The sequence below is a fragment of the Micrasema longulum genome, unplaced genomic scaffold (genome assembly GCF_059751315.1).
Source record: "Micrasema longulum isolate JH-2025_06_02 unplaced genomic scaffold, ASM5975131v1 h1tg001457l, whole genome shotgun sequence".
Classification (NCBI taxonomy): domain Eukaryota; kingdom Metazoa; phylum Arthropoda; class Insecta; order Trichoptera; family Brachycentridae; genus Micrasema; species Micrasema longulum.
The window spans coordinates 1-51,706 of NW_028278643.1; the positions used below are offsets into that span (position 1 = coordinate 1).

At 31.0% G+C, this 51,706-nt stretch overlaps 1 protein-coding gene across 1 annotated transcript; it reads left to right on the forward strand.

The window, feature by feature from the left end:
* Window positions 1-3,133: 3,133 nt before the first annotated feature.
* On the forward strand, window positions 3,134-51,328 carry LOC148275333 (putative inorganic phosphate cotransporter). The gene is made up of 10 exons (XM_088235839.1): window positions 3,134-3,270; window positions 19,659-19,838; window positions 32,489-32,627; window positions 35,678-35,898; window positions 40,588-40,737; window positions 43,242-43,374; window positions 45,355-45,479; window positions 47,144-47,263; window positions 48,597-48,732; window positions 51,023-51,328. Exons 1-10 carry the CDS (start codon window positions 3,184-3,186, stop codon window positions 51,073-51,075), a joined length of 1,344 nt encoding a protein of 447 aa, XP_088091965.1. The 5' UTR covers window positions 3,134-3,183; the 3' UTR covers window positions 51,076-51,328.
* Window positions 51,329-51,706: the final 378 nt, after the last annotated feature.

Sequence of the window (51,706 nt, forward strand, 5' to 3'; positions counted from 1 at the left end):
TATACAATTTTTTTTTATACATGAATTAAATTATGAGTAATCATAATATTATAAAAACTGTACTATATTTTTTTTAATAAATATTTGCGATCTTACAATTTACTTTAAATTTTCCATTTTCGAGTTCACTTTAAACGAGTTGTCGTGCGGTTCGAACTTCGGACCTCTGATCCATGAGTCCACGACTCCAGCCACGGGACTATTATATGGTTTAAATGATCACTTTACACTTTGTGTAACATTCACCATTCTGACTATATTTGAACATATAAATTCCTTCTATTTATCCATTAGTTGACATTTGTGAAGTTAAAAACCTGAATCTTTATTGTTGCGGGTAAATAATACATTGTCGATAAATCCACCTGGTCCAAGAAGTAAATAAATTGAAAAATATTTTCAGGCTTCGCCTAGTATGTAGGTGATTAAAAAAAAATGTTTTAATTTTTTTATTATTATTATTTGTTTGTTTTTTTCCAATATAAATAAGAGGTAAAACAGAGTACTAAAAAAATAAGAATAATTACATAGCAATGAAATACATTTTAACAGTAAAAATAGTAAACAAAAAATCCCACAAAGGCATAGCCTGTTTGTGAGTATACAAGAAATGTTTTTGAATGTTTTGCTCCTATAATAAATAGACAGGTATAGTATTTTTGTGTAATATAAGAAACAATATTTTGAGTTTGTCCAAATTTTTGTAGACAAGGACTGGATTCAACTCCCTGGGGAGCTGTTTATATTAACGTATTATAAACAGAGATGAAGAACATTTAAGAGAAGGTAATTTAGAAAAAAATTTGGACAAATTCAAAATATTGTTGATAAATTACCTGGTCCATGAAGAAGTATAGAAATTGAAAAATTATCATTTTCAGGCATTGCCTGGTATGTAGGTGAAATAATTCAATTAGATGAATCTCACCCGCATAAATAAAGGTTTCAGCTCTTTAACTTCAGAAACATCAACAGATGAAAGAATTGAAGGAATATAGATGTTCAAATATGGGCAGAATGGTGAATGTTACACAGTGTGTAAAGTGACCACTTAAACCAGCCATTGACAGGTCATAAGCCCTGTAGATGCCTTGACTTCTATATTACCTTCTCTTAAATGTTCTTCATCTCTGTTGTAATATGTTAATAATATAAGAAGATAAATAAAAAATCTGTAAAAGATTAGAAGGTACTTTTTTCTATTATTACTAATGCCCTTACCGCACTTAATGGTGCATAGGGCACGGCATTTTATTTTATAGTAATAAATGAAGGAAAACAAAAAATAAAAACACACATTTAAATATTCCTCATTAATAAAGGGCAATTGGAAAAAAGAGTTAATTATATTTTGTTTGCGTGTTTTTCAAAGAAGACTAAACATTTTTGGGCCTATAAAATATGCATGTTTCTGCGCTAGCCTCGTTTTACAATGTGGTGTTTCTAGCATACGATCCCTTCTTTGACATGATCTATTTGAATTACTTGGGAATACATTTTGGTTCTAAAATATTTTTTTTAACATTGAAAACAATATATTTGTCTTATTTCCAAAAGTTAGGCTCCTTAGAACAATTGGAAAAAGGGAAAAGTGCGATTTTTGTGATGCATTATTTTTTAAGATACATTTTCCAACAGTTTCTAATGGTTTAATATGGTTGTTAAAAGCCCCCTCCCCCATCCAATTATCCGCGGATTAGGAAAGCGCGATGACTGTACAAGTGCATAATATACCATTTTAATAGTATTTAACTAGACATAATTACTTACCCGTTTGAACACATAGGTTAAATATCTCAGTTTGTTAATACTTACTTCAAGATGATTAGTCCATTTAAATCGATAGTCAATGATAACTTCCAGGTATTTTGTACAGCTTTCAGACTTTATTTTCCGCAGTTATTACATAATTATTCAATCAATTAAATCTTACCCGCAGCAATAAAAGTTTTAGGTGTTTTATTTCACAAACGTCAGCAGATGGAAGAATCGAAGGAATATAAATGTTTAAATATAGGCAGAATACTGAATGATACGCAGTGTCTTAAGTGGCTGCTTTAATCAGCCAATGTATTTGTTGCACAAAAATCCATAATTAAAATATTTAAAAAATAAGAGTCCCGATACAGAGTTCTGCTGAAGAAATATTCCACAAATCACAACTTAAGGCGCCAAAGCAATTTTACTTTAAAACAGTACTCGCTAACAGATTCAAAAACTATTCTTACTCAAATGAAGGACGTATCCCCAACAGTGCAACACATACAAATAATACAATCACTAGATCCTCAACACAAAGACAACTTAAACAAATACAAATTAACACAACTTTCGGACAAAAGGATTTTGAGTATAATGCAATTAAAATCTATAATTTCTTCCACTGTCTATTAAAACAATTCAAATGAGAAAATGTTCAAAAAGGCTATAAAAAATGAAAAGTGTAGCAATGAAGAAGTAAAACGAATTGTTACATTCGCTTAAACCAATATCTAATCAACTGCGCCACATATGTATAGTTTATGTTTTGTTTTTGTTATTTCATTATGCGTTTTACAATATAAATAATAAAGGTGTCCATAAATTAAATACAAACTAAAATGTGTAGTGTTTAAAACTGTCTGAACATTTCGTAAATTATTTCTGTATATTAAAGTGTTCTTTGTTTATTCTCACACGTAAAAATATTTTTTTAAAAATACATTGCTAACTGTCCTCGGCCTAGTTAGGTTAAAATAATTTTATTAATAACATTTGTTTATAATGGAGAAAAAAAATGAATAAATCAAATCAAATTACTCTCTGGTATTATATTTTTTCATGTTGGGGAGGGAAAAAAACTGTTTTGTAAAGATTCGTAAATATTATTTTTAAAAGGTTGTTAGATACCTGTTTAAAATGTTTGATTATTTTAATGCAGCTAGGTTCACAAAAACAAGTTCTTTTAAAATCTCTCTTTTAACGAATTCAAAGAATATTAAACTACTCGTGTATCGATGCATGGTCGTCGTGGTCGAAAATATATATATTTACAAATAATGACAAGAATTACAAAAAATATAGATGCTGAAGAACCATTTTGGTGGACATAAGTCAAGATGCACAAATGATTGATACGAATCGTTTTTTTCAGTTTTGAGGCTCGGGACGCGGCATATTCAGGCCCAGCTCCTTTTCATAGGAATGGCCATCAGCGAAGCTGTTGGCGTGGCCCTCAGTGTTGGAATTGTAGCTATGACTGATCTGTACAACACTAATGCTGATGTGGAGGTATGTACCAAACCAAACAGAAGTATTTTGCCGTATTGAACTAATTTATTTTTTAATGCGATTTTGTTAGACTTGTGATTTTGGGATACCTCAGGATACTGTGATAGGTCCGCTTCTATTTATTATCTTTGTCAATGACATATTTTATCAATTTTTTGAAAATATCATATGCCGATGATATGGTTGTTATAGTTGACGGAGTTAACTGGAACTCAGTAAATTTAGTAGCTAATGACGTTATAAATAAATTTAAATTATGGTTCGACTAAAATATATTTAAATACGGAAAAGACCGAAATCATCCCATTTTTTATAAACAAAACTAATTTACATTTAGTAATAAAAGTAATTATTCGCCAAACCAATTGCAAGAAAACTCACTACGATTTTTATTACTGAATGTAAATATGTAGAAGAAGAAAAAAAGTTGTTTTAAACAAAGTTGTTTTGTTATTGCGAGTACGAAGTTTTCCTGTAATTTGAATTATTCAATACCAAAAACACCTATGACTTTCGCTCAGATAAATTTCTCTTCTGTGTCCTCAAGAGTGTTAAATACCCTGTATGAACATATCAAGTTCTCTTAAACGAAAGCCATTTTCAGGAGAACTGTACTAGTTTGGATTTTATCTAAAGGAAGCGAGACATTGCATGGAGCATTACTATTAAGCGTGTTGTCCAGATGTAGTATTTTTTATTTGTAGAATTTTCAAATTTAAAAAATAAATATTTGCGTTTCAGGATTTACCCAAATAATTTTTAATATATCAACGAGTTGTAAATAACTCACTTTTAGAAAATAGAAATCAAGTTGGGATAAAGTTGGATTCAAACCACGAACCTTTGAGCTGTGAGTCCGAGACACTAGCCACGGGACTACAACCCTTTCAAAATAGTTTAATAACATAAATGCTTCCACGTTCTTTTATGTTGTATTTCAACTCGACACAGGGCTCTCGGCCTCATAGAGTTAGGGATAAGTTTTTTTAGTAATATGTATCTTTATATAAATAAATAAAAAAAACATGGATACTAAAAGAAAAAACAATAATTATATTTACATGAATAACCCTAAAATTAGTGCTTCAAATATAATTTTATGTTTTGGGCGGAGATATAAAAAATATTTAAAAATCAGAAAAATGACTTCATAATGATAATATTGAAACAACGGAGCTACCTTATAGATCCATAGGTACATATTTATTATAAGTGGGTTTAATTTATTATCATAATATTGACATTCATTTTTCGTATTTAGGAAGAATAACCGGTTTCATAGCGTGAACATTTGCATTGAAAAGAAACTTAACACTATTACTGCATATTATAATTGATGCTAAAATTCCCACAGACAATATCCGGTTCATCAAGTTTTATGATTCATCCTACAGAGAGTGATTCTTAACTATGCTAAGCACGTACTAGTTTAAGATATTATTTTAATGATAATTATAAAATTTATAATTTTTACGAAACATGTACCTACATGATAGTATATCCATCTATATTATACTATACCAGCGGTCCGACAGACGTCGTCCTGCCCGAATGATGGCGTACCTAGTATTAGCTTGAATAAATACTATTCATTGATAAGTAGGTACCTTAGTTCTTGTTTATGGTTGAATTCCAAAACATAAAATAAGTAATTTTCGAGTAAATATTTTTTTGTGCAAATGTCAAGCTACGCTCTTCTCACCAAAAGGGGTGCATTTTATTCATGAATGCGATTTGAATATATTAAATTTTATTTCAGTATTATCAAACAACCAGTAAAAAGAAATAAATGAGAAAATATTATGAGAAAGAATCTGATTGGGATCTATAAAAGCGAATGTTGTTTGTAAACATCAAAATATTACTACCTATTCTTGATCAATTACATATGAACTTCAATAAAACACACATTTGAATGAAATTAACAGTGTAAATGATTTGAAAATAATAAAATAAATAAAACAACTTTGTTTTTAACCACCAATTTTATTTTCCACCAACCGGTTTCAAAGCTAAACAATCTTTCTCAAGGTATACTTAACAAAAACAAAAATAAACTAGTTAAGTATACCTCAAGAAAGAAGCTTGTTTAGCTATGAAACCGGTCGGTAGAAAAAAAATAGTGGTTAAAAACAAAGTTAACCAACTAAGAATAAATAAGCATAAAACAAGTGATTAGTTAAATTATTGCTAAAAAATTATGAATCAATATGAAAAACATCATATGTAAACACGAATAAAATACACATTTCAATAAAACTAGCAATTTACGTAATCAAAATGAAATAATAGTAAAAATAGATAATTAATTAGTTATTACAATTTTAACACATTTAGTATATATTACACATGTAAACACCTATAAAATACACATTGAAATAAAACTAACGATGTAAATGTTTAAAACTAAACGATTGTAAGCCTTTAATTATCAATATAAAAATCTTAACCATCCAGTTTAAAAAATGTTTGTGTTTTCAATACTGTTATACAATTTGCTCATTCTTGATACTGGATAGATTCTATTAATCAAAAAGAATGTGTCCTTCTAGACACATTATTCTTGATTGAATCTACATGAAATATTTGTAGTTTCCTTAAGGTATGACCATTAGGAACACGAATACTGATAATGTTTATTAAGACTTTTTGAATGTGCGTAAAGTTAAAACTTACAAATTAGTATATTTAACTCAAATTCATAAATAAACTGACTAAACATGTTCCCCGTGGTCTTCACTTAATTTTCATTCTGAATTTTCAAAAAAAAAATACAATGAAAAAAAAAAAGTCAACAATGACCAACATTATTTAAAAAGGAGGAAGGCGGTAAAGTAAGATGTAAAAAAGAATCGATTTGAAAATAATGGGGTTGCTTTATCAATTAATTTAGTTTGCTTTTCGTTTTGGCTTTGTAGTTGGACTTTAGATTTGGTAATAACGATGTTACGTCGAAATAGACTAACCAGTCCTCGTATTTTTTCATAGTGATTGCAGGAAGCCTGGCAATCGTTACACGCTACTTTATATCTTGAAACAAATACATCTTTTTATGACGAAAGTTTTTATTGCTGCACGACCAAACTAATTAATTACCTAACTAATTTATCCCCAATACAACGCGAGCTTGGCCAAGAATAAAAGCTATTACGGTTGATATACCAAATATTAGTTAAAAATTGTATTCTTCTGATATTTTATGCGTTCTTGGTTATGAATGATTATCGATAGATGTATTGATTTAGTTAATTCAAATATTCCATTCCACGTTGGCTAGTGTTTAAATAATATATTGACTTATGAGCTGTGTAAACATAATATTGATTAATGCACAAATACTCCAGTATTGACAATCTCTTTTAAATGTAATTATTTGCCGGATGGCGTTTTTAATTTTACAACTTTTGAATTACTGGTGACACATTTTTATTATCACCCTCTTTCCCCGAACCGGTACGCCAATCGCAGTTTTGTCGCGTTTTATTACATAAATTTAAGACGTTCAGTCTTACGCTGCAGTTGCCAGTCCAGGGATCGTGAAATATTATATTGTAAAAACATATTTTTAAATCAATGTTCCATGTCACCCATGTCGAAAATTGAGCCCGTGGCCTCTTGCATGGTATACAAACGTGCTGACCATGATATTACGAGGCTGTTTTTGATTAATAACCCTTTAAATGATGTATTCACGACATTTATTAATTTCAAGCTGCCTTTATTTTAAAAATATTTTTTCATCATTATCATAATTCCGTTTGCGCACCAAGTCGTGCATAGGGCACTGCATTGGTACACCAATTGCAGCGTATCTTGATTATTCTTGTTACATAAAGATGGATGATCAGTCTTACGCTTCAGGTCCAGTCCAGGAACTATGAAATATTATTTATTTATTTATTATTTATTTATTTATGAAATCATACAGTCTTTATATAAAAAACAAGGTACAAAAGAACAATTTTAAAAAGTAAGACCAATTACAGATTTCACACTAATGAATGCAGGGGGAGAGGGGAAAAATAATTTAATTCTAAAAAAGTAAAAGTAAAAATATTCCATAAAAAGTTCATATAAAGGAGAAGACATTGTAAAGCTACTCTACTTTCCTCCCTCTCTCTCTGCTTCCATGAACATTTCAATTTAACCGTAAAAAAAATCACAAGTAACAATAAATTATTCGATGCAGGTAGTAGATGTAGGTAAGTATAAATTAAGAGTTGAAATCAAATTATTAATATTAAAAGTAAAAGTTAAAATTAAAATGAAAAGTTTAAATTAAAATTAAGTTGAAAGTTTAAATTGAAAGTTAAAATTAAGAATCAAATTAAAAGTTAAAAGTCAAGCAGGAGATAAATTTAAAATGTCTTTAACTGATCTGATAAAAATATGGTATTTACAATGTAGTATGTCGATGTCACTAAAACTGTCATTATAGGTAATCTGTATTCTTCGTAGAGTGCTATTTCTTAAATAATTAGTCATTGACTTAGGAATGTCGAAGAGTACAGATTGACGAGTTCTACGGACAGGGACTCGATATGAAATGCCTCTAACAATTTCTGGGCTATCAACTACGTTATTAACAATTTTGTATAGAAAGCTCATATCCAACATGGTACGCCGAGTTGCGAGATTTTGAACCTTATGAAAATTAGCTGACTCAGTCCTACTTGAGAATGAAACATTATTTCTGAAATCTAATTGTCTAAGAAAATAATTTTGAATATGTTCAATACGATTTTTGTACGTATTATATTGGGGATTCCAAATCGGCGAACCAAACTCGAGGACACTACGTACATATGAAAAAAAAGTTTTCTTAATGCGTCAGTTCTTGTGAAAGGTTTGGTTGATCGTATGACAAACCCTAACATTTTGTAAGCTTTTTCTACAGTATTTTCTATATGTTTGTTAAATGTTAGTTTACTATCAAGTACAACACCAAGGTCACGGACTTCCGTAGAAGAATTTATAATTAACTCGTTGATTTTATACGAATAATTATTTTTTTTAGAACGAATGCGGTAAAAAGAAATTTGCTGACACTTTTTAATGTTAATAGACAATCTGTTTTTAATGCAATATGTGTTTAATCTATTAAGGTCTTCTTGAAGATTTATACTGTCTTGATCATTATTAATAGGTAAATATACTTTCATATCATCGGCAAAAAGACTGAATTGTGCGAATTTGAAACATTGACTGATATCATAAATATAGACATTGAAAAGGAGTGGCCCGAGGTGTGAACCTTGGGGCACTCCTGATGGTATAGAAGAAAAGTTTGAACAGAAGCCACCGATTATTGTGTAAAAACACCCTTTTAAATAAATATTTAATATCCACCATAGCGAGAATCGAATCTGAGACCTCTTGCATGCTAGTCTAGGCAAACGCGCTGACCATTACACTACGAGGCCGACTATTAAAATTAATACATTTTTATTTTATTATGTACACTGTTTTTTAGATTATTTAAACTTGCGTGGCCGCAAACGTTTATTGACTTGATAAAATCGATTTTTATAAAACTGAACTACGTCAAAAGTTTTCTGAATTAACCAATTATGGGGTGTCGTGATAGATTTCTGTTTTCTGGGAAGCCAACTTACCGATTAGTAGAACTCTCCGACGAGAACTTTGCAAGTCACGATCGAAGTAACTTCATAATTACAAAACTTGAAAAAATCACAGCGCTGATAATACGACAAATAATATATATATTTTTAATTAAGCCTTAGTAAGAGTCAGTTAATACATGAAAAATAACTAAACTTCTTCAATAGTCTAGGCGTTAGGGTGTATTTTTCATAACTTCCTTTCATATCCTGCTGAACCCCTAAAATAGCGGCTTAGTGAGTTATTCCCTTAAAAAATAAACGATGCCTAAAAATAATTCGATTTTGAACTATTTCTAGGTTTTATTTCTGCTAATTTATTATGAATAATATTCTAGAATCACTTTCACGTGGCATTTTGAGCTTACAACATTTGTTATGTAATTAGCCAACATTTACTAGACGAGAGAAATGACACGAAGGCTTAGTTTAAGGTTATTTGCTAATGGTTTATTAGTTATTACGTTTGCGATGATTCAATGTCTGAAACCTTGAGGTAAAAACAAGTTCATGAGATTTCTGCACAACCTTCATAATATTATAAGAGCAGTGTCTTTCAACCTTTTTGAATAGTTTACGAGTTAAAAAAAAATCTGGCTCCCCCCAGGACCTTAATTTTATTATATTACTCGTACTTCAGTGATTTCAGCGAGGACGTATTAAATTTTCTCCATATTGAAATCTAGTGCATGATAAAAGCGGATGCAGTAGGCAGTCAGCAGATCTATACATCTCATCGATTTTACCACTGATGCCGAGATGTAAATGTTATTTACTTCGCATAATACGGACATCTTCTGACGATGAAAAGTAAAGAAGAATATTCAGAGCTGACCATAGTAGCTAAAAATTATAAGGGGACATTCGCAACATCCTTCATATGTATAGATGTGAACTTGCGTCTTCTTCAATATTGGGGATACAAACAATAAGTAAATAGACTCCAATTATAAAATAATTGAATTATTTGTGTCTTAAACATAAAAAACGATTCGACAAATTCTTAAAAAAAACAGGCACAGACTTCTCACTATTTTTTAAAATAATATTGAAGTCGTGCACACATGAATAAATTCTTATGTGTGCTCTAATAATAGCAATTTTGAAAAAAAAATTTTCTTCATAAATGTTTTTTTTCCATATCATAATACTTTTTACTGCGTTATATTTATTTTTTCATATTTTACTCTTACTAACTAAAAACAATAATAAACATAATTTGACCTTATTGGGGTTACCCGTACCGAGGACACTTAACAAAATACTTTTTTTAAATGTTTTTACATTTGAGAATAAACAAAGAAGACTTACTTAATAAACAGAGATAATTAACAAAATATTCAGACTTTTTTAAAAACTAGGTATACATGTACATCTATACTATTCATATTACAAAACGCACAATGAAACTTACAAAAGCCTAACATAAGCTATACACTTGTGGAGCAATTGATTCAATATTGGTTTAGGCGAATGAGACAATCCATTTCACTTCCACCTAGCTCCATTACCCATTTTTTTAAAGCCTTTTAAAACATTTTATCGTTACTAATTGTTTTAATAGATAGTCGAAGTAGGTTAAAGATTTAAATGAAATAATACTCAAAATCCCTGTGTCCGAAATTAGTATTAGTTTGTATTTGTTAAAGTCGTCTTTGTGTTGAGGACATAGTGATTATATTATTTGTATGTAACGTATTGTAGGAGTTATGTCTTTCATTTGAGTAAGAGTAGTATATAAAATTGGAATTTTCTGAATGGGTCTTTTTTCTAAATAAGAGTCTGATTTTACCTTTTCTTTGGGATTTTGATCATGTCCATGTTGGCTTTGATATTTTATAAATCAAAACTCAGTGTTTTTTTAGGATTAATAATATTAAACAAAAATATTATAGTGTCGTAAAATATTGTGTTAGTACTGTTGATTAATTTAACATCGAATTAACACTTTTGTATCGGTTTTTTTCAAAATAATTCTAAAGGCTTTGTTGTGTAATATGGTTAGTTTGTTTAAGTTTTTTATGTTCGATTAAATAATATGCTGCTTAAGTAGTTAATGTGTGGTTCAATAATTGTCTTGTAAATAATTTTGCATTAATCTCTGTGAAAAAATTATTCCCGAAGTTTCAATCTTTTTATTACCATCTTAGTATTTTGACAAAATGTAAGTTTCCAATTCATCATTACACCCAACTATTGGATTTCGCTTACTTTTTTGATAGTATTTTTATTGCAGTATGAAACTATTTTTTTTTGCTTTTTACTTTTACCTCATTTGCTACAAGAGAATCGTGACCCACATGTTGAAAAACACTGTGCTAGAGCAATTCAACGATCGATTTGATTTATTGTAATATACATATTTATAGTTTTATAAATGCCATTTGAACTTTTATTGTAGGAAGTGCAACATTAGCACTAACAGGCGTTAAAACATATTTATGTTTATGGTTATTAATATAGTTGTATTTATTATTGAAGTCTATTTATTGTGATCAATCCTGGAAATTACCATTAAATGACACGAAGTAATCAGAGTCTACGTAATCTCCTCTCGCCTCAGATGGGAGGAGATTACTTTGACCAGATTTGAAATACTAAACAAAAATAAAATATTGATTGAGATTATTCATATGTTATATTTCAAATGAATAATTTAATTAAGAATTCATATTTTTAGAATCCATTGCATTATAAAATCATTTATTAAATTAGGATACAATAACGTGTTTCAATCAAAAGATTATAAAAGGCTTAAAATGAATTAGATATACTTGCATCTTAAAATTACTGACACTACTAAATAATTATGTAGCTTAGTGAGGAACTTCAGCCCTATGGGAAGTTGGATACAATAAATGTTTTCTTGCACGCGGCAAAAATTGGATTAATTAATTGCAATGTAAAGTTTCCTGATAATGTACGAAAAAAATTTTAAAAACACATTTTAATAAAAACAGACTACTTTGAACAATGTCACTGGTTCATATGAATCAACATATGATATGAGAGCTATGGAAAATTTCCGAGTTGCTTGCCATGGATGGACCGACCTATGGGAAAACCAAATGAGAATAAGCGGAAAAGAACCTCTGACATCACACGCGGAATTATTTCAGAAATATAAAAAAAAAAAATCGTAGCGCTGATAAAACGATATATAAATATGAAAAAAAAGGTCCGTTCTTATTCATATTAATAATTCATAACAAGTATAAAAGAATTATATAATATATGGCTAGTGATATAACACAATTTTTTTATTTTGCTTCGGGCAACGGCAAATCACACAATAACGAAACGAAAAGATTGAAATGTCGAACCCAATGTCAAATGTATATAGTTTATCGAAAATTCGAAAATTGATAAAACTTTTGGTGAACCAGCACATAGAAGGCAAGTGTCGGGGCTGCACTAGGCATCCATATAAAATTTGAGTTTTTATCGAGTAGAGGTCGATTCAAATTTTACTTGAAAATAGCAATAATTGCCTTGATATCGTATCTAAAATGACGTGTCCAAATTTCAGGCGACGACTTGCTACGACTTTTCTACGACTTGCCGTTTCGGAGATGTGACGGACAAACAAACAAACTCAGGACTTGGAGTTGGGTTTATGTCTCAATAAATGTAACATAAGTATATTGTGAATAAAATGAACAAATAAATAAAAAATAAACACACACATGTATGTTCAGTTTTATAAAATAAATATGGGCGAATTATAGAAAAATTAATTGGAATAACCCTGCAATAATAAATACACTGGTACATATTTGAAAAAAAATTACAATGCAAATTAACATCCATTTGGCAATTCTCAGCCTGATTACGGCCCATTGTTTTGCTGCGAACTGTAGCTAACTTAATACCCAATAGTCATATAATGGTTTTCCTACGTTTGTGCTCCTATATAGCTTGGCGCATTATTACTCTGAGATTTAAATAAATATTTTCATCGACTTCTATGACATTCTAAATGGATCTTTAAAAATGTGATTAAGCGATTTTTTAAAACAATGTTAAACAAAAAAATGTAGAAACTTTTAATAGAATTTTAAAACGCGGAAATCTGGTCATCCCGCAATCAAAATAACTAGAAAAAAAGTATTTAATGAACAAGTAATCACGATGTCTGGTTCTTCACTTGGTTTCAAGGCAGACTACAGAGATATATTTACTATTTGCAAAATGGGCCGTAGATTCATTACGTTAAAATAATAACATGTAATCATTTTAAGTATGCAAACGCATGCCGAAAAAGTTATGTAATATTTTTATCATAAAAACAATGCAATAGATATGAATAATGACTTTAATTAATCCAATCTTTACACGCCTTGTGGTCGTAAGTATTACATGGATCAGATTCCAAACAATAAATCGGTAGTGACCGACGAATGTTTTTGTTTCGGCTTAGGTTCCGGCCAGTTTCAGCGGCCAATAAAACGAGCTTCGGTTGCGATTTTTGTTTAAGCCGAAAATTGGTCAGAACTTCGGCTCAGCCGAAACCTGCGGGCGGATGTGTCGGGTTACGTTTGTCTGTACTCGAATGGAAAATTGAAACACTTGGATTGTTGTCCATTATAATCATTATTTAGTTATTTTATTGCCATTGTCTTACATAAAAAAATAAAACTAGACTGATTTTGTAATTTGTTGATTATAGTTAGTTAGTTAGTGATAGTTATTGATAGTTAGTGATAGCAGTTCTAAGATCTTTCATATTAATATTTTAGTAATTCGTTTACAGTAAGTAAGTTAAGGTTTCTATAGCGTACATTGAAAAACTGTTATATAAAGGTTACATTTGTAAAATAACAATCAACCAGGAGGAGGAGGGACGTTCATTTGGGTGTTCACTTTTTCCAGGTGATCGGTGGTCGCATACATAACTCAGAAATTCTGATGTATGTAGGTCTGTTCGTACCTGATAACTATCTTCGACAAAGACAGCATCGATTGTTTTACCTACCGCGATGCAGAACCAACTTGCCAATGGTTATGCCGGTTGGTAGAGCAATCTTGCTACTTAATCGCATCGCCTCGGATGTCGACATATTCACGACAGTGGGCCTTCCCTTAGGAAAGCACTTTCTAACTTTTAATTTTTCTTTTTATATTTTGTTATATTATTTTAATAACATAACTATCTACTGTAATTTGTGATCTATTATTGTATTTAGAATGAATTGGGTCTTTTTTCTGTAATGTTCTAAATATCTGAATAAATAAATGAAATGAAATGAAACCAAAAACCCCTTAAAATAAACAAATTTACTGATTTAATTCATGCCTTTTGTTTTTTTGAGTTTTTGATTTAAGTGTTATTTTGATAAACTCGAAAGGTTTTTCAATTAAACGCTTAATTTTGGGCGTTTTGAAGTGACTTTTAACTTTTACTTTTTAATTTAAATATGTTTCGGTTTTGGCCAAAACTAGGTCAGAAGCCGAAATTCAGATTCGGCTGTAAATCTTGTTTCGGTCGGCACTAGAAATCAGTCGGAAATCTAAGAATAATTATCCTGAACAAGAATCATTGTTCTGAGTATGTCCAAATGCTTGCAGACTGGCAAGATTTTCTCCCTAGGGAGTGGTTCATATTTAAATTTGTTGCAACGGAGAGATACAGCATGTTTGAGAAGGGAATATAAAAATCTAGGCATTTACGGGCTGATGACCTGTCATTGGCTGGTTTAAGTATCATCGGCATTCTGCCTATGTTTGGACATCCTCATTTCCTCAACTTTTCCATCTGTTGACTTTTGTGAAGTAAAAGGGCTGAAACCTTTATTATGTGGGTGAGATTCATCCGGCTGAACCAATTCACCTACTAGGCAACGCGTGAAAACAATTTTCCGATTTTTTATACTTATTTTACCAGGTAGTTGATTCAACGATGTTTTGAGTATGTGTCCAAATGCTTGCAGACTGGCTGGATTTTCTCCAATATTCCCTTCTGAAAGATATTTTCCCTCTCTGTTGCAACAAATTTGAAAAGAATAATTGTAGCTGATTTTGCAAATATTTACTCGCTCGATATACAATATATGTAATTGATTGCTTTGAAATTCATATAAAAGCCTGCGCAATAAAAAACAGGAAAATTAATACGCTTATAGATTTTAAATTAGAAAGTACATTATTTCCTATCAAATTTTGTATTCTATTTTGTAGACTCATGTGACACCATACTTACGTAATATTATTGTGGACGCAGAATCAAAATAAAAAAAATAAATCAAAATTAGGACATATTAAATTAAATAAGATTTGGACTTTAATAATCTTAGTACAGAGGCTGAGATAGTCTTATTTGGTGTTTGGGTATATAGCCAAAACGAGTACAAAAAAACAACATTAATAGAATCATCGGTCTTGTGTAGTGCTATTCTTTTTATTTTTCTTTTTATATGGGAGTTGCATTATTTTTTATCTTGCTTATAATATACAAGGTTTATATTTCAAAAGAAAATTTTCCTGCTATTATATTACTTTATTTTAGCTAGACTGTTGAGATCAGGAAGGATATTCTAATGTGGACTAATCAGGCACTTTTCAGCATTTCCCCATGTGGAGAGGAAACCACTTAAAACTCTTTACGAGAAGCCGGCCTGTTGACAGTATTCAACAGGCCCACCGTTCCACTAGAAGCATGTTCGGCGTTTTGTTCCCTATTTTGGTTTATTTTATCCATTGCCTGCATTATAATTATCATGTATAATACTACCTATCAAGTGAGTCGTTGATTACCTATCGCCGATGGGATGTCGCAAAGATCTTCACCCAGGCTTCTGCATCGCGCCTCCAGCTGTTGTCTTTGAAAGCTGAAAAAGAGGCAATGCATCTACAGGTGAGGGACATCTTAAAGAGTTTCATCGTCGCATGGGTTGTCGATCTCGGAGAGCTTGAAACGATGCAGGTAGCTAATTAACCCACCATGACCCGTGAGAATCTGGGTGAGCTCGTATCCAGCTTTCTGCATTCTCCTGAAATCACCGGCATGAAAAATTGAAGGGAAAAACATTTTAGTAATACTTCCGGTAGGTTCACTTAACTAACGATCGTTCCGGAGTTGAAGGGTCTTGCTCCTCTTCAGTTTTGACCCAGAGTCTAAGGGTTTGAATAGCGTATATCGGGTTTGCATAATTTATCTCCAAGTCAGACAGGGCGGTAAGAACGATCGCCGTCCACTGAGCTCCCACTTAGTTTACCGAACTTGGTTTCTTAATATACCTCACAATAGTGTCCCGAGTTTCCGGACCCAAACTGTTCTGGCGTCAAACTGTTCTGTTTTCAAAATATTATTTAAATTTGATCTGAAATGGTCAATAACTTACGATGACGCTGTGGAAGCTTTTGAATCACTTGGTTCAAAAAATGTAGGCGAGTATTTACTTTATGAAGAGACCAAAAAATTTAATCAAGTATTTCTTCAATTCGTACAATCTAACGTATCAACATTTTTGGTTGATTTACTACAAATTCAGTTATTGAAAGTCACAAATTTTACAGAACTACCGAAAGTAATTTCAACTTCTTTCTCAATTTCCATTAGTTAAGATTTTGAGGGACGCATTTTTTTCTTAAGAGAGATTTTTTAGGGACGAATGCGTTGATTGTAAGATTTATTACCATAATATGACTGCTGGGATTTTGAAAAAACCAGAGCAAAAGAAGTTGCTCAAAAATAACACAAAAATTAAAAATGCGATAGTCAAACTGGCCTTGTGGCACCGTTTCAATTATATTGCAATTTGTAGTGCTTCAATATAAGTTGAGTTAAATAAATAAATAAATAAATCATTTCTAATGCCCCTTATAAAAGGTGGCAGCTCTAGTCTTCTACCTTGAGTCGTATGTTATGCCTTCGTTTTGTCAATTCGTTCGTTACTAACTTCTAAGAGTAAAATGTACATAGTTGTATGGGATACTTAAAGAACTCGCAAAACGAACGCATATTATAATTCCTGAGCACCCAATCAGTTTTCTAACCAGTTTCTGAGTCATGTAATACGGGCTTTATTTGTCCAGCAATTAAGATTTAATTTAAAGGTATTTAATGCTTTAAACAGACTGTTTTAAACAGATAATTAAAGTCCTGTTTTAGTTCGACGAGTTAAAAATATATAAAAACAACAACTTTGTATAGGTACAATGTTTTCATCAAGTATAATAATAGATATTCTTAAAATACACTTGTACTTGATGTGATGATGTTCGTGTCCAATTATTTTTTATTTGGTTTTATTTATATTTGGATTTTAATGTTCGTTTATGTTGTATAGTAAATCACTTTTCATTTTACAAATAAATTAACATATTACAACAGAGATGAAGAACATTTAAGATAAGGTAATATATAAAAGTCTAGTCAACTACAGGGCTTATGACCTGTCAATGGCTGGTTAAAGTGGCCACTTTACACACTGTGTAACACTAACCATTCTGCCCATTTTTAAAAATCTGTATTCCCACAATTCTTTCATTTGTTGATGTTTGTGAAATTAAAGAGCTGAAACCTTTATTTATGCGGATGAGATTCATCTACATCCTACGTCTACAAAAATTTGTACAAACTCAAAATATTGTTTACAAATATATTACCTACTAACTGAGGGCGTTTAACGTACCCTGAACATAGATTTAGTAGAGTTTTGGAATTAAGTTATTTTTAGCTTAAAACGATAACGTGTTTTCTTTAAATATTGTGGTACAAATTTTTACAATCATGCGTTAGAGAATTACAATATATTGAAATAAATAATAATATTTAGGCTTCTAAGGGAAGAGTATATTTTAAACAACCAAACGGGTGACAGTTTAACGCAAAACTGATCGCAAGGAATGATTTTTTGTAATTTATTTCTTCCAAAACTACTAAAAAATTACCAAATATCTACCGACGTGGTTATCATATTTATTGGACCATAAGACGCACTTTTTTACTCTGAAAATTTAATCCAAAAATTGTGGTGCGTCCTGTGGTCCGATGCATCTTATTGTCCGCATAATACGGTGGTTAAATCAAATGCGAATTGATTTAACAAAAGAATTCAGGTAACAAATTATTTTACAGCTGAACAAATTTGTATCATCAGACAGCAAGGGGTTAAAATATTAAAAATAATAATAAAAACAAATAAATTAAATATACGGTTTCCACAGGCGGCAGATAAAATTGTTTACAAATATTGTGAGTGGTCCGCAGTCGTATTAAATTATTCTACGTCTTATCAGCATGAACTTTGATAATCAATTAATAGTTTACTATAAATTTAATTATTAGAGTTCATTACTGAACAATTCAATGCCAAGATTTATTTTCAAGTTCGTAAATTGCTCAATATTTATACATTGCAAAGGCATGCTTAAATCTGATCGATAGATTTATTGTAAATATTTACTAATAATTAAGTGAGTTATCTCTTAACACCCGAAGGGCATATATTTATGGTTGACACAGGAATTAAAAATATTTAAAAAACACGTTTTTGAGAAAGAAATATGGAAGTCTGGAGTGTCATGAACTAAATAAAGAGGCCATTTAACACATTGTGTAAAATTCTCCATTCAGCATTTGTTAAAACATCTACATTTCCTTGGATCTTCTATTTGGTAACTATTGGGAAGAAAAAAAGCTGAAACATTAATTAATTAATTTCAATCCTTATAACTCCCCGGAGAGTGAAATTCAGCCTTGTCTAAAAACATGTTAATATACTTAAAATATTGGTGATGTTAAGTGGTTTATGAATAAATACATATCTCAAATGAAACGGAGAAAGTTATTTTAAAACGGAGTACTGATGTCTAGGTAAGGTCGACATATAATACAGATTACATTCCTCATAATCTTCTGAAATATTTTTTCATCCCTTTGAATAAATCCCTTAAGTTTAGTTTCATATAATGTATATGGCAAAAATATTTCACCAGGTATGTGTAAAATCACATTACAAATAATATGCTTGATCGTAAAAATAAAATTAAAAATTTCAAAATAAACTTGAAAATGTTTTTTTTTAAAGTTTTTAAAAAAGTAATGTTTGGAAACCTATATATGTCAATTGTAATTAACCGATTTTACGCCAAATTTTTTTTTTTCTAATACAGAATATTGCAAAGTTTACAAATTTACAATAAATTTATTTATTTTCGGACAAAGACATTTTGATCATTATGGAATTAAAATCTACAACCTACATCCACTGTCTATTAAATCAATTAGAAATGAGAAAATATTCAAAAAGGATATAAAAAATGTATGGTGAAGCTGGGTAGAAGTTAAATGGGTTGTCTCATTCGCCCAAACCAATATTTAATCAACTGCTCCACAAATGTATGGTTCACGTTTTGTTTTTGTTCTTTTATTGTGCGTTTTATAATAAAAATAATAAAAGTGTACATAAATTAAACATAAACTTAAATACATAGTGTTTAAAACTGTCAGAAAATTTTGTTACTTATCTCTGTATATTGTCTTCTCTGTTTATTCTCACATGTAAAAATATTTTCAAAAAGAAGTATATTATTATTAAATGCCCTTGACATGGGTAACACTGATATTATTTTGATTATTTATCTTTGTTTCCTCCTCACTAGGGAAACTTGATCTCAGGAGGACTTTACAGTGTTCATTAAAAAAAATATATTTTGCATGTTCATTTTCTTAAGACATATTAAAATATCTCTTTTCAAATATTGTTTGCCATCAATCAACTTAATTTTTTGAGGAAGGATATTGAACATGGTATTTTTTTGCAGATCTTCGAATGGGACAAGCAGACCCAGGATATAATACTCAGTTCCTTCCTATGGGGATATTGTATAATGCAACTTCCTGCAGGCCAGCTCGCTCACGCGTATGGCGGGAAAAAACTCCTTGTCATGGCTTCTGTCGTCAATGGCCTCTCTTCTCTTCTGATCCCCTGGTCGGCGCATGTGGTGAGTTCTAGATGTCCATAATGAAGGTTAAGTGATTTCAAAGACAAGTAACAAATATGAGAAAAGAACTCTAAAATATGTGGTTCCAGTTATGTTCGATTAGTTGTCAAACGATCTTAGAAATGGCAGTACCAAAAGAGACAAGGGCAAAATAAGAAAATGGCTATTCGATCAGGAGTTTATATATGAATAAAATGGAATATTTGTAAATATAAATATATAAAAAACAGAATATAGATATTAGGGTGTCCCAGACTATGAGGGAATTTTTTTTTTTACAGATTCATACACGCATATACCCTCTTATTTTGTACATTTGACCTTAATAACTGAAATAATAGATATAATTGAAATCGGATAGCAATAACCCGTGCCGACTTGATGTCAAACTTTGAATATAAAAGTTTGTATAGAAACCATAGGGGAATATTTTAACTTAATATTTATATTGTTAATAAAACAATGGTACTTTGATTATTGTATCATATTTATTATGTATTATACATATTTATTATTTAAAGGACATTATTAATTAAATATCATTAATATAAAAGGTTTGTTTTTTAGTCAGGATATACTTTTCTGTGTTCTTGTACGCAACGTAATAAATATTGTTTTTGTTCCTCGTCCACTGTGATTAATACCCGTATGCAGAGACAAACCTTAAGGTGAGGAAAGTTTATTCTATTGTCTTCACCTTCGGATTATTCTCTGCACTTAAAATTAGAATGTACTTTCCTCACCTTAAGTTTTGTCTCTGCATACGGGTATAAGCCATGAAAGTCTTGCATCAACTTAACAGCTCTTTCAGCCGTATCATTAACTGCTTTCAGTAACTGCACCCTCATTTTAGAGTGTTGAAACAAAGCATTAGCAGGCCATGAAGTAGGATACTCCATGAGAAAACTGTCATCAATTTTGAGTCGCCTGAAAAGGGATCTGCTGTTCATGGAAACAAAGTCATTCATGTTTTTTTCGAAAAGAGGCCCGCTAAGTTCTTCTCTCGATGGAATGTAGCGTTTATTGTGGATCGATGGATTTTCTTTGGCCAAATTAGGAACTATTTTTACCTTACTTTCTTGGTTAATATCATCGTCAAATAGAGACAAGATAAACACTTCGTCTGCTAAATATCACAAATGCTGGCAAAACTTCTTTATAGCCGCTTTTGATATAGTTTTGTGGACCATTTTGTATGCCTTCACAGCCTTCAAAAAGCACAAGTCCTGGTAGGGCGCTTTTACCGCTAAAGTGCATTGCAGCCAAAGCTTGACATAGGATGTTGCGATAAACAGGCAGACGTCTAATAGAGCTGTTTTGTCCTTATTTGACATTTTAAATTGAGAGCTAAACAACGATATTTTTAATGAATAAATAGTTCTCGCCATCCACCTTGCTTGGTGCATCGCGATTGGAGGCCGAATTAAAAATTCATGAACTTTATCTCCGCCAAGAAATATTATGCAGACCTCTATTAACTCTCGATAGTCATCTTTTACAATTTTTTGGTCAATTCAGTTTTGTAATACTCTAAAAGTTCATCAATTTTAGAATCGTTCAGACGTAATAGCGTTTCTTTGTGTCTTTGTATCTTCTCTACATTGGTGTTTTTCCAGTTTGATCGACAATTTTTGAATAAAGGGATATCGGGACTTGTGACTTGGCTGATTTTGGCCTCGAACACAGCTTTTAGTACCAATTCGTAGATGTGATGGCGGCAAGCAAAAATCAACATTTTCCTGTTCAATTTCTGTTCGAGAAGCACACATGCACCATTAATTCGGCCTATGTTAGAAGCAGTAGTATCACAACAGAGGATCTGTGCTTTATCTTCAAGACTCCAGTCAACAATAGCATTCCAAACTGCTTGTTCCTGTTCGCTTCCCGATGAGTTTTCTAATTTTGGCACTGCAATAAGTTGTTCTTTATTATCGTATGAAATAACGATTGATAGACGTTTCTCTTTAGATTTGCGTACATCTAAAGGCGGCAACAGTTTTCCATCCCAGTGGACAGTTACAGTATCTGGTACATCGTTTTGAAAATTAAGTTTTATAGCTTCTGCGCGCTGTTTTCGCTTTTTTGTACGAATTCTTTGGATGGAGGACTTGCTTATAGGAAAATCGTCAGTGTTGTGGTCAAGTGCTTCAATAGTTGCTTCAATAATAAAGACAGAATCTCTCATACTTAACTGACACCTGTCTTATGCTGCCACCAGTTTCGGAGTAACGAAATTTTTCTTCACAGAAGTTTTAATAGTATCGGGCTGTTTCCTCTCAATTGGAATGGACAAATCTTTTTGTAAGTCCATTACTTCCGAATCAGAAGATGAAGTTTCTTGTAATGGCTCATGAGAAGACGTAGAGGGTGTTATGGATCCCAAATAAGTGGCCAGCCGCTTTTGCTCCTGGATATTTCTAAGACTCGCCTTTTCCTCCTTTTCTGTCAATTTTTTGTCTACTCCAGCTAAATGACCGGGTCGTCCTGGCTCTCTCTGCTTTTGTAAGAAAATCTTATCTTCATTTATCTTTATTAATTGAAGCGCATCGGCATGTGCAATATCAAACAATTTTTTTGTATTTGTAACAAACTCTTGTCGACGCTGCTCAAACACATCTTGAGTTTTGTTTGCGTCTTTTTGAAAATTTCTCCACTCTTGGTATAAGGCTACAAGTTTCTTAACACAGTTAGGTAAAGATTTAGTCGGTATACGTGCCTTTTCCCAATAAATAATGCACTCACGAATAGTAATATTTGCACTTTTATTGACACTTAAATTGACTTTGCGAATATTATAAAATAAAACCGCCAGCACTTGTCCATTAGACGGAAGTTTAGAACCTGTAATTTGATGTTTTATATCCCCAACCAAAAATATTTCCTTTTTAAAACTGCGTAACTCCTCAGACATGTTGACACAACGAAAACAATGCGTTCACGCGCGCCGGACTATGTAAGTTCTGACAAGTTCTGATGCAAGTCGGCACAGTGTTTTGACATCATTCAAACAAAATTAGAGGGTATGCATTGAAAAAATAAAACTTAAATTTTTCTGGGACACCCTAATAGATATAGATATAGATATAGATATAGATATAGATATAGATATAGATATAGATATAGATATAGATATAGATATAGATATAGATATAGATATAGATATAGATATAGATATAGATATAGATATTGATATAGATATGTAAAGTAATTATGTTTTTAAAAAAAAGGCTTTATGCCTATTAATTATGTTAAGACTTCTGTTTTAAATTTTGGTATTCCGGTTTTGTATTTGTTTTTTATCTTATAATTGCGATATCGTGTACTTATTTTTTGCTTTTTTTACATTTTCTAAATATTATTTGAAAACTTTTTTTTCGCTCCTTATATTTAATTTAGTAGTCATAACTATAATACAATTATGAAGTGTGATCATATATTTTCTTCTAAAGGATCTTTACCGACCAGCCATTTAAATTATATTGGTGAGTCCTGTAATAAAAAAAAACAACTTAAAAAATGTTTTTAAAAAAAAAGTAATGTTACGTGTAAATAATAAATAAATAAAAAAGTATCTTCTTAAAAACACGTTTAACACTTCGGTACATCTTATTTTGTTATATTGAGGTAGATAGAGAAAATAAAAAAAATCGATACATACAGATATTATTAGCGTTTGTAATCACCTTCCCCCCATATTATGCTAAAGTTAGCTGTATTAAACTGAACAAACAATATTTGTGGTATCATATTTTGCATGCCATATTCCACATGGCTTAATACCTTGGTAATTCGAATAAATATAATTTACAATATAGTAAAAAAACCTGTAAAACATGTCCCTACATACTTACTATTGATCGCATGGAAGAAAAAACCTAGTGTTATCATTAATCAGATCATGGTTTAAACCTTATGGGAAATTTGTGAAGATTTTTAACTCAATAACATTAGAGGTTAAACACATTGTAAATGATACGCTGAAGTGCCGATTTAGCCATAAATAAAAATCAAACATTGTTGTTATCACGGTCAAAACCAAATAATCTGGGACTATGGATTTATTGGCCGTGAAGATTTGAACACATAAATATCACTAAATGTTTTGAAATATTTGTATATGACCATTAAGCGACTTTTCTTTGTCTACCGGTCTACCACATATACAAATATTTAATAACATTATGTAGAATGTTTGACCACAAAGTTAATGCTTTAAATATGAATAATACATAAATATCGACCAAATGTTTAATTAAAATCCAATATAAATTTAAAGCTAGGGTAGTGAAATAACTTTTGTAACGGGAAAGTAAAGATCATACATATACTTAATAAAACATGGGGGCCTCCGTGGAGTAGTGATCAAGACGGTCGACTCCCACATGGAAGTTTCCGGGTTGGATTCCCGGTGAGAACACAAAAAAAATAATGTGATTTTTCTCAAGCCTGGGTGTTTTGTAATGTAATTCACCACTGTAATTGGGCCTCCTGGCCAACAGGCTTTTGCACCACAACAGTGGTGCAAAAGCCTGTTGAAAATGTTGAAAAAAAATCAACGTTCTATCTGAAAATCATCATATTTGATCTCGCGCGTTCATATTTATTTTATGCTTAATCATCAGTATATTTGAAGTAAAGTGTAAAAGGGCTTAAAATACAAATCTCCAAATTCATTTTTATTTCTTTATTTTACTTTTTGTACGCAACGTAAATTGTATGTTGGCCGGCTTATTGCCAAATGGTAATTTATAGCTACTAACTAACAAAATAAAATTTATATTCATATAAAATAAATAAAACAACTTTGTTTTTAACCACGAATTTTTTATAATTGTTTTTTACCACCAACCGGTTTCAAAGCAAACAAGCTTCTTCGTCAAGGTTTACGTAACTTATGAATTAATTCCTATATTCTTTTTATCATGTTCACTAAATACTACACGTGGACCCAATATTTTTTTTCCTTACAAGGGTGGTAATTTGAAATCAATATTTTCGAAGCTAGACAGGAGAGGACTAAAATAAATATTGTTTCTCTACTCTACCCTAGGGAGAAAATCCAGCCAGTCTGCAAGCATTTGGACATACTCAAACATTGTTGAAATATTTTTTATTTGGTTATTATTTTTTTTTTCTTATTATGAATCGCTTTTTTAATTTCTAAGATTTCTTTCTAAGTTGTCTTGTTTTAATATTTTATTTTCAACATGTAAACATGTAAAAGTAAACCCGTAAAAACCTGTAAAAGTGTGCCTGATAATTTAAAGCGTAATATTAATTATAATTATTTTTTACAACAGCCGTATTTTTCTCGCACAATGAACACTTATAGATTTTAAACATTTGCTGGGGCGTTGATGATAGATCAACCGGTAGATATTAGCTCAGCTATAGTGTAAATATCTACACAACATTTAAATACATATGCGTTTACATTTATATTTTTTCTGAAAAAAACTCCAACTGGGAAAAAAGCCATAAAACAACAAGATAGAAAAAGTTTGTATTAAAAATAGAAAAACAAAAGTCAAGGTTCTTTAAAAATAAATCTATTGTTTAATTATTACATTAAAAACGCGATAATTGAGTGAACAAATCTAATCAGTGGTCCACGATTTAATCTCCGCTTTACCACGAGATTACCATATTCCAGTACAATAATCAAACAACTTCGAAAATGGTATCAAAATGCAATATTTTGCTTAATAATCACATTTTTTATGTTGGTAATTGCATGACTAAAATGTCTTATGTCTGGTGCATTATGCAATCCTATAAACCATACACTGCTTCGTAGATTATTTATGGCTTGATCGATAATTTCAAAGACTATCTATCGTGCCGATCAAAATCCTTGCATTTTATTTTATAACTCAGCAAACGTTCACTTAATAATTGAAGACACCGTGGTTTGTTTAATTCCGTATTGAGATATATTTAATGATTGAACCTACATGTCGCTTGTTGCACAGAACCATGTTGATTTGAGGTCATTTCCTATCATAACTGTCAGTTTTATGGCTTTGTTAATATTAACGGATTTTAAATACAAATAAGCAAATGCCATTATTCTCAGGAATGAGTAATTAATGGGCGTTTCTTAATATATTAAAAACATTTTTGACCTTAACATTATTAAATTTATTGCATCTAGCTGAGGGTCTAAAAATATACTTCCGTTTTGCATTCTAGTCCCTAAATTTGGTGTACGCACAAACCTATCATATGAATATTATTTTTTTAACCCGGCCTCAATGAACTCCGGTGCGAAACACCCGGCACATAATTAAAGCTCAGTACATATGAAATTGTAAAAGAACGGCACCTTTTTTCTGATAATTTCCTCTTAGCTTTGCGAAACACTGTATAAAACAAAATACGCAGCAGCGTTGGGAGAATTATTACCGCGCTTCTTCTACAAGTAAAATAACTAAAATGTTTTTTCCCAACGCTGGCTGATGCAGCAAACTTCCGTCGTCATCACCAAAGTACTTTCAAAACGACTCAAATGTTTACCGGACACGAAGGTATGAGAAGTTACCTATATAGGTTTAAATTAAGGAATGATGACTATTGTCCATGCGATGATATTTCTTCACAGAGTATCGAACATCTGTTTTTTCAGTGCCCATTTTTCAGTTTACAACGCCATAATCTTGAAGCAGAATGCAGGAAAGATAGAATATCTTTAACAGATATCCACACTGTTGTTAAAAGAAGTTATCACGCGCCATTGTTTTTGGACTTTGCAACAATGGTGATTGGACTCATAAAGGTAATAAACCAAAATCAGTGATCGAACATCCCACTTCCGAGATAAAAAAAAACGATTTTTCTCCAAGTACTTTAGCCTTGTACATGACACGTTAGGCTACTAAATACAGGGGCCAAATATATTAAAATATTTATATATATATATATGGAGTTGAAAACATCGCATCCCCTCCCATTTAGTAGCTGGGCCTCGATTATGAACGCTATCTTCATCTGGATATATCGAGACGGTATACTTAACTTCTGTACTATCGGTATCTTACCTCGGTATGTTCTACCTACTTGTCATATCGACATCATATGATCAAAACAAGCCAGTGAAATGATCGCAAACAATTAGTCCGCGTTTTTTACGTCATTAACATTTAACATAGTTCTCATTTTCATTTTAAATAGGCTTCTGTTATAAAAAGTGCTCACTTCAAAGCGATTACAAACTCCAATGAATCCTAATTCAAGCAAAAATCAATCGGTACTATACCTTTGTAGTCGCTAGGGAGACTTTTATCTTTAACTATGACGTCATACTGAAGCTATGTCATTTTAGAGCGTAGATATGTGTACCGCTTCTCCTTAATTAATATCGACGTACCTACCCAAAACTTGTAGGCTGGGGGTTGGTAGTATATATTTATAATCATTAGGGAATTTATCTTCAACTATACCGTCAAGGTGAAGGTATGACGTCTTTGTCTTCTCATCATAATCGAGGCCCTGGAGTAAAAAAACTTACGTATCGATAGCTTGCTTTGTTTTAGTAGTCCCTTGCGCGTAGGATGAGATATGTGGGTTCACAGTTCGTTCGGGTGCCTCACACCTACAATCATAGTTTATGTAACATTTTTGGGCACATGCAACGCAATTAGATATTCCACAGTATTTTTTTTCTACGGAATGCCCAAAAGGTTGTTCATTTTTTTAAAAGTATCCACGTGTATTCTTTCTGAAAAATTATGTTTTTGCTTGACTGAATTATTTTATATTTTTATTTAGATTTTTTTGAAAACAGTTTTTCGTAGAAAGTTTTTATTCTTTCTTTTTCACATAACTTCATAATTTATTAACATATTACAACAGAGATGAAGAACATTTAAGAGAAGGAAATATGGTACACGCACTATCCTGGATTTAAACAAAATATAATTAACTCTTCTTTCTAAGATATATTTTGTTGCCCTTTAATCACGAGGAATATTTAAATGTTTGTTTTATTTTTTTATTTCCTTCATTAATTACTATAAAATAAAATGCAGTGCCCTATGCACCATTAAGTGCGGAAAGGGCATTAGTAATAATAAAAAAACGTACCTTCTAATCTTTAACAGATTTTTTTTTTATCTTTCTTATATTATTAACATATTACAACTGAGATGAAGAACATTTAAGAGAAGGTAATTTAGAAGTCTAGGCATCTACAGGGCTTATGACCTGTCAATGGCTGGTATAAGTGGCCACTTTACACACTGTGTAACATACACCATTCTGCCCATATTTGAACATCTTTATTCCTTCAATTCTTCCATCTGTTGATGTTTGTGAAGAGTTGAAACCTTTATTTATGCGGGTGAGATTCTTACTTACCCATTTTCGTACGCGTCCAGGACGTTAAGTGTAATAATAAGTATTATCGCTCATAACTATTATCCTTCATATTTATCTCACATTTTTATTTTTTAACAAAATTTTAAAATAGGTCACAACAATATTTTTTATGATAATGTTTTTTCCATTCCTAAAATAAGGATGTATCGTAAATAATATAGTATAAGCCTCGGAGGGCCGATTTCACGAGGCCCTGAGGATAGAATTTTCTACCATATGATAGGCTACATGCTAGTTTTGGATGATTTAATTTTATTTTTAAAAATATATGAAATGAAGAACTGTTTTTTTTCGGAAGGTTATATTCGAGTACGTACAATAGAAACAGGATCTAAAATTTCCCAGCACAGTTTTTTGTTCGAATAAAAAGCACGTTTGAAACTAAAATCTATTCATCACAGTTTTCGGCAATTTAGTTTCTTTTTCTGGCTGGTATTCACTTTGATAATGATCTGATGATATCACGAGATGAGCAAAAACTGAATTACTAAGAAATTCGTCTAAGTAATAACAGGGGTCTATCAGCTGTACAGAATTTGCACCAGCAGGTGCGGATAGGAAATGATGATGATGATGTGTAGTCTTAATGTTTTATCCGCGAATTTTGGGATTTTATATGACGTTTCAGATTATTTTAATGTACAATTTCACATGTAACTAACATCTAAATATGTATGCATGAGAAAACAAATGCTTAAAAATATTGTTTCATGAACATTCCGAAAATTATCAGCATACAAGTATATTTGAGCAAAATTTAAAATCCACAAGTCACTCTTTTGTGTCTGCATTTTTTTGGAACATCGTTAATCAAATACTTAATAATGTTTTTGAAAAAAATGTGTTTTTTAAAAATTTCTTTTTATTTATTTATAAATCATATAACACGAGGTATTTTACAAGTATAATACATCGAATTACATTCCAAAGAGTTACAACAACTTAATTTGGGACAATATGTACGCCAAAATCCTTATCTTACACAAGCAGAATAAATATATAAAAAAAACGCATTGAAAATAAAAAAAAAGTAATCTACTAAGGAAGATAAGGTCATTAACATCACATGCCATGCAGATGATGCAGCCATAGTTATAATAATTATGTCTTCAGAAGAACAAAAAAAAAACGAAATCGTTCAACTCTTTGCTAAATTTAATATCATTTTTATTAACAAAATTTTCTGTGAATTTTATGTTATTGTTTAAATAAAGGCCCCTGAATTCAAAATATAAACAAACCATTGATTTAACGTTTTACTTACATGCCTATGTCTAACAGCTATTAATTAAATCTGTAAAATAAATTCGTGAGACCTTTATAGTAAAATACAATATTTCAATAATCGTAACGGAATTTAAATTTAAAACTAAATTCTAATTTAAATTTTATGTCATAAATCTTAATTTTTCATATTGAAACGGAAATAAAGCACATTCAGGTTATATTTAGGTAGGTATAGAACCGGTACTAAAATCCTTGAAAGGAAGAGGTTAGATATCTTGTAGTGTTTTATTGGTCGTTTTCACGATCAAAATCGCCACAATTTATATCGTCAGATTAAAAAATACGCCTATTATTACTGTCAATAAAGTACCCCTATAATCTGTCTTAATCAATACGTTCGGTATGTGATTTATTGATTCGTTTATTTGAACCACATGGATGAAAAATATAGGTGTAGGTATTTATAGAGAAGAACTCAACAGTCAGTGTAAAACTAAATAGATAAAGAGATAATATCATCATCATCATCGTTCCCTTTCCGCACCTAATGGTGCATAGGACACTGCATTTTTACACCAATTACAGCGTACCTTGATCATTTTCGTTACATTAAGGTAAGATGATCAGGCTTATGCTTCAGGTCCAGGGACTATAAAATATTCTAGTGTGAAAACACTCTTTCAAATAAATATTTCATATAAACCATGTCAGGAATCGAACCCGAGACCTCTTTGCATGGCAGGCTAACGCGCTGACCATTAATTACACCACGAGGCCGAAATAAAAGAATTACTAAGAAATATGGGAGTCTACGCGTTTACAAGGCTTATGATTTGTCATTGGCGGCCTCCGTGGTGTAGTGCTCAAGACGCTTGATTTATTATCCTTGACCGAGTTTCTCCAGGGTATGCTTGGCTACAACAGTTTAGAGACTAGAAGGAATGTGTATTTGACTACACATTTTTATCGATTGTTGCGCAGTATGATCGATAATTCTGAAATTATGATGAGCATTGGTTTGTATGTTCCTGATAATTACCTAAGACAGGGTCAGCATAGATTGTTTCATATTCCGATATTCAGGACCAACCTGCCTATGGTTATGCCTGTTGGAAGGGCTGCCGCTATGCTGAACAACATCGCTCTGGATATTTATCTGTTCCATGTATCCGAAGGGGTTTTCCGGAGCAGGATTCTTCTACTACTTTGACATGAGTCTCTTTCGTGATTTTTTTTTCTTTTTTATAATATGTACGTATTGAATATATTTTTGTAATGTATATGTTATATTTAAAATAAATTAATTGAATTAAATAAATTAATTGAAAAATCATTGAATTGAATTTACACACGGAAGGTTCCGGGTTCGATTCCCGGTGAGAACACAAACATTAAATGTGATTTTTCTCAAGCCTGGGTGATCTGTGATATAATTTACAACTGTAATTGGGCCTCCTGTACTGTTGTTGTGCAAAAAAGAATTTAATTAAATTAAATTTAATTAAAATTGGCTGGTTAACACGGGACTGATCATTTGTACCTTTGGGTCCAAGGGAACGGTGATGATTACAGACTGTGCAAAAGTTAAATGATTTTTTCTGCTGTTCCATCCAAAGATTATGTAGTAATGAGGTTGTTGAGGGTTGGAGCTCGTACCCAAGTTGGAGATTGACAGAGAAGACACGAGGTTGCTGTTTAATGCGTATTTATTACATGGCGAAAAAGATACAGCACTTGGTTGAGTAGCACGAGCGTAACGGCAATGATGAGTTGAAGAGACTGCATTTGAACTATATGCTGGAGTTGAGTGACTTCGTCGAGCTGGTCTGACTGACTGAAGTGAACTTGTTGGGCTGACTGACTGGCGTTGCGTCCTGTGGTCTCTTTATACACCACGTCCTTTGTAGTTCAATTCTTCATGGTAGCGACGTTGTGAATGTACTGCAGAACGATGCTTCCGTTTTATGTGCAATACTGCTAGAGTTGCATTATAATGTTGTATTGAATTCTATAGAAAATGATGACATTGCTTTCTTCGGTCATCACACTATTTCAGGTGAAACGTTTAAGCATGTCTGTGTCATCGATTATGGGCTATGAACCTTACAAGTATAAATAAAAATGACACATTTCCATGAGTAATGACAAAAAAAAGATGTTAACATATCAGAATGGTGAATGTTATATGCATTTAAAGTTATTATATCACTCGATAACAGATGAACCAATTAGATTTTTGGTATAAATGGATTTTTTTGTTGGATTGGATTGAACTCATACGTTTGAGTCCGCGGTTTAAGAAGCACAATTAAAAACGGAAAAAACCACAAGATAATTTTCGCATATCACAGTTACTATTTGGCATCCTGTAATCATAATAAAACACAATTTAATTTGCAATCTGAACCACCCATGGGTGTGCGGGTGTGTTATAAAATCCTAAAATTCTTAAGTCTTGGGAACTCTTTTTATAGATGTACGTACTATGTAATTATGTTTTTAAAAAACGGTTTTATATGTGTATGCCGTCATCCAAGTAAAGAATCATAAACTAGACGACTTTGCCGATCGCCAGAATTAAATGATCAGATTACTGACTTTAAAAAAAAACTAATTTTGGTTAAGAAAAAACGAGGCATCCTTAACTTAAATATTAGTATTGTATTTTTAACTACACAAACCAATTGCACAAACAAATTCTAACCTTTTGAATAGAGATTTATTTTTATTTTGACGTATAAGCGACGTAGCCAACGCAATAAACCGTTTTCGCAGGAATTTAAAATTATAAACAAAAATTATCCTATTTGTTATGATTAAAATATTTTTCTACTCGACAGTATTTCATAGACCCTTATTAATTTAAAATTGTAAAAAAATATTTACATTTCCTTATTGTATTTTTAAATTGATTTATTTCTTAGTTTGTACGTAGTTGGGTCTCTTGTACGCAAAAATAAAATATTACATTACCAGTTATTTTATTTTCCGTCAGCCACAGACTGAGTAATATAATTTATTAGCTTTACGTAATATTATTTTTACAGGGCGGTTGGCAGGCAGTCTGTGCGTGCAGGGTCATCCAAGGTTTGGCACAAGGATTTTTCTTACCAGCTCTGCATACCTTCATAGGAAAATGGGCTCCAGTTAGCGAAAGGTCGAGGTACAGCACTTTTGTATACGGAGGTTAGTACTGTCAACAAATTACATAATATATCATATTTTAAAACAAAATGGTTCAATTATTTTATAAAATAATTCATTCACAGTCAAGGGGCAGTCATCAGGTCCGCGATAGGTACCACCACTTTCGCTGATTGGTAATTTTTATTACTAATGAAAAATGTAATGAAATATGTAATTTAATATGTAAAGTAAAACGTTGGATTTTTCATAAAAAAATTACGTAAGTTAGTTAGTACCGACAACTTATACCTGGAAACAGTTTTAGAAAGTTCTGTTTTCTTTCACGTATATTTTTACATTCTCCGTCTTAGGGCCTAACGTAAAATTACATTTTATTTATTTAGTAATTCAAAATAACACTCCTTTAAATATTGATGAACTTATAAAGGTTTTTTAGTCTGTGCTCGTGTCAATCTATAATAATTAACACTAAAAAATACATAGTAAAATAAATGAGATTAAATTATATTGATATGTGAAGCAATAGAATGAAAATCCAGAAAAATATTTTATTTAAGTTATAAATAATACAATTACAAAGAATACAGTGTTAAAATGATAATTAGATATAAATATTAAAATACAAATTATAAAAATTTAGATTCATACGTAATCAAATAAACAAAATAACACTATCATTGAAATCAACAAAATAATAAAAAAATATGGTTGTATTGAAAAACAAATAAAATAATAGTATCATTTGAAATCATTAAGAAAAGAAAATATATATAAAAACGTAATTAAGATATGGTTTCCAGAAACTTACTCTAAACCATAGTAAGAAGAAAGAGTTGAAAAAATATGCCAAATATAAGTAAGTACTAAATAAAATAATACAAAGTGAAAAAACATAAAAATATCAACAACAACAACAACAACAACAACAAACCATCACCCCGTTTCCCCGTAGGGGTAGGCAGAGAGGATAGAACGCCATAACACTATATCTTGGCATACAGACCTCGCTTCCTCTACATTCATACATCTTCTTATGCACGCACGCCGATTATTCCTACTTTTGACATGTCCATCTTCAAGTATTTGATGGACTTGATCGTGTCATGTCTTTCTCGGTCTTCCTCGTTTTCTGCATCCATAAACATTTGCATCGTAGATCCTTTTAGTCGTTCTTTCGCTGTCCATTCGCTCTACATGTCCAAACCAACGCAGCACCCCTTTCTTGATTCTGTCAATAATGCATGTCTCAGCCTTACACACTTCACGGATCTCGACATTTGTGCACCTATCATACATCGTTTTACCACACATTCGCCTGAGGGATCGCATTTCGACAGCATTCAACCTACTTTCATCATTATTTTTCCAATTTCATACTTCGCTCCCATACATTAGAGTTGGAACTAGAACTCCGTTGTGAACTGCTAGTTTAGCCTCCTGCGATAAACATTTGTTTGCCAAAGTAGATTTTAGTGCACCGTTCACCCTGTTCCCGGCACTCACCCTCCTTTTAATATCTTTATCGGCCTTTCCGTCCCTAGTAAACATACTTCCCAGGTACACAAATTCTTCTACCTGATAAAAATATCAAGATATATAAAAAGCAAATAAAAGTGAAAGTATGGAAGGAAAGCAGATTTGTTAATTTTTGCTAATTGCTAATCTCGAACTTGACAACCTAGCCCTATCGATGTGCAGCAACTAATTGCAAACATTTATCTTTAATACATTGGCACTTGTGGAGTTCTTAATGGCTGCCGGAAGTTGATAAAAAAAATTCGGAGCCAGGAAGGTAAAGTTTCTTTGAGTTAGCTTTGAGTGAGTTGTAGGGCCAAGGTAATTAATCCTTCCCGCTAATTGCTCTCATGTGTTGTGGAGTGGTGTGTTGTTGTCGAAGCTCCACGACACAACTTACTAGAGCAACGTTATTCTGCCCATAAAATATCCATAGATTAACATATTTTATCTAAACTTAATTCAACCTATTTTACCTTACCCGGCGGTTTTTGGTTCGGCCGTTTCCAAAGGGCTAGCTTTCAACCGATTTACAGGCTGAACGTTGAGCACTGACCGTCCATTCAACGAACGGCCTAGCCATTCAACTTAATCCCGGCATTAAACGGACAGCCTAGCCACCCAATTGAGTGTCTGATTAAACTATTTGGCAGATTCACGACAGATTCACGAGTATATTTGCTCTTTTTTGTACTAGTTAGTAGTTAGTTCATTTTCTTATCATGTCAGAGGTTACGGATTGGATCTACGACATGAACGTAAAATTTTTATTAACTGAGAAGTTTGATTTAATATTTTATAATCGTGGACCCTTGTCCTGTAGCATAAAATCGATCACCCTCATTTCATACATAAGAAAATCTGCTTTAAATGTTTAGTAATATATAAATCTTAAATGAATAATATTTAAACTAAAATCACCATCAATTCAAAGACTTGAAAATATATTAGTTAAAATACAATAAAAAATCTATTGATTAATGTTAGTAAATATTAGTATTTAACCACTCACCGACTTTTTATGTCCACTGATTTCGAGACAAACCTGTATCTTCGTCAGGACACTCACTGCACTAACATGCAAATACTAAAATACACCTTTATCATCACCGTAGTATACATAGTATTTACGAAAGAATACATAAATTACATGCAGAGTTAAAGGGGATGCAGACACCACCATATCCGAACACGCACTAAAATTAGGTTAATAATATTCAAATGTATGTTGTAGAATTTTTTGTGGTAGGGATTAGGAAAATGAGGAGCCAATGGGTTGAACATTATTGAATAATGAGAAATAGCTGATGAATTTAAAAAAATACAAATTTGGATTCTATAAATTTGGGTACAAGATTGTTTTTCAAACATTTTTGATAAAAATATATCATAAGGCATGTGATTTTTTTATAGTAATTTGCCATTAAGGTTGAACTTGAGAGACGGGTACGTCTCGAAACCGGTAGACATAAAAGTCGGCGAGTTGTTTAATACTCTTATTCACTAACATTAATTAAAATGTTTGACCAGAAAGTTAATGATTTGAACATAAATAAAAAATCTTTTGTTTACAGGAGCCCAATTTGGTACAGTGGTATCCATGTCTTCTTGCGGATTTCTCGCTGGTAGTACTTGGGGATGGCCAGCCATTTTCTATAGCATGGGCCTGGTCAGCGTCGTCTTCGCTGGAGTGCTGCAGATCTTTGGATCCGACAGTCCCGCTCAACACAAAACCATCTCCGAAGAAGAGAAGCTTTACATCCAAGAGTCTTTGGGCCAAGTACACATACATGAGGTGAGATTTTTAACTTTGATGTTGAACCATTTTTTTTCTTGGGAGAACACTCACGTATCTCTACGATTTTTTTAAAGTGAGAGTGAGATTTATTTTATTATTTTTTTATTTTTTTTATTTTCTTTTATTCAGGAAACATACAGTACAGTTACAAAGTTTAATATTTTACACAATTGGACTTAATTCTAATGGACTAGTGAAGTTTCCATATTAAAAAGCAATTAAATGTAAGGTTAATTATGAAAGTATAAAAAAGAGAAGGAAAAAGAAAACATAAATGAAAGTTGTTTAAAAATTAAAATTTAAGTGAAAAAAATATATTTTAAGGTTTGTAGTTTGTAGTGAGTATTAACAAATGGAAATAATATTAAAAATGAAGAAAATTTGTAAGAGTAATTAAGAATTAAGAATGGAAATAAAGAATGAAAAACATGCTCAGATGTAAAAATAAAATAAAATAGTAATAACATTTTTTTTAAAAAAGGAAAAACATAAACACATATTTATTTTAAGGGATTCAAAGAAACGATGAGAAGAATCTTTAAGTGAAATATAAGACAGTAAATTTAAATTTAGGTCAATTTAAAAAACATCTTCAAAATTAATGCCACATTATAGTAAGAGCAGCAATATATTGATTTTATTAATATATATAATATAAGTAATTAAAAGTAGTTTAAAAGTATAAAAAGTATAAAAACATGCCAATGGCAGCAGAGAAAAAAGAAAAAATAAAGAAGGAATAACAAGTATAGCAAGTGGTCATTTAAAATTTGAAAAAGCAATATAAGGAAAAGATTTTAAACCAAGAGAAGTCGATAAAATTTCATTAAAGCGATTTTAGTAGTAATACAAAATTTCAAAAGAGAAATTTAATTTATAATAATAATATTAATGTATGTAATTTGAGTGATATAAGAGAAAAAGGGACCAACCGGAGAACAACTGCAGTCATTATAATGCTACACTGTTTTTTATACTCTAATATCTTTTTTTTATACTCTAATAGTTAAATTAGCAAATAGCAAAAAAATATTGAAGAAAATAAATAAATAAAAATATGATGAAGATATACATCGTAACATGTGTCCAAAAAAATCCCTTTGCCCCACTTTCACCGCAAACATGCGTGAAATCACCGCGTAATGTTGCCAGATCGCGAAAAATATAATCATAACACAAATGTAAGACAATTAAATTTGCAAAAAAGCAATTTGTTAATTTCTCTAGAATTTAATTGTACACCCGGAAACATTGATTGAAACGACAGAGAAGATAAGTAAAGGGTCATTTAATAAGAGTTATTTAATTAATGAATTTTGAACTTAAAAAATGAAACTTTTTTATTTTTACGTCATGTTAAAAAATATTTGATGCCATTATGTTACAAATATAATATCGGTAAAATGTCCACCACGGCGATGTTTAATCCGAGAAGTCCAATTCTCGTAATTTCTCTCATTAGAAAAGCGAAGTAGCGTAAAAAATTTGACTACCCTGGCCACATTAAAAAATGACAATTTAATTTTCTTTGACAATCTGACAGATGGAAAAATAATAAAAAAATTCAGTCATGCATTTGCTACTTACACATCAAATGTGATACCCATCCTGTTTTTTTTTGATCCCAGCAGTGCCTATTTCTAAACTTTAAAACGACACAACACAGCATAGTTAAATTAAAATCGGGAGGTGTGTACTTAGCGACGTTTACAAAGAAACAAATACTCAAAACCTAAAACAACTCGTTTAAAAGTAGTTTCGTCGTCTTCTGTTTGATGCGCGTATGGTTTCTGGACTATTCTTAATTCTATGCATTATAATGAAAAAATAATCACTAATTTTATGTTAACTCTTACGGAGTATTTTATTTGATTCGCATCACAAAAATTTCTTTTAAATTACCTAAAACAAATAATACAAATTATGCCAATGTTGCGGATTAGATGCATAGCTGAGATAATACAAAAGAAGCGTAAAGGTCTGATGGCTCATTTTCCTCCATCTGAAGTTCACAAAGATGAAACGATGAATGGATGGTATATGAATCAACGAAGGAACGTTGTATATTGTCTAAATTTAAATGGCAATGTGCTGTACAATTATGTAAAGCAAAATATAAACAATATTTTCTCGCTTTCCCTGAGTAAATGTATTTAAGAAAAACAAAATTTTACATACCTAAAGTTTCCATGACATCACCATTGGATAGCGAAGTAAATTTGATACATACCTGTTATTCCAAATATTTTCTATCTAGGATATTTAAAAATATTTTTCTATCGATTTTAAGCGTACGAAATATCATTTTGATTTTTTTTTTAAATATAAAAGATCTTGTGATGAAGGGTTAAATTAAAGCTGTTTCAAACAAGTTAATTTATTGCTGAGAATATGCCTTGCAATTTTGCCAAGATTAGTCACATTAGTATAAAATTTATTGATCTGATTTATATTAATGTTAAGTGTTGCACATAAATTTACGATTAAACTTGATAAATCCAGCCTCTGTGCAATAAACTTTAATATCAACTTCATAAAATGAAGAAGCTTTATTAATTTATTTTAAAAGTCATTATTTTATTCAGTTTTGAAATTCGACATTATGTTGAAATAAAAAGAATATATTTCATAATAACATTATCAAATATTACATTTATTTGTTGAATTGTTGGTTGTTACTTAGCATTTTAGTTTTTTTACTATTCATCTATAACTCAAACGTTCCTCATTTATTTATTCAAGTATTTGATGAATTTGGTCATGCCATGTCTTTTTTGGTCTTCCTCTATTTCTGCATCCATCAAAATTCGCATTGTAAATATTTTTTGCCGTTCTTTCGCTGTCCATTCGCTCTACATGTCCAAACCAACGCAGAGTTCCACTATTGATTTTGTGGATAACGCTTATCTTAACCTTACATAATGTAGGAATCTCAACATTTGTGCATCTATCGTACATAGTTTTACTAAACATTCGCCCGAGAGATCGCATTTTGACAGCATTCAGGCTACTTCCATCCCCGTTTTTCCAAGTCCATAATTCGCTCCCATACATCAGGGGCGAGACCAGGACTTCATTGTGAACTGCTAATTTTGCCTCTTGCGACAAGCATTTATTTGACATGGTTGATTTAAGTGCACCGTTCACTATGTTCTTGGCACTCACCCTCACCCTCTTTTCAATATCTTTCTCAGTCATTCCGTCCCTAGTAAACATACTTTCCAGATACACTAATTCATAGTAATTTCGCATTTAGTCATGCCTTCATTTCTATCAAAAACCATCACATTAGATTTATCGACATTTATCAGCAAATCGCTTCCCTTGCATACATCGTAGATCTTTGTTTACATTTATCAATAAACACGTATTATACCTCCTATCTGATAAACAATTTTTTTTTGCTTTGGACAATTAACAAATAGCTATATTTTTTGAAAAGGGCGTGAGGATCGATTACAGTTGTACAGAATCCCCAGACTTGAGAAATAACAAAAAAATCGAATCTCACTGAGGATCAAACCCGGAACATGTGAATTTAATTTTATACTGGGTGACTGGAACTGAACCCGCCATAACAAATTCGCATATAGAAGATGTCATTTGCTAATTATTGGACCTTAATTTCCCTAAAGTTTTATAGTTTGGGAGATATGTTTAAATTTATACTTGTTTGAGATTTTTCCAAAATTTGACCTTAAAGCATTCAGAACATTTAAAAAAAAAAATTAGTATTATTTTATTATTTGTTGGTAGTCATAAAGATTATTGAATAAAATAAGTCGGAACTTCCCTCAAACAAGGGTAAAAAAATGAGATATAACGCTTTAAAAAAAAGAAGGTGACGAACAAGAGAACTAACTTATACCCGTATGCAGAAACAAACCTTAAGGCGAGGAAAGTACATTCTATTGTCTTCACCTTCGGGTTGTTTTCTGCATTTGAAATTAGAATGTACTTTCCTCACCTTAAGATTTGTCTCGGCATACGGGTATTAAAGTAGAATAAATTTTTGAAACCCCATAGCTTTTTATTTTTATTTCAGGTTGAATATTATTTCGTAAAGTTTTTTTAAAGTTTTTTTTTTAAAGCGTAATATCTATTTTTTTAACCCTAGTTTGAGAGAATTTCCGACGTATTTTAATTTAAAATGTTTATGAGTACTAACAAATAGTAAAAAAAAAAAACTAAAATGTAGAGAAAAAACTTTAAATGTTCTTAATGCTTGAAGGTCGAATTTGGAAAAATCTCAATAAAGTATAAAAATTGACATATCTCCCAAACTATAAAACTTTAGCAACTGAAAGTAAGATTTAATAATAAGCAAATGACTTCCTCTATGTGCGAATTTGCTATGGCCGGTTCAGTTCCAGTCACCTATTTAAATATTATTTTATTATTATATACCTACCCATATATATATTTATTATGTTTTAAAATATTCACATGCAAACTGCGTAACAATGTATAAATAAACATAATAATATGTAACGCGCAGTATAAGAAAAAAATACAAAAACAAATAAAACATTAATGCACCCGAACACAAAATGGTAAAAATAATCCAATTTATTATCCTACCATTGAAAATAGCAGTACTTTTAATTGTGTCACTACACAGAAGATTAATAATGTTGTAAAATTTAATAATTAGGAAATAATACAAATTTTATTGTTTTATTTTAGAATTTGAGAGTTCCATGGAAAGCTATTCTTACAAGTTTACCAGTTTGGTCCATAGCTGTTGCCCACATCGGCTGTTTCTGGGGATATGTGACGCTTCTAGCTGAAATACCATCCTATGTTCACAAAGTACTAGGAGCTGACATTCAACAGGTAACAATATTCTAATTATCACAACTTACCTATCTTTATCACTTTTAAAGCGAGCATATATTTGAGACATCTAGGGTCGTTTTAAAACAACACTACCTAGATTAGCTAGAATTAATACGCTTAGTACCATCTAGCGGAATTTCTCACAACTACGTACAGGAAAATGTATTTGTTTTCAACAATGTTCAGAGGTTTAAAAATATTTTTTCATTCGTCAATAGACTGTCTAACTAAACCAAATCAATAAAAAAAACTGAGTTTTGTTATTTTGAAATTACTCCACGTATGACGTCACAAGTTTTCTTCGATAAGTTCTGCTGAATGGTGAATTGGCTTCTCCTAAACCAGACATCTATCATATCAAATCATCATTGATTGATTTAGAAGAACTTGTGAAGTCAATTAAAGTATTTAAATTTATTTTAACAGAGAGGGAAAACATTTTTGAGAAGGGAATATGGAAGTCTAGGCATTGGACATAATCAAACATTGTTTCATTTAAAGTAGTTTTTTTAATTTTTTTTTCATTAATTTTCAAGGAACTTCACCATGTATATAGATGCTCTAATGTTTACCACGCGTAAGAAAACATTTTTTTATCCATTTTCCCGTAGGACTGAACTTCCTCGTTGAAAGTGATTATTATTTTAATGCGGACATAAATACAGGTTGTGAAGGAGTCAATTGAGTAGTTTTGAGGAGCTTTAAGAAAAGCTCAACGGTACGGTAGACAATTAATCAAATTAATAGATAATTATGAAATTATCTTAACGTCATGTTTTGAAAATTTTATCAACAAAATGACGGTCATCAGCAGCAATATATTGATGAAGGCGATTTCTGAAGTTTTCGCATGATTTTCGGTCAATTTGATGCTCACGATTTTGAAGAAGTGATCTTTAGTGAAGTTTCTGTGGGTTATTTTCAGTCCAATAAAGAAAATGGTATTTTTGATAGCTTCTGAGAGATGGAAATGACCGTCTTCACTACATTGAAAAAAGAGCTCTCTGAGTGATTTGCTGAAGAATTTCCCGACAGTGATTTAAGCGGTTTGAATAGTCGATAATATTCAATGAGAAACTTTAGCCCCACGGGATACAAAATATGTTTTCTTGCGCGCGGTAAAAATGAGAGCATTAATTTGTGCAGAAAAGTTTTGTGGAAATAAACGAAAAAAATATATAAAATTTATTTTGATAAAACCGAACCACTTTGAAAGGATGTCATTTGTTCATATGAGTCAACCAATGATTAAGAAGCTGTGAAAGATATCCAGTCTTACTTACCGTCAAAGGACCATCGGTAGAACTTACCGAGAATAAGCGGAAGAAAATCTCTGACGTCACATGCAGAGTAATTTCAGAAATACAAAACTTTAAAGAATCGTAGCGTTGTTAATACTATATATAAAAATTAAAAATAAAATGTTTATAAACATTTTATAGTTTAAATTATGGATTGAAACATTTTTCCACAATTTCCAAATCGATTTTTAAAATACAATAATTATTGTATTTTATATCATTTTTCAGAAATCCACACGTTTTTATCGATATTCGTAGTGTGTGATATTTCCCTATTGTATAATTCAAATCTTTTTTGTCTAAAAAGGAAAACATATGAATCATTTATTTTAATTTATCTATTTTTTTGTAATTAATGTTAATTGTACATTGGCGGGCTTATTGCCAAATGGTCATTTCTTCCAACCAACCGATAAAATAAAACTTTTATTTTTAAAAATCAAGTTCAACAAAAAGCTCAAGATGTATAAAAATATAAATAAATGTATTTCTGTATAAATTACCTTAAATCAATACCATTACTTAATGGAAAATAGGAGAAAAGAGGAAAGAAGAAAGGAGGAGAGATTAAGGAAGAAAAAGGAGATGTTTCTTCGGACGTTACTTAAACAGAGATACTGTAGTAATATCATGTATACTGACAGTGACTACATACATTAGAGAGCATAGCCCCTACAAAAATAAATGTAAAAAAACTTAAATGCACACAGCGATCCATGGAAATATCCATGCTTGGTATAAGCCTAAGAGAGAAAAATGAGGAAATTAGGAACAGAACCAGAATAACGGAAATTATGGATGGCGTAGCAAGATTGAAGTGGCAATGGGCAAGACATGTTGCGAGACAAGACCCCACAAGATGGACCACTAAAATTTTAAGATGGAGATCTTGGGAGAATAAGAGAGGCGTTGGAAGACCTAAAAAAAGATGGTCCGACGACAAAACCTCTGTGGGGGGTAAAAATTAGATGCAAGCAGTAACCGATCGAAAGAAATGGAAGAGGCCTATATCCAGCAGTAGAGGACAGAAGGTTGAAGAAGAAGTAGCAGAAGGGACGGAATTTACTGTCATTTTGAACAGTATTTAGTGAGACATCTGTGAGAGAATGACAGAAAAATATGTCTATTCATCAAACCGCCCGCTACCTATATCCTCTTAATAATTAATCAAATCGTTAATTGTAATTAATTTTTTTTCAGAATGGAGTTCTTTCATCTCTCCCTTACCTCGCTATGTGGGTGATGAGTTTCTTTTTTAGTTTCCTGTCAGATTATTTCACCAATAGACAAGTCTGTTCCATCACAACGTCGAGAAAAGTCGCCAACACAATAGGTAATTAATATCTTGTCTTGTTTGTATAATATTTAAAAAAATATGTAATTAGGAGTTTTTGGAACTAGATAATTCATTGCACAATATAATAATATATTACATGCACTTTGCAGATGTTTATAAATCTCGATAAATAAAAAGTCTCATTTTTAAATAAATTATTAATTTCGGTACAATCCATCATTAAAATGGTTTTTTTTTTTTTAATTTCCTTATTGATCAATTAGCGCTTTAGTAGTTTAAAAGTAACACACGGTTTACTTTAAAAAATCTTAGTAATACGTCATTTATATATGATTTGATCGTTTTAGAATTTCCAATCGGTAAGAAACAAAATGTAACATAAATTGATTGCAACAATTTAAAAAATATTTTTAGAAGGTAATACGACGTCTGGGTATCAACAGGGTTTATGACCTGTCATTGGTTGATTTAAGCAGCCACTTTACGCACTGCGTAACATTCCTATTCTGCGTGTGTTTGACTATTGTGAAGTAAAAGAGCTGAAACCTTTATTGAATCATTACCTTAAAATACCTTTTCAATTTAATTTTTTTTATCAGTTAATTAAATAAGTTAGTCGAATATGTCCAAATGTTTGTTTGCAGGTTGGATTCCACTCCTTAGGGTGTATTTAAATATATTGCAACAGAGAGGGAAAGCATTTTTGAAAAGTATTTTGGAAGTCTAGGACTTATGACTTGTCATTGGCTCGTTTATTTATTTCACATAAAACTTTTTTTTTTCTTTTCTATATGTACGTTGATATTTAACCTTTTTTCAATATATTTTTTTGGTCAACGGTTTTTCGGCAACCTCTTCATTAACAAGTCGCGGAGCACATCTGTCAGTTCTCTTTTTTTTAAATACATATGTTTGTATTTTCGTTTTTTAACACAAAAAAAAAACTAATTCTAACAAATGAATATTTCGTTATTTTTTTTTAAATCTCCTACATTTCATCATACCATATCCGTTCCTTTGTTAGCATATAGTTTCCACAAAGAGTCTTCCGGCATCTCTGTCGGCTGCCACCTCCTCTCTGTGCGTCCTCTCAAGTCAGGCTCGCCCTCGCTAGGCATTTACATGGCTTACGACCTGTCATTGCCTGGTTTATGTGGCCACTATTTTTTTGTTGATGAATACCGTTTGATAATGATTGGATTGATGTGAAAAAAGTAAAGGAAGTTAGTCATCTATTATTCGTCATCATCATTCCCTTACCACACCTAATGATGCATAGGGCACTGGATTGGCACACCAATCACAGCGTATTTTGATCATTTTTGTTACATAAAAGTAAGATGATCAGTCTCACGCTTCAGGTACCAGTCCAGGGACTAAGAATATTTTTGGTGGAGAAACAGCCTTTTAAATAAATATTTCAAATCAACCTTGGCAGAAATAGAACCCGAGATCTCTTGCATGGTAGACAAACGCGCTGACTGTTACACCACGAGGCCGACATAAATATTATTATTGTTCAACAATGTTTTGAGTCTGTCCAAATATTTGCAGACAGGCTGGATTTTCTTCCTAAGAAGTTATTCAGATCTAAATTTGAAACCGGAAAACCTTCTCAAAAATATTTTTCCTCTGTTGCAACCAATTTATTTATTTTATTTTATTTATTTTTTTATTTGAAAATGATTTATTTATAAACTCTTACGGATTAAATTCATTTAACAAATAATTTTTATTTTTAAATATATATTCCATTGTACATAATATTTTTAACATCTTTTGTAAAGGTTGTCTGAGTCTTTTGTTTAGTTTTGTCTGGTAGTTTATTGTATAATTTCAGTCCCTGGGCCCCGATACGAACGGAAGTTAACAGAGTTATCTTCGACTGTCAATAAAGAAAAACCGATATTTGTGTACAAAACGAGAACTTAATTTTACTTTGTAGATATAATTGAAGATAAATGTTAACTTTCTTGTCTTGTTTTATTATTGTGAAGTAAACTTTTTTGTTTTTAGGAACATGGATGCCTGCTCTTGGCCTTCTCGCTTTGTCGTATGTTCCAGCCTATAATGCTCCCCTGGCTGTCACCATTTTGGTCATTACTATTGGATCCTTAGCTGCCACATTTGTTGGGTTTAATGTAAGAAATCCCCCATTTGTATTTTTTAAATGTGATATAAAAAAATCCACTTTGATAAACACATTCTGCTTGAAAAGTTGAGTGTCCTTAGCGATGCCGATCAGCAAAAAAATGCTCGTTCGTCATCATCAGAATTTTCCTATCCGCACCTAGTAGTGCATAGGACAATGTATTGGTGCTATAAATGCAGCGTATCTACATCATTCCATTCGTCAATGCGCTTTGTAGCTGCAAGATATTTGATAATATTAGGTTTCTTATAATGTAAATTTAATTTTATTGTAACATTATTTCTAACTTAATTTTTACCTGTAAATAGAGTCCAGAATTCAAACTGTCAATGCGCTCTGTACCTGCAATATATGTTGTAGTCTAGATTATAAATGCCAGCTTTTTTTTTTTTTACACTTCTTAGTATTTTTTTGTGAAATGTAAATGGGGGCTAGATTGCAACCATCTGTCAGAACTGTAGTTGCAAGACATGTTTTTATATGGCTCCTATATATATTTAAAATTTAAAATAATCTGTTGGAAACGGGGAACTAAAATCCCAACCGCTTATGCGCTATGTAGCCGCAGGACGTGTTGGAATGTTTTGTTTTGAATTTTCCACAAAAATGGCGCTATAAAAATTATCCAGAATACATCAAATAAAGCATCTGTTACATGAAGATGAGGTGTTAAGTCTTACGCTTCAGGTGCAGATCCAGGGTCAGTGAGATAATGTGGTGTAAAAAAACAATCACGTTGCCCTTTCAAGGAATCGAATCTAGGACCTCAAGCATAGTAAACGAAGAAGCCAACCACTATCTTTCCAGACGGACGTTTTTTCGTTCGATTTCTTTTTTAAAATTGTAGTTAACTTTTTGTACATAATGTTATTTGTACATTGGCGGGCTTATTGCCAGATGGCAATTTCTTCCAACCAACCTGTAAAAAAAAGTTTTATTTTTATAATTCAAGTTACAGAACATATTCAATAGAAAAAAAAAGATTAATAAGCTAAAGATATATAAAAATAGAAATAAAAGTATTTGTTTATAAATTACCTTAAATCAAAACTATTACTCAATGGGAAAAAAGAGGAAAAAGAAAAAAGGAAAGAAGGAGAGATTAAGGAAGAGAAAGGAGATGTTTCTTCAGACGTGATTTAAACAGAGATAATGTAGTTACATCTTTGATGGTGGATGGGAGATGATTCCACAGTCGAGCCGCATGGACACTATATGAGTTAGAGAAGAAAGAGGAATTGTGGATGGGTATTAAGAGAGTGCCTTGAGAATTAGAACGAAGAGGTAAACCATGAATTGATAAGCGTTTAAATTTTTCACGCAGATATATAGGAGCGTTAGGACTATGAAGTACATTAAACAGAAGTGAGAGGGAGTGATAGTCTCTCCGCTGTCTAATTTTGAGCCATTTCAGTTGCCTACGATAATCAGGAATGTGGTCATATTTCCTAAGACCAAAAATGTACCTTATGCATGTATTCTGAAGTCGTTCAAGTTTATCGAGTTGCTCACAGCTTAAATCAGTCGTGGAAACATCAGCATAATCTAGAATGGGTAGTAGTAATGCTTGTACAAGAGTAGTCTTTTCATTTTCCTATTTCACAAACATACAGTAACAGAATTAGTGAATGTGAATTTCTACTTTCTTTACAGATAAACCTGATTGATCTTGCCCCGAACTTCGCTGGAACCCTCATGAGTATCAGTTGTTTTTGGGCAAATCTTTTCAGCATCATGACTCCCATCACTGCCGGACTAATCTTATCTGATGATGTAAGTTCTCTTTTATGATACACATAGGCGCACCCTAGCGCTCTAAAATTATGTCACTTATCTCATGCTTAAACGATCAGTCATGCCTAACGCGTACCTAATCGTTCCCTAACCGCCAGCCGGGTTTTGACGTGAGCTTGACATTTATTTTGAAACTAATTTTGGTTTGTTAGGCATTCGCCTGATTGTGTCTAAAGAGCATGTAACTACATTTCGGATAAACGTAATAAAGATGATGTAACTTTTCATCTACAGATTTTCTTCTTACAAGAAGGTACTTGTTTATGATTGAATTCCATAACCTTAAATATTCAAATTTAGAATTATTTTTATAAATGTCAAACTCTGCCCTTTTTGCCGCAATTTGTATCATATAAATGTAGCAATACAATTTTCAAAAATGTATTAAATGTCAGATAATATTATTTTAGTAATACCGAAATCTAGTAAAAATATATAAATGGGTAGAAATTAAAAGTAATTTAAGGAAATAATATTATTTTTATCCTTTAAAAACAAATGCTATTTGTAAACATTCAAAAACAAACTTATTTTGTACAAAAATAACTCTTTACAGTTTTTTTTGTATGTGCATTCTCATCAAAAGCAGCTCTGGCAAATGAAGAATGAAACATTTTGCTTCCATTTTTTTTTTCTTAAGCAAATTGAAGATTTTAAGAGTTATTAATATGCCCAGGCCAAAGCACGCCATTTACCAAAAAACAGCACGTAAATCGCTCCAGCAGTCGTTTAGTCATTCAAGGACAAACCTATGACCATTGCATTTTATATGTATTGAAGATAGATTAAAATATAGATACATGCATAGATAACAATAGATATAAAGATTAGAATTTTTTGAAATTTCATAATAATTACTTAAGACAGCGTCAACATAGATTGTTTCATATTCCGATATACAGGACCAACCATGAAGTAAACTTTTTAACTTTCCTTTTAAAGCAATTTCCTTTTTTTCTTCTTCTCTTCCTCACTTTTAAAAACTGCTATTTTCTTTTATTTACCTTTCTTTTATGAAGGTAAATATTCATATTTGTTTCACATGTAATATTTTTTTTATATATTATAAATACTGTAAACCATTGTTTACTTTTCTCGATGTTTTTGTTCTTTTAAAATTATTATGAAATTTTTTGTAGTATTTTTTTTCACTGGTTTTATTGAAATTACGTTAAAGGTTCATGGAACCGTAAATATATAAATAAATAAATGTTATGAATAATATTCTCTACCCTAGCTTAGTTAAAATATCACAAAATGTTTTTTCGTTGAGAAAAAAAAAAAATATTACATAATAAAATGTTTTTTCCAGACGGATCCAGCCCAATGGAGGATTGTTTTTCTAATAGCAGCTGGAATTCTCTTTTTTACAAATTTGTTCTTCATAATTTTCGGATCTGCTGAAGTTCTGCCATGGAACGAGCCCGCTTTCCTTCATGCATCAACAGGTAAATTCCAATATTTTGCAAGAAATCTACTTTCGCAGCACATGTTCAAACTGTGCAACTCGAGTTATAGGCCAACACCATAACTGTCAACGGAAACTATAACATTGCAACTACATGCAGACAAATTAAAATAATATTTTGACCGGGCTGTATCGCGAAGAAGGTTGTGTAAAGATACTTTAAAAATGTAAAATCTTTGCAATAACCTTTAAAAAAAACGCCCATAATTATTAAAATGAACGGAAAAAACTCATTAAATAATCTAATAATTGTATTTTCAAAACCAATCTGGAAATTGTGGAGAAATGTTTTCATACATAAATTTAAGATTAAAAAAAAAAATGTCTGTAGAAAAACACGACATGACCTTGATAGTTGTGACGTCAAGATTCGCGACAACGTCCTTAACAAATTTGAATGGTCAGGAACAAATAAACATGGATCGTGAGGTATTAGAGGCGTGGTTAATGGAATGAACGTTTTTGCGGGAATTCGAAATCACAAATTTATAAATATTTTTTACGATACTAAAAAGTAAAAAAACAAATTTTTTCTTAGTGTACAGTATTTCATACACTTTTATTACTTTAAAAATGTAAAAAAGTGGTTTTTCCCTATTATACGATTTGTCAATTTTAATATGTATGTTGAGATATTATCTCGCATATTTTTGAGACGACACAATAATAAAATAGTCGTTGATTTGGGTATTATCAAATGCAACGACAATAATATAATCATTTTATTGATTTTATCTGAGACGATAAATGATTCCGTCTAAAATATTTAAAAAAAACCCCTTGTCATTTAAAGAGATGTTTCAATTATAAGTCTTAGTATTAGAAATTATTATAAAAATGTTTATACATATCATTTGAACTATCAATTAATAATTACAAAGATATATCTAAGAGATCAATATGATTAATCACGATAAAGAATTGCGTTTCAAAATTGAATGATGCTAATATATAGGTTTATATAATATATGTACATATTTAAAAACAAAAATATATTTGCGTTTAGATATATGAACACAACCCGATTTTAAAATATAACTAAACAAAGCATGTCTTATTTGGAAATAATTTATTTTTTTATTTATTTTTTATTTAGAAAACAAATATAAATATACAATATTTCTACTTAATACAGCTTTTATATTTCTTAAATACACAATTGTATGCATATTGACGTTTCCCATTACGTAAAAGAAAAAACAATTCTTGTGTTAATAATGGGGAGTGACGTTTCACAATAGTTTGTTTATTTTATTTTTAATTATTAATATTTTTAGGATAAGATATAAATTACAAAAAATATATAAAAAACCGTGTTTTTAATCAGTGCTACACAAAAAATAATTATAAATGTAATTTATCACTTCTTTTTTAAATATATTGTATTTCTGACTCCACTGTTTACTTTCTTTGTTCATCTCATTAAAGAAAAATATTCCTATGAAAGTAAAATGATGTTGTGTTGTGATGATGTTATCTGTTTAATATCATTAAATAAAACTAACCACAGTTTTTAGTTTGGTATTTTTGTTTATAAATAACCACAGAGACAGAGAACATTTTAGAGAAGGAAATTTTTATTTTTTATTTATTTATATATACGCCCAATGGGCATTTTTATGGACACATTTATACATATAAAATTATTATAAAAAATTAGAAAGACTCCATGGTTTATAGTAGACTTTGTGGGAGTGAAAGCGGGAGAGAGGTGTTTATAATTGAATTTGATTCAGTGATCGTTTGAAAGAAGATACTTAAAAATTAAAAGCATTCATTCAAATTAAGATCTAAAAATGTAAATGAAACAAGAAAAAAATAAAAGAAAAGGGTAACTTAATAAAATAACAAAAATGAGAGACAAAAATACTGGGTTAAAGAATGTTTTCCAGAAATAATAAATCAGTATAGGAACGTTCTGTCTACTAACCACTTTCGTAATAAAAACATAATGTTATTTTTATTATGACATGTTTTCATGTCAAGTGACAACCTATAAAAAAAAATTCGAACAATATAATCCAACGTATCTAACTGAAAATTCGTGTTCATTTCAAATATTATTTTGTTTTGTTCGTTTTTGCAAGCCAGAGGGTAACAAAGATAAATATTTGTTATTATAAATTAGAAATTAAACAATGCTGGATTGCAAAATTATTTCTTATGGAATCAGTTTTTTATACAAAATCATTATTGAAAAAATATCTGTAGATATATGACATTCTATTTCATATTTTGTAATAAATTGTTTTTTATTTACTTTGTTGCAGATATTTCTCAAACAACGGACACCGATATTGAACAGGAAAATTTGGAGCGATGAAGCACCAAAGTGCTTAGTAAAGACAGTTTTCAATTTAATTTGTTCTATATCAAATGATTTTGAGATTAACTAAAAGAGGCATAACTGCAGTATTATAATACATAAAATCAGCGTTGTTGTAATTTAATATATTATCGTGCTTACATGTAAACTGCGTGATAGCGGTGCCTAAGTATGATAGAATAATCTAAAGTTTTATTATAATCAATATTAGAAACATCGAGTTTTTCCTAAGCAAATAAAGAAAATAAAAGCGATCATAATAAATTTCGAGATTTATGTATCTTTCGGAGTGAACCGATTTATCAATTTCTGAAAAGACATTGAATAATCATCAAACTCAATTTCTAATTCCGATATTAAAGTTTGTCTTATTGCCAAATTATGTTGTTAAAATATTTTTTGTAATATTTTAAGCATACAAAAAATGGATTTCAAAACTAAGACAATTATTTTGTTGAGATTTAAATTAAAAAATTTAAAAACCAGGTAACATGTTACTGTTTTTCAAGATCTTTCAAGATTATTCATTACAAATCGAGGAATGAAACTTACAAATTTATTTATAAATAATCTTATATTTATTTATAAGTGAAGTGATACTATTTTAAGTGTAAATATTTCAATTTTT

What these genes read in the sequence shown, in the direction of transcription:
- LOC148275333 (XM_088235839.1), top strand. Translation starts at nt 3,184, where the DNA reads ATGGCCATCAGCGAAGCTGTTGGCGTGGCCCTCAGTGTTGGAATTGTA. An exon ending in CCACATTTGTTGGGTTTAAT is followed by an intron (nt 45,480 to 47,143) that starts GTAAGAAATCCC and finishes CTTTCTTTACAG; the next exon opens with ATAAACCTGATTGATCTTGC. An exon ending in GACTAATCTTATCTGATGAT is followed by an intron (nt 47,264 to 48,596) that starts GTAAGTTCTCTT and finishes TGTTTTTTCCAG; the next exon opens with ACGGATCCAGCCCAATGGAG.